This window comes from Amphiura filiformis, unplaced genomic scaffold (genome assembly GCF_039555335.1).
Source record: "Amphiura filiformis unplaced genomic scaffold, Afil_fr2py scaffold_91, whole genome shotgun sequence".
Lineage (NCBI taxonomy): Eukaryota > Metazoa > Echinodermata > Ophiuroidea > Amphilepidida > Amphiuridae > Amphiura > Amphiura filiformis.
This window is the reverse complement of record NW_027305555.1, coordinates 18,264-90,352: the sequence shown is the minus strand read 5'-3', so window position 1 is coordinate 90,352 and position 72,089 is coordinate 18,264. Positions and strand designations below refer to the sequence as shown.

The 72,089-nt window shown below is 35.8% G+C and overlaps 1 protein-coding gene across 1 annotated transcript; it reads right to left on the bottom strand.

Annotated features, from left to right (window-relative positions):
* Nucleotides 1-13,005: 13,005 nt before the first annotated feature.
* Nucleotides 13,006-56,187, bottom strand: LOC140144877 (uncharacterized). The gene is made up of 11 exons (XM_072166679.1): nt 56,047-56,187; nt 43,979-44,188; nt 43,322-43,405; nt 42,440-42,591; nt 41,991-42,102; nt 20,437-20,523; nt 19,666-19,956; nt 19,134-19,343; nt 17,839-17,889; nt 16,626-16,701; nt 13,006-14,530 (listed from the first exon to the last, which is right to left on the bottom strand). Exons 1-11 carry the CDS (start codon nt 56,126-56,128, stop codon nt 13,474-13,476), a joined length of 2,412 nt encoding a protein of 803 aa, XP_072022780.1. The 5' UTR covers nt 56,129-56,187; the 3' UTR covers nt 13,006-13,473.
* Nucleotides 56,188-72,089: the final 15,902 nt, after the last annotated feature.

The following is a 72,089-nucleotide window of genomic DNA, read 5'->3' as shown; positions in this document are numbered from 1 at the left end:
TGTAATATTCTTTTAAACTGAACAATTTTTGCAGAAAGTATTTTAATTAGAGCTAAGGTGGCTTAAATTAGCGCTGTTTACTTTCAATTTCAAATCGTAATAAACTAATAAATTAGAAATTCTTTGGAAAAACAAATCACAAGAAAATAAAGAAAAAGTTAAAGATACATGTTTCATGGAGATTTCAACGCTGAGGGACCGCTCAATATTTTCGCTGGTGAAGTAATGACATTCCGTCTTGCTATACCCCTTTCTTCGTCTAAAAATATTGAACGGTCTATAACTTCTGTATGTCAACACAATAAAGTCAAAACCTCTCTACTGATTTTTAATTGGTTTAACTATGCGTACGCTCATAGAAGTAAGCTTTGGAATAAGAAATCGCAATTTCTGAAATATCTCTCCATGTATCCCTCGTAAATTATGTATTTCTAGTATGTTAAGTATATTTAAGATTTGCACTACTTAAGATTTTCATTACTTGACCTTATCGTACTGACGTACTTTTGGTTGCACGCTTTACCAAGCCCTGTGTAATTCTATACACACATGAAACTATGACGTCATAATGTAAAAGGCCCTCAAAAATTAGGAAGTTTGAGCTATACTAAAAACATAGGCCAACAATTGATTTTTGGATAGAATACCATACAAACATTTTGGCTTAATATGGGAGGAATTCACGAATCTAATCTCAATATAACGTTTATTTATGCTCAATATCACTTAAATGATAGAACAAAAGTAAATTTCCGTTGGCCTGACGACCCCATCCGCAAAGTTTGTTCGATCACCCTACCCCTCTTAAACAGGCACAAGGAATGAACTTCAGCTGTTAAAAGTTATTTGGGCGCTTATTTGAGCTTATTTTAGTGCGTCGGGTAAAAATCTGGGTTGAACAACTAAAACTTTTAGGAGCAAAGCAGCTGTTTTTAGTTGCACAAGTTTTTTTGTGACACTTTTTATACAGTGGTGGCACCAGGATATTTTTCAAGGGGGGGGGAGAAAGTGTAACCTAGGGGAGCAGATATATGAAATCTGTATTTTTTTCCTAAAGCAAGTGGGATTTTGATTGGTTCGTGGTTCTGATTGGGGGAGTAACCGAGGTAGGCAAAAATCAAGTGATCCCAAATTATAACCCAAGATCCTGTTTCGCCGCCACTGGCTGTATATACTGCAACAAAACATAGTAAAATGTTGCAGAGTATAGCAAAGCAGTGACCATTCTTATAATTGTCAAGATTCAGCCGTAGATGTGATAAAATACTATTAGCTCTGGCATCGATTGTCAGATTAAAATATCTTCTGTTTCGTTTTTACTTCTACGTGAGTATTAATTATTTGTGACAAAATCAAACCAAAGATGGCAATTATGAATTTAAAATGCGGGCCAAAAATAGAGAGCAAAACCCAAACATTTGAGAAAATATAAAAGCCCATGAATTATGTGCAGTATGTCAGAATTTCAGCTCGATAAATTGATAGTGGTAACATGTCAACTTTAAAAAATTGCCTTCTTTGGCCAGATTGGATCAGATCTTGTTAAATTTACCTTCTTTTTTGTCTTCTGCTGATTCGTAATAATTAGAAGAATGGACTATAATAGACTATTGTCCCTCCATCCCATCATGCACTATTACAGGTGAGTACACCAGCCGGGAGAGTGTCGCTACATACATCATCAACCGAGGTTAGCGTTTTATCTATTAGATGAGTACGAACCCCCGAAAGACGTTTTTATTAGCACTGTTGACACGAGTTGTCGGCAAAGAAAGTTCCCTATTACCAAAACTGTTTAGACAATTTATAGGCCTAATGGTACAAGCTAATGACGTGATACGCAGGTTTTTACTGTCGGCTTTTGCTTCCGAACCGATCACATCTATGTCAATAAAGTAATGATTTTACGCAGATTGATGTTACGATGCAGAATCGGCATGCCAATATCAAGACAACCCTTTTCCCTTGATGGTAATCGGTTACACATTATCTACATTGATATACTACGTCATACTCCTTGCAATAGTGCATGCTGGGATATAGGAAAAACAGGTCTATAGCGTAGAATTAAGCACTATATTAGATAAATAAAGATGTAGTATAGGATATTATACAAACAATTGTAATAACTGGTGGTGATATTATTAGTATTAATGCAGGGTGTCCCAGAATAATCAGTGCCGTGTATTATCTCGATTAAAAAAACAATGAAAATATAAAATTTACCCTCTTTTGAACATATGTTTAATGGTACATATGTCACCTACTTCTATATCTTAATTTGGGTTTGGTGTGTGTATTGAAAATCGATGAAATGTGCAAGAGGTCAAATGAAAAATAGTTTTCACGATGGAAATCAACAATAAGCAACAAGGTAATCACTTTCGAATTGGATAGGTTGACGAGCTTTCGATAGGCGCGGTTCTGAAGTAGGAAAGAGAAGCATCGATATAATAATATAATAGTTGTCAAGCAATGTCATCTTCTGAATGATTGACAATTCTGTGCTCTGATTGGCCGGAGGAGATGTGATCTGATTGCAATTGAGCTGCACTCTGATTAGTTAATTTGAGCGTCTCTCTGATTAGCTAATTGAGCTTTGCTCCCGATTAGCAGTTTCTGAATGGCTCTCTTTAGCGCCACAACGCAGGATAGAAGTTCGATCTAAAAACAATATGATCAATATAGAAATGACATTTGTGGGATATAATGGGTACTAAAAAGTTCTGGGACATCATGTGTATAAGAATATAGCATAATATAGTAAATTCATTGTATCAAATGCATTATATATCATTGAAAGACTTAAAAAGGAAACTTTACACTTGCTTGGCTTGCCAAGGATATACAATTAATATGGTCAATGTAAAAATAAATTTGAGGATCAAAGCTTACGTTCGAGGTTTAGTGGCTTAAATTTCTTTATGACATGGGGTGGACGTTGTTGTAAAATCCACGAAGTGGAGCAAAAGTAGTGTCTTTTCGAGGAACAAATTGCACGCAAAACTGGCACCTTTAAGGTTGGACAAAGTTTTATGCTAAAATATAAGCTTATTTGGTGAGAATCATAATGCACTCGAATAACATGAGGTAAATTATTTGTATGGACCACCCTCCTCGAATGTTGGATAGTGCAAGGATACAATCCACCGGTATTTATGCCTATGTCGAAGTCACTACAAATGTAGCTTTACGACTCTCGGGTTACGACTGTCATTCGATCATGTCACAAAATGATCCTATAGTATTGTAACAAATGTATGGATGAGAAAAACTAAACGTACTACCGGCATCAATCCACTTTGAGTTAAGTTTTTAGGTATGTGTGTCCTTTTTCATGTTTATGACCTAAATTTCTACAATTTATTAAGCCGTTTAATATTTTGTATCATTTGGGACCCTTTGCCTGCCAAACAAGTGTGAAAAGTTTCTTCTTTATTGAGGTTTTAAGGTTAAGTAATTTTACAACATTGTGTATTCTATTTCTGGGGCATCGGTTGTTTGGGATGCCAAACGGTCGAATGCTGGTATCTGGGATGTTACTTATTAAAAGCACTATTAGTAGAGGAGCCAGCCACATGACATATTCGTGTCATTGGACAGATGTTTCAAATGGATAAATCATATATCTAAATGTTCAGAAGTGCCTGGTAATTCTTTTTTCATGCGTTCTATTCCGTTTCCATGGCAGCGGTTACGCTATTATAAAGGATTTTGGTCATATTTGACATTAAAATGTCACCTTTTAACTGTCTTGCTAAATCCGTAAAACTAAATTAAACTGACATACAAGAGGAATGGTATGGATTATAATGAGGTCCAAAGGCTTGGTATAGGCGTGTCATTTCCTCCCCATGTGTATAATTTTTCTAGGGAAGAAGAAAACGCCCCAAACTTTTGTTTGGTATAATAATAAAGTGTTATTTTCATAGCATTCATTAGTTCAATTAAAACTTATCTTATACTCTTTCTTATTATGTATTTTTCCTAAGCAAAAGAAGTGTTCAATGAAATATCATTCGTTGAATCTATACAAACAGTTTACCAGAAATTACCTAGCTGGGCTAGGTACAGTTTTGCTATCCGATCTTTCTTCTTTCTTCAAACGTCGGCTTGTGCTGTCTCTTCCCAATTCATCTTCTTCTTCTTTCTTCTGGCAACCGTAATCAACTGCATCTAGCTCCGCAAGGGATTGACAGATTTCAACCAAACATGACCCAAAAGACCACTGGGCTAGGCCAAACCTTCCATTTGACTTTGACCTTGCTGTGACGTTTGACCTAGCTATAATGGTCAAAAATGTGATTTCACAAAAAATGCTACTCCTTCCACAAAGTTCATGCGATGAAAACATGGTTATATCATGTGACTCGACTTTAGTCGGTGTCTATAGGGTGTGCACAGATTAAGGGTCAAAGGTCATTAAGGGGTCATTTCCGGTCAAAGTCTAAAAAATATTCAAAAAATCACTGTCTTTACAAATTACATAGCAGAGAGTCGCCATTAGCACACATGCATTGCTACTAGCCAGGGTCTTAGGATGCCTACAGTTTTGGGGTCAAAGGTCATTAAGGGGTTAGTTCCGGTCAAAAACCAAAATTATCAAAAATGTTCAAAAAAAATTTATCTCAAAATGTAAACAGACCAGAATAATATAACCATCATACATGAATCAGTGTTCCTTGATGTATGCATGGTATTTTTATTTTGGGGGTCAAAGGTCATTAAGGGGTCACTTCCTGTTTTTAGCTGAATAACTTCAAGAATTTTTATCTCAAGAACTGAACATGTTAGAATTTTTTAATTAAAATTGGAACAATACATTTTATCGGTGTACATAAGGTTTTTTTTCATTGAGGTTAAAGGTCACTAAGGGGGTCAAAAGGTAAATCAAAAATTTTTTTAAAAAATCAAAATCCATGTATAGGTTCCGATTAAGCTGAAATTCACCAGGAATATTTCTTATGCCATCCTAAGCACAATGCAAGAGCAGTTGACCCCATCCGTGACCCAGGGGTCAAGTTATAGGGGTCAAAGGTCAAATTTCGAAAATTGGTCCAATCGAGCTCAAATTCAATAGGAACGATTCTTACGACATTCTAAACACGTTAAAAATAATTATGACCCCAAAGGTCAAAGTTAAGGGGTCAAAGATCAAATTGCGGCTAGTACTCAGATTATGTTGACTCTAGTTTCTTCTTCTTTCTTTCAATTAATTTCAAACTGCTTCTCCTACATGTTACACCCTACAATTACGTCACTTGCACATATGTATCGGCTATATCCAGTGCCCATAAGGTCTAAACAGAATTGGGGTCAAAGGTCATTAAGGGGGCATTTCCGGTATTTAACCAAATACCTTTAAAATGCTTCTTCTGTCACATATTATATAGTACAATGATGCCATTTGCATATGTGCATCGACTATACCACCCGCCTATAACTTGCATACAGAATTGGGGTCAAAGGTCATTAAGGGGGTAAATTTTACAATTGCATTATCTGGACATCTGTAAGGGATATAGGGTTCAAACTTGGTGACAACAAATCTCATGACCGGGGGAACATTTTGCAGTGGTCAGGTCAAAGGTCATGCAGAGGTCAAATTTTAAAAATGCATTTCCTGTACATCTATAAGGAGTACAGGGCTCAAACTTGGATACAACAAACTTAATGATCAGGGGAACATTTTGGAATACTTTGCAGGGGATAACTGTAAGGGGTATGGGGCTCAAATTCAGTGACAACAAATCGCATGACCAGTGGAACATTATGCAGGGGTCAGGTCAAAGGTCATGCAGAGGTCAAATCTTAGAATGTCTTTTCTGGACATCTGTAAGGGGTACGAGGCTCAAACTCGGTGAAAATAAACTTGATGACCAGGGGAACATTTTGAACATTTTGCAGGGGTCAGGTCAAAGGTCAACTGGGGTCAAATTTTAAAATTGCATTTTCTGGACATCTGTAAGGAGTACGGGACTCAAACTCGGTGACAACAAACGTCATAACCAGGGGAACATTTTTGGAACATTTTGCAGGGGTCAAATACCTCCACAACACCAACACGCCCCAGCTAGGTTTGTGGTCTATGACCACCATTTGCCACTAGTTATTTTTCTGAACAAAGTCAAGCAGACAGACACGATTACAAGTTTTCGCTCGCTCAAGTTAGTCGACCGGGTTTTTCTTCATTATAGCGATTCAAAACATTTACTAATAAGCTGATGGAAATCTGAACAGGTTTTCTATGTAGGTTCACCTTTTTCTCTCCTTTTTTTAGTGTACCCCCTTGACACGCCCTTGCAAGCACCTTGCACATTCAGTGGTAACATAGGTGCGTATTTCGCTAGCCGCATTATTGAATCGCGCTCGGGGATATTGACCTATATCAGACAGTACTTATACACAGATTTGTATTGTGTCAAACCAGTATGCTCTGAAAAAAAAACACCCAAAATTATCTGTTAATACTTAAAGCAAATACTGAGCTGAGTGCAGTTCCAATATACATATTATACGGTTGCCATGAAAATAACACTGAATAGGATAACAATTTACAAATATATAAATATAATACATGCGTAAACAATATATCTGTATTAAGAAACAACTGTATAACCTTTATAATGTAGCCAATTATTATGCAATTTTAGGCTATTAACACAAGTTTATTTCCTGTGGGTGGCCTAATAAATAAAATGCAAATACTGAGTGCAGTTCCCAAATAAATATTATACGGTCACCACGAATTAACACTGAATAGGATAACAAGTATAATGCGTAAACAATATATCTGTATTGGGAACCAGCGGCCTTGTCACATATGGCCATGTGTCACAAGTTGGGACCCTCTGTCGTGACATGCTATTTTCAAAGCTAAAAACTTCAACGTTGAGATAAGTTGTTATACCATTTCATGTACCAATTACAGGTCTGTAAAAGTATATATTGCTAGAAAGCATGAAGAACAGAAATTACAATGACCCAAACCTGAAGTCAATATTCAGGGTGTACTAGAAGATATACAGGGTGTAAAAATGAACTTCTTAATGAACATGTGGTACAGCATGGGGATGCCATTTTAGGTATTTTTCTCGTAATCGGGACCATAAAATCAATCAGATCTTGAAAAAGCCCACCAGAAAATATATACTTTATATAGGTGGCGATGCTTGCTTCTATGTATACAGGGTGATAACATTTTGTTTCGTTATAAGACCTAATTAATTATTCAAAAGATTTAATTAGTGCTAATTAGCTGTATAAATACTTTTAAGTAACTGCTTTTAGTCATTAATAATCATTCCAAATCAAAAATAGAAGCCTATGGGAAAAGGCATGGACAAGCCTGCAAACGTGCTCGTTAGTCTAATTAATTAGATGAAATTACACAAAGTACATAATTATTTATTTAGTTCCTACAAATAACTGACATCAAATTGGTACTAAATAATCATGGATTTTAGTTTTCAACTCAACATAAAAGCAGAAAAAGTATGTCATGAAATAATTGTTTGTGAACTTTTTTCATTGACTTTCTATGGTACCGTGTCCGCACATCCTCCACACTGCAAACTCGTTAGCTAAATTGATCATAAAATTAATTACAATCAATAGAAAATTAAGAGCAAAGAACTATGCTTTAAATAAACAAGATCATCATGAAGGTTGCAAGTATACATCTTCATTTTGAAAATATCATTATCATTTCATTTTTTTCAAGAAAAATGTCACGCCACCACCCTGTTGAGGGTCCCAATATAAGACACACGGCCATGTAGGTGCGTGTACACATAGGGGTGTGGGGGTGTTTATGTGTATATGCTTACAACTTGTATGTGTGTACCGTAAAAACTCGATAGTTAAAGCATAATGTGCTTTATACTATCGAGCGCTTTTAAAACATGCAAACATGAAAAGCACCACCCACAAAAAAGTAAAGGGTTTTGAGCAAATCATCGATACACACAGTTATACGACCAAGTAAACCTGCAAATGCGTGTCTCAACCTTAGCTCAGTTGGCAAAGCGCCGTACAATTTCATGTTTTCAAAAGCTCTCGATAGTAAGCACGTTATGCTAACTATCGGGTTTCTACGGTATATTGTGTGTATCATAAGTTTGTAATTTATAGCAACATTATGCCTGAAGTTAGAAATATTTGTATTGCCAACCCAGTCAGAGTAGGCTAGATTTCTGAGGAAAGCACGTTTTTCTGATATGGCAATTTAGTTCAGTTGATTTCGTTAATATTGTTTGTGGGTTAAGGTATCGTCATGAGTAACCAAAATAATGGGTTTAATTGTTATGTTTAAACAGTGTCTATTATACTTTTGTTTAAACCAATTAGTGGATTAAACAGATTGACAGCCTTTCTAGTATCACCCTTTTGACCATTTATAATCTTAATTTAGTATGTCAGTCTTAATAGCTTGGCAACTGCTTTTCAAAAACAATCAAAAATCTCAATTCCTTTTTTAATTATGAATTTTGTTGACATTTAGCAAAAATGAACAAAATTGTCAAATTATTGTGATTTTCGATCTTTGCTCAATTTTGACATACTTTTGTTTTAATGGTATTTTTAGGATATTAATGTGAAAGAACAGTGTTCCGTAGACTAATTGAACGAAAACCCATTAAAATGTGCGTTCATTGGTCTCTTATAGCTGTTTTTATTCAAATTCCCCCTCCCCACATTTTCCGGAAAATAATCAAGATTTCCAGGATCTAATAATTAGAATATCTCGGCAACGGAAAAAGATATGAATGTGAAACAAAGACCAAAATATGTATTTTAACGTGTTTAATACGTTCATACAAAAATCATTTTCGTACTCAGATGGACGTTTTGCATCTAAGCTCTTTATATAAAAAAAATTAGAAAATTATAGATTGATTTTGATAGAATTCATTGATGTGATTTGCATGTAAATTGCATGTAAATAAATTGCCTATCATGCCCACGGGAAACAAACTTGTGTTTAGCATTAGAACGATATATATATTTGAATATAGGGAACAGTAATTATTAACGGTGTAAGCAGTGTACACAAAATAGTTAAAGTTTAATTGTAGTTTAAACATTTTCCATGCAATCAGAGCCAGATTTCACATTGTTTTATCGTGCACCATAAGAGTTAATTCCTTCTTTAATCATCGCACCATTTGTGTGAAGATCTATTTTATGGTTTGATTAAGGGATCTGGAATGAGCGTTTTGAGCGTTTCGACAGTATTTGTTGTGGGACATGAGAGCACATCAGACATATCGAATTGCATTCTGAATACGAAGAATGTCTTTCTGATATCAAATAATTTTAATTTTTGAAATTCACGATATAATACAAATTTTATGACAAATTATTAAAATTTGATTTTTTCACATTTTTGATATATAGCAGTCCTCGAAGTAAATTTGATAAATCTAATGATATAGTTTTAAAGTGTATGTAGCTGGGAGGAAAAGCCGACGATCAATTGAAAATTTTGACCTTTCATATTAAAGATATTGATTTTTTTTTCCAAAAAGACCTAATTTTTTTTTTGGTGTTTTGGGGAAAAAAATTGATATCTTCAATACGAAAGGTCAACATTTTTCAATTGATCGGCGGCTTTTCATCCCACCTACATACACTTTAAGTATAAATCATCAGATTTATAAAGTTTACTTCGAGTACTGTTAAATATCAAAAATATCAATTTTTAATCATTTGCCATAAAATGTATATTACAGTGCGAATTTCAAAAATCAAAATTATTTGATATCAGAAGGACATTCTTCGTATTCAGAATGCAATTCGATATGTCTGATATGCTCTAATGTCCAACAAGAAATACTGTCCAAACGTTCATACCCCAGCCCTTAAGAGAGATGCTCAGGTGAATTTCAAGCCTTTGTGAAATCTGACTCCGATCATGTAGAGTAGTGAGGGGAATTCCCGTAGATTTTTGTTTCAATATACCGTATGGGTTGTTACCTAAACGCTATAGAGAATGCAAGTGCTAAAACTGCAACTTCTATATTTTGAATTTACTCCAGTTTCTTTTACGAAAGAATCTACCTTTTCATTCACAATTCCTATGTAATTCCTTCATTTAAAAATTGAAAACTAAAAACACCGCAAATTTATGTTCTGCTTCCTCATTTTTGCCAGACTCTCATTGATTCACCAATCATAATATATTAGCGACTCGGTTGGTGAATGTAAAACAACACAAATTTTTCTGAATTAAAACAAACTTCAGTTAGAAACAGAGGATGATTTAAGGAAGCCCCATCATGCACTGTAAAAGTGTTATCACTAGAGTTTCAACTGCCACTTTACTTTTCAAATCCCATTGAACTCTGTGCAAAAGATGTTGTTTTAGAATTGCCCGTGTGTCATTATTACTTGGTCGATTTCAGATCCAAAGTGATGTATGCATGTAGGATTATTCACACCTTCTGTAGATAAGATAAAATGTGAAATCGACCAACTTTTTGAAGGTGTTTTTACTGTAAATATATCTGTCCAAATTCAAATTTAACCATGCACGTGTGTATGCAGTGGGCGGGCAGTGGTGTCATGTTCACTCACACAGCTGTGCTAACCGCAAGACTTGCTGGGAAGTGCTTAAATCGTCCTCTGAGTTAGAAATAACATTATATACAGCAGTAAAATGATTTTCAAATAAACTACAAATTAAACCGTATTCATAAGTTTCCCATCCCGCGATTCTTACATTTGAAATATTTTTTATTGTTGCAAACAGATAGGAAGAGGTATTGTTGACAACAGAATAAACCATACATTTTGTACAATGTCTATGGGAGAATCACACATTTTCAACTCGCGGAAAAAAAATCTACTTTTATCCATCGCGGAAATGAAACCTTTGGAACAGAAATCTACGGGGCTATTCACCAATATCGTACAGTATTTATTCATTTTATGTAACATACCGTAACATGTAAGCGTACAACCTAGTATAGCATAATGATTGCTCATTAATGCTGCTGTAATTTTATTCAGATTTCTATTATGTCAAACACTTTGTTATTATTATTAAGGAGTGTTCATTGGAAGACATGGGGACACTAAACAAATTTGAATCAAAAGATCACCTTGATTTTAATTAAATGGATGTAAATATTGCTTTTAAATAGCGGGTAATTTGTACATACTAAAAAGGCAATCATTTTCGTGTCATGTTTAAAAACAAAATTCACCCTGACATGTAATATACATATTAGTGTAAAACCTCAACATTTTAGACCGTAAAAATGGATAAAAAAATGTTTTAAGACCGTGTAAAGTGGGGGGGGGGACAAAATAGTTTACATTAAATTTCCAAATCTTTCAACACCCAAGAAACTATTCATGGATACTCCATATGAAATGCAATACGCAATAAGTTACTTTAGAAACATTGACTAATTGTCATGAAACTTAAAAGGTCTAATAGCGTGTTATTCCCTTACCAATAACTTGATATTGTTTCAGCAAAACTGAATATATTTTTAAGAAACATCATCTCAAGAAGTAGATGTTTCACTTTCGGCTTTTTCAGATTACTTACATTGATTTCCACACAACATAAGTTTGTGCAAACGAGCATTTTTTTATTTACCAAATATTTGGTTTGTCATTCATCATGTCATATCTCCGGGATTACTGAATAGATTTCTACCAGTAATGCCTTAAATTAATGAAAAGGGAATAACGCAAAAATTGTCTAATTTGTATAGTAGGTTATTTCAACACATTTTGAGCAAGTTTGAAAATGTCTTATCTCTGTATACAGAGTTATTTCCCAGATACCAAGAGCATCTATGGGCTAGTTTGTTTACTATGAAGAGTAACGTAGTCACATTATGACCATAGATCAATTATTGAAGCAGACATCGTGTGGTTTGTGTAAAACGCCTAAACTAGCTTTTATACTGTTTAATCAAAATTTCAAAACTGAACCGTATTGGAATAAATGTTTTTTTAAAAGATGCACTGTCTAATCCTGCACATTATGACACCACATTAAATCCAATGTGACATTCAGAAGTAAAGTTACAAGCAATTGAATAGACGAAGGTCCCGTTTTAAAAGTTATGCAAAGAAATGTTTTGTAATTTTAGGGTATTTTTAACCCTTTAGCATCCATGCGTGGTAGCATTATTAGCGCGTGCTTACATCTTACACGAAGTAATGGCATGAAATATCTCTTCACCATTACTTTTGTTTACATGATAATAGAAAATATCTTTGTTACATTAAACTGAATAAATATTGTATTGATGAAAAAGAAACAATATATTTGTTCAATGAGTATTATTATTTTAATTTATATTAGAGTGTTTTCCTAATTGATAATGGACAAAATGTTTAAATTAATAACTGAATTTATTTTTTGAAATTCACAATCCGCCTATAAAAGATTTATCTAGTCTTTCACAGAGTGAGTATGGGATTCAAACATAATAGCAAAGTTGGTAACTTCCATTTGATATATAAGTAAAGCCATATACAGGGGGAGTATGGGCTTTAAAATGATAAACCTTAGCCAATTATATTTGACAAAACATTCTCTCTGTGACAGACTGTTCTGCTCGGATAGCATAGTTTGCATAGTATTTTTTCTGGGACATGAGAGCACATCAGACATATATAGAATTGCATTCTGAATACGAGGAATGTCCTGATGATACCAAATAATTTTAATTTTTGAAATTCGCGATGTAATACAAATTTTATGACAAATTATTAAAATTTGATATTTTTTTTTTATTTTGATATTTAACAGTCTTCAAAGTTAATTAATCTAATGATATATACTTAAAGTGTATGTAGGGAGGAAAATCCGATGATCATTTAAACATTTTGACCTTTCGTATTGAAGGTACGCACAAAAATGTGTATCTTCAATACGAAAGGTCACATTTCTTAAATGATCGTCGGCTTTTCCTCCCAGCTACATATACTTTAAGTAAATATCATTAGATTTATTAATTAAGTTTACTTCGAGGACTGTTGAATATCAAAAATATCAATTTTTAATAATTTGTCACAAAATTTGCCTCAAAGTTGTAAATGTACTTACAAAAAAAAACATGATTTTAGCGAGGAGTGTTCTTGTCAACTCGATATCACGTCAGTGACGGTCCCTTCATTAGCTTCCAATGGTGTGGGCATTTCAAAATGACTTTACCATGTTTATTGGTACAAATACACGCAAAGCACGGACAAATTTGCAACATCAATGCTTAAATGTGTCAAAATTATGTAAATTTTGGACTAAAGTAAGAACCACTTCACCGATTTTGCCCAATTTTATTAGTATGGGATGTCGATACTGTTGTTCCCCCTTCGCGACCCCGACTAGCTACCAGCTAGGGGGCCTAGATAAGATCGGCTTTACTAAAACATTGCAAAGAAATATAATTGTCACTCAAAGAGCATATTTCTCACGTCTTCAGTAAGATTCTCATTCACTCAATTTCAATTCTCAGCATATATGCTGTTTTCTTTCCATCCATCCCTTTTACTCACTGTCTGATCCTGTACCACATTATCTGATTGTTCTTGCCCTGATGTATTCCCATTCATCGGGCCACCAGATGTGGAATACAGTACATTATCAGACCAGCCTTCCCTCTCGTTGTTTCCTACAGAAGGTGGTCCTGCTTCTTGGGCTGTATTATTCAAATCCGCATAGGCATAGAGATGAACGGATGGCTGTCGATTTTGAGGTACACTTCCTTTTACATCGGCATATGCATAAGGCATATCTGACACAGATGACTGACTACTGACATCATTTCTAAATACTGAATTGCCTTTCCCAACATTGACACATGCGTACTGGATGACTGCATCAGTGCCATCAGATTCCGCACCAATTGGAGGCGCTTTCACATTTGGACTTGTCTTCGTAGTGACGTCAGCGTAATCGTAATGAGTTTGTGGTGATGTGTTTACTTTTCTGGTAGAAGTATCAATGTCGACGCATGCGTACTGAGGATCAGGTGCAACCTCCGCACCAATTACAGGTGCTTTCACATTTGGACATGTCTTCGTAGTGACCTCAGCGTAATCGTAAGGAGCTTGTGGTGATGCGTTTTCTTTTCTGCTAGATGTATCAATGCCAACGCATGCGTACTGAAGGTCTGGTGCAACTTCCGCACCAGACGCTTTCATATTTGGATGTATTTTCTTCGAGTCGGCGTAATCGTAAGAAGCTTGTGCCGATGTGTTACCTTTTCTACCGGATGGATCGCCGTCAGTCATTACTGAAGCTTTCCCTGAGCAGACAATACCAGTATCGGCATAGATATGTTGAGACTGTATTCTATCATTTGAACTTCCATTTTGCTTGGTATTTTGAACAGTTTCTTTAACTTCAGCGTATTCATGCCGTACGCCAGATACAGATATCTTGTTGAGAGCTGCAGAGGTCCCTGAATTGTGATGAACATTGGCATACGATTCGCCTTTAGTTAGCGAAGAATTTGTACTATTTGCATTGTCTTTGGTTGACGTAGTTTGGCGACATTGTCTGGTGAGATAAAAACAAATTCACTTAATTGCCCAAATGTTTAATTACATATTTAGAGCATAATTATATTCTTTACAACAAAGTGAAGATCAGGATTATATAATTATAAACTTGGCGAAATAGTGTATAATGAATGTAGCACTGCTGGACCTGAACGAATTACATTCCACGATCTTCATTATAAGCAACTATCGGTGGGGAACTGCTCCAAAACCTGTGATAAATGTGTGTTAAATCTGCTATCCCTATGTCATTGTCAGACACTTTGGCGCAGTCGCAAAAATGTGTTACTTTTTCGTACTGCTTAACTTTCAATTCCTATTTTCTGATATATATTCACGTATTCATTCAATCAAATAAGCCTTTGTGTGTGGACACCGAGTTTCATCATTTAATTTAACGCAGATGTGCACATCGTTAGAAAACAACATTACTGCGCATTTCAGAGCTTTGAAGTGCGCAGTAACGATATCCGCAGATGCGTGACGTCATCTATGGAAAAGGCTTATACTTTGATCAGCTCGTAATCGACGGGCCTTATAACATCGCGGATTAATATCTTGTGACATCTCGCCAGAAGCATCACGAATTATTAATTTGAAGTCCTATACTTTGTCTAGTTTCTTTAATAAAAAAAAACAGGTCAACTAATAGCACTCTTAGCGTGGGTCTACTTTTCGGCGTAGTGGTAAAAGCCTAACATTCCCCGCCTATTACGAGCTGATCAAACTATATGGGATTTACCGAAGGTGCATTGTAAATTTACAACGTTTGCACTGTCGAGGTATAAAACAGTTTATTCTTAGCTGTTTCGCTTCTCATTGCTGCAGACATTATGTGATGCGATCAAGCAAAATCAGCCGGAATAGGCTTATAGGATAGTAAAACACATTTACAAAGCTGTATTTTTCAGAAAACTCCATTGAAATTTAAAGAACCAGTTCCAAAGACATGAGCAATTAAATAGATTCCAAAACAACAGGAAAGAAAAGGAAATATTTCCTTTGTTTCGCTATAGCTGCTTGATCGCGTCTATTATTTTGATTGGTTAAATAGACGTATGAGGCAACCGATTACAGAAGCAGAAATCGGAGTGTAATGTGGGTGCTTAAAGGGCAGGTCTATTGCAAAAACAACATCATATCATTGGCAAGCTAATATTGTAAGTACAATGACAATGACTCCTTTTTTGAGAAAATAAGACGTTAAAAAATTGATATTTCGAACGAGACAGATTTGGCCTAGAAAAACGGTGACGTCATGAAATGAGATGTGCCCGCTTTGAGAAAAGGGACTATAAACGCTCTCAATGGACAGAACGTATACTGTTGTTGTTCACAGAAAATAAACTCTAACAAGTATTACAAATTTAATGGTTTTTAAACATATGGATAAAATCAGCCGCTTCTTTTTTATATATTAGTAAATTTTAATATTACAATGCATATGTATATCAATATCATGAGAAATATTAGGCCTAAAAAATAAACACACAAACTCATGTAGTTATTATAGTTTCAGTTGGATGAAATATTACAAAGCAAACGCAGAGTAACAATACTGAGTGACCTTTGTTTGCAAAATGAGAACAATAGTCTGCATATTGTTATACAGCATTGTTATGGTAAATGATAGTACAACTCATTGTTGCTAATGTCAAACTTGTCAATGTGATTGTGATTGTATGATGACAGCATGATATAGTGTCCGCTTCATTTACCTACGTCATCAGCCAAACGGGGGGAGAGCACGTACGCTTCAAACGGGGGAAGAACACGTACGAGGCTGAAATTTACCCACACAATTTCTCCTTTTTTAGGACAAATACGCATAAAAAATTGCAACAAGTGTCAACTTGTAATGTAATAATTATTCTCTTCGAATAGAGATAAACTTGTTTTTGCAATAGACCTGACCTTTAAGTTAAACCAAAGATTTAATGTGGTTGATATCGGAATTTTCTTGATTTTTCCAAACTCCCCAAAAGGAGTAAAATTATAACCAGGTATAATGGCAATGACCAGGCTAATACAGACACATTTCTTCTTGGTAATTATCAAACGATCCCTCACTTCCAGGAACAAATTTAGTTTACCTGATGATTATAAAGACCATCACGCCGAACACAAGTAATAACAAAAATCCTGATATGGCAACACCGATGATAACATCTGAAAGATCAAGAATATAAAACTTACCGTTGCGTTCATTATAGCAATAAAGGCAATGTGTTGCTCAATTATATAATATGCGATGAAATTGTTTCTAATCTCTAGACTTGCCTCTTTGGTTTAAAATAGATAAAAGACAAAATTGGTTTTTATGTCAATCGTAGTTCTTTCTAGCCTTGCTATATAATTACATGCATTTGTAATAAAATAATTATATTTCTATTAGAAAGAAAGGGGGCAGGGTATACCCAGTTGACGTTGGGAAACAAGTAAAATACAGACTAGACAGGGCGTAGAAGGGGCAAAAAACAACTAATGTAGACAAAGAAGTAGGTAAAGTTAGATAGCCAAAAATGACAATTTCCAAGGCCCACAGCAAATATAACTGGGATCAATGGGAATACAAAAGTAGTGAACTTGCTTTCATTAAGTTAAGAGACCGCTTATTTTGCCGCCATCTGTTTTAGTATGACATATCAAATAATTTATATAAGTATAAAAGAGCGTCAGGTTTAGTACTGTAATGAAACTCATGACATATCGATTAACACGAGCGGGTTTTAGGGAACAACCCAAAAGTTCGATGAAGCCCTATAAACGAAAGTCCTTTCGTTAGGGAGGGCAGGGGGGTAAAAAGTCCGATTACGTTTGTAAAGAAATAGTTAAAACATCGGTCAAAGTTGATCTTTTTTAAGGATTTAATATATAATTATAAAATTTTAGTATTTTCTGAAGTACGATATTGACATTTTACAGTAGTTGCTTCAAAATGATTTCAAATAAATATAGAGTGCAGTACTCGCAACCTGCAACTTGTAAGTTCATTTTTTAAAGCAGCTGTACCGCACTTTGATTCTTTTTTATTTGAGAATCCAGCAAGTTCTAATTTTTATGAACAAAAGTATTTCAAAATAAAATAGAATTATTGTATCTTTTAAAACGTGATCAATATCCTAGCAATGTCGCACCCCTCCACAACCCCATCGACCATAGCGATGGCCCTGTGCCCAATGAATACGGGTTGGAATTTTCGATATTTGACACTTACGTTAGAGGGAAGGGGAGGGGTTAGCCTTCTAACGAAAGGACTTTCGTTTATAGGGCTTCATCGAACTTTTGGGCTGTTCCCTTACTAACCAGTGGAGAGAGACGTCGGTGATGTCGTTGGTGGCTTAGTCGTTGGTATCTCTGTCCAGGGTTGGTAAGAGTGTAAACAAAACATTTAAGTATAAGACAGGGTTGTTGATTTTTTTTTAATCAAAAAAATCAGATTTTTTTAAATTTAAATCGGAGTTTGTTTATTTAAATCGATTTTAAACAAATTTTATTCCAAGAACTACTATGCATAATGATCAAGTCAAAAGAGTACTAGTGGAATGCTAGTCATATGCACAATCCTACTATATAGATATTTATTACATTATTTATTGGTAAAATCATGGGGGAAAACCTGTTGAATTATGCACCTTTAAAATGAATTTTTAGCAATAGATAAAGTGACACCATAGAGGTATTTTAATTGTATCCAAAAGTTGTAGAAACATTAGGAATGAAGTAAAACAGTCAATTTAAGAAAGCAATTAACTTACATTTATCAAAAAAGGTAACAAATGAAAAAAGTTGATTTAAATCAGTGAGGTTTTTTTTTAAATCAAGTGATTTAAATCGGCGTGATTTAAATCAAACAACCATGGTATTAGAGCAACATAAGTAATAAAATTATAATTCGACTTTCAACATCAATGTGTGAGATGTCATTCTAAAGCAACCTCTTAATGCCTACACCCAACCGGAAGTGTATATCAATTTATCTTTGGTCCTGTGTCGCAACCTGGGGTACCTTTGTGTTACATAGTAAAAAAAATGAAATGTTTCAAACATTTTACCTCATTTGAAGTGATTCATCCTCCTGAGCATTTTGACACCTTTTTTTTATGGAAATGAGAGAGTGCGGGCAAAAACAATCACAAAGTAGGTGGGATTTAGCCCCACCTCTTTATTCCACATTTACAATCATTCTGAGCAAGTATTATTCTTTTAAATATGACCTTCTGTATTTATTTACTTGGTTTAGATGTCTGGGAGTTCATGTAGACATTTTTTTACTAGATTCAAATTTTTAATGGGTGTTTTAGATCAAATTTGCGATACGAATCCCTCCTCCTAATCCTCCTCCCCCTAATCCGCAACCACCCATGGCACATTTTATACCAAACATCATAAGAAAATAATTAAAAATTATTTTAAAACGGGTTAAAAACATGAGTAATATAGAAAAAATTAGCCTCAATTTAAGACCTAATTGAATCTTCTAAGTGAAGGAATACTCAAGAGACAGTGTTTTGAAATCCAAACTGCACATCAAAATGTAACAAAACCACCTTTTTAAGTACCCCAGTATATGACACAGGATCCTTTCTTAAATCACCTACCTTCACATATAGGAACTGGGCTATTCCATTTGGTTTCGTTTGGTATTGTACCTAGAACGCATTGTATAGATGGTGATCCAACCAATACAAAACCAGTATCACATATAAAGGTGACGATGCTGCCGAATTGGAAGGTCCTACTCACATTATTCCTAACACTAACAGATCCATTGTTTGGAACACCTGGATCATCACAAACTCCCAATGTGACTGAAAAAGATGATTAAGTAGTGACGTGATAATTAGTTATAAACTTATCTAGAATCGTGTTGTTGTTGTTGTTGTTGTTGTTGTTGTTGTTGTTGTTGTTTTCAATAGCACAAAACTAGCATTCATAAGTTTTCATCAGAATAAACAAGCTTAAATTTTGAAAACACGTACACACAACCACACAATGAATGCACACAGAAATAATAATAGTTAATTTGAATAGCCATGAGTGGTATTTTGTTAACTCAAACTATATGATAATATACAATAATGTGTGATCGACAATATTTAAGTGTGCTAAAGTAGAGTATCAAATTAGTACCATCATAAATGGAACACCAAGCAGTAGAACCGCCACAAATGTCGGTTTCATCACCCTCACATGGTACATTACAATTTCTATCCTTTTCCTTGTTAGCACCATTCTTAAGAAAGTCTTCATCAAGGCATATGCACATATTGCCGTCAACTAAACCTGCGAAGCGTAGAGTACCATATTCTTCCTGACACAGGTGTATGCACAATCTTGTTGTCATGTTTTGCCTAGAACCGATATCTTTGAGTAGATTCGTATAGATGTTATTGCGGTTGAAGCATCCGACATAACCGGGAACTGTAATTTGAAAATAATTAGGGATGAAATCAAAACTCGACCGCCGGTCGACCACCGGTTCCGGGTGGTTCCGTCCGGTTAGAGCCGGTTTTCTATTGCTAAACAATGGAACGCGGTTCAACCACCGGTAACCGGCGGTCGAGTTTTGATTTCATCCCTTAATCCGGATCCCTGGTTACGATTACAATGATATGCATGTATGAAGTTTTTTCCCTTCCACCAGGCCCAAGTACAGGTGAATAAAAATGGAAAAACAAAAATAAAACGTTTGTGTAGGATGCTACATGCATACCACTGGTTATGATTACAGTAGTACGCATGTACACAAACTTGATAACAAATTTTAATTTGTTGATTGCTCCATTACAAATGATTAGATACTACGGTAACTGATTTGGTATTTCGGTTACCATAATAATTGCAATACCGATCATAGCTACATCACCAGTTCATTGTGACAATAATTAATAATACAATTACCTGCGCAAACTGCGTCAACATAACTATTTTTTGGGCAAAGACCATTCCTAGGTTTATCATGGGCGCAGTTGGACAAAGCTGTAATATCTACACAAATGAAACACAAAATGAAATTTAAATTGAATGTGGAATAATATTGTTGCTTTCACATGTCACTTTTATAAACAAATAACCTGCATTGACTGAAAACTGCAGTGCTTTTAAATGTTTACTTTACTGTACGGTCGTATTCCAGTATCCCGGACCAGGATATAACAATTAAGGTAATTGCTTCCCTCAATTAGCATTTCACTGGCTGTGGAATGTTGTAGGCGAAGTGGTCAAATGGGCTATTCCATTTAAAATCCACACCACCCCTGTGGAAGATTTTGGAAATATCTGCCACAGGGGGAGTATGAATTTTAAACGGAATGGGTGCATAGGCAGCTCCATTTGAATTTCATACACCCTCTGGGAACGATTCAACCTCAATCTTCCCTGATGTGTTAATTCCATTTGAAATTCATACTCCCCATGTGGAAGATATTTCCAAAATCTTCCACAGAGGTAGTGTGGATTTTAAATGGAATAGCCCAATGTCTTCGTCACTTCAAATGATACCTGCATATACCAGCTAACACAAAAATGTTCTGAAATCTTTATTCAAAACGTTTTAATAACCCCAGTTCTTTGAACAAGTTCATTAGGAATGTAGATTTCAACTGTAAATTTTGTTCATTTTGAACAATTCCTGAGAAAAAACGAAGCATTACTCGGTGTCACTCGTTAGTGGGCACAACACTAACTTAGACAATATTCTTGATCCTTCACACACATAGGGCCTGCAGGATAGTTGGTTTGCATGGTCTGATAAGCATCAGATGATTGGCATGTGGTTACAAAAGAAATGGTCACTGCAATTTGATTTGATTGGCCATTCAATCCCTTAAACTGAACACATAGGGTTGACATGTGACGTCATTGCCCGGCAGTATGCGCACGCATTATGGTACTTTCCATTGTTCTTTGCCCTGCAGCGTGCGTGCGCATCGTAGTCTGCTCAGGGCATGTGTACTTTAAATCTCCCACCACATTTCATATAGTACAAGAAAGCCATTGTTCGGGCATATCGACAGACCAATCCCTCGCCTTTGTTGATAAACAATGATGTAAAGTGGTCTATAGAAGTCCCAAGTATTTAAATGATATTAATAGCGATGTTGCGGCTCCCGTATGCATATGTACCGTATATTTTGATGAATAGATTTACGGTTAAAAGTCAATCAGCTGTAAAATTTGAAGTAGCTTCACGTGCGTGACGCACCACGAATACAGGCTTATATCAAACAATAAATCCCACCGTTAAGGGCTGGGGTATGAACGTTTGGACAGTATTTATTTTGGGAGATTAGAGCACATCAGACATATCGAATTGCATTCTGAATACGAAGAATGTCATTCTGATATCAAATAATTTTGATTTTTGAAATTCGCAATTTAATACACATTTTATGGCAAATCATTAAAAATTGATATTTTTGATATTTAACAGTACTTGAAGTAAACTTTATAAATCTGATGATTTATACTTAAAACACCAAAAAAATTAGGTCTTTTTGGGAAAAAAATCCATATCTTCAATACGAAAGGTCAACATTTTCAATTGACCGTCGGCTTTTCCTCCCTGCTACATACACTTTAAGAATATATCATTAGATTTATATAATTTACTTCGAGGACTGTTATATATCAAAAATTTGAAAAATATCAAATTTTTATAATTTGTCATAAAATTTGTATTATATTGTGATTTTAAAAAATGAAAATTATTTGATATCAGAAAGACATGCTTCGTATTCAGAATGCAATTCGATAGGTCTGAGATGCTATCATGTCCCACAAAAAATACTGTCGAAACGCAATAAACGCTCATTTTGGATCCCTTAAGTCTTTATAAATGTGACCCTGAAAGTTGTGCCTCATACATCAATAGAGCTGGGTGGGTGCTGTCCACTTTATCTGCCAGGTTTCAAGGTTTGTCTGCGGTTTGATAGACACCGGTGTTTGAATTGGTCTAGCGTCCTCATCGCTCATAATAATTTTTTTATTGATGGAATCGGGGCGAGTTATTTTTTTATTTATAAAATAGGGTCTTTTGGTGATACAGGGTGTATCAAAATGATTGGTACCGACGACTTTTCATTTTTACCGATTTTTTTTACTATTTTATGTATCAGCTTGGGGTTAATTGTTTAAATATTTGAAATTATAGTAGTTTTATCTTCTCTAAGAATTTTAGATCATAAAGATAGCACATTCTGTTCGAAAGTTACATGATTATAAAGGAAAGTAGGTGTTTTTACACTTTTCATCGTAACGCTGGATCATTTTCAAAGCTCTATTTTACTACCAATACCTTGTGAGAATGATATGTTGAAAATCATGGAAATGTTTTCCTTGCCTATTTCTTCATTCATAATATAAATAAATGTTCTAATCAATATTTTATTGGTTGAGAGTAATATTATTGACTTGAATAATTTAGGTGGGTGAAAGAAGTTAATGTATCAACACTTTCTAGGGCGGTAATTTAAATTGTAGTATAAAGATGTTTAAAATTATTAATGATGGTGTGACAGAATGGCTATAGACTGTAGACAGTGCATGGATGTTAGGTTAGACGTGGTGAAAGTTATTGGAATGGCTTCACAGTATTCCACACTCCAGTGTGCATTCATAGTAAAGAATTACTAGTTGACACGAAGCTATGGAGAGGTGCAGAGAAGATTTAGAAGACAGTTTCCAAGAGCAATGAGTATCCCATGCAAACATGCTATAACTTGCAATGTTTCAAAATTTGATATGGGCAGTTACAGAATGGATCCATCCCAGGTGCTAAGTTCATTCAATATAGGGCTTCACCTCACATTGCCAGAGTCGTAAGGCAGGAATTTCAGGAACTATCTTTCTAAAAGCATGTGCAATGCTGTCATGTAGACTGAGGTGAGATATTGAAGAGCATGTATACAATAAATAGTTCAAGCAGTGAACCGTTTTATCTTGTGTTGTGTAAGTAAAACCACGATTACGTCGATCATCGTTTAAATGACAATAGCTCCCAGATGCGTCAACCTATTATCTTCAGATTATCAGATCAATAAGTTAACATATGCCCCTTTCTATTGATAGTAAAAAAGCTATATTTATTTGAAATTTTATATTTTTGATATATTTTTGAACATGTCACATAGCCCGGTACCAATCATTTTGATACACCCTGTAGTGATGAAATTGGGAACATCATCTAAATCTAATTCCTCCATTTCCTTTCACTTTCTCCCCGGCCGGGGCTTTTCCTCCCCCTCTCGTGATTATTTTTTCGTACATCATATTTGAAAATTTGTTCCGTTTTTCATAATCAAACACGGAATAAAGCAAAACTCCGCCTGAAAAAATAAAAAAATCCTGAAAAATCAACCGATTTTACCACGAACATGCGTTAAAATATAGGCCTATTTTTTCCTATCCTGTCCTCGATCTCTTTTCTTCGCCTTTCCTCTCCTCTTTTCTCATCTCCACAGATGTCCGCATTTTTCTCAAAGGTTCCTCAAAGTTTAATTTGTTTGGTAGGCCTACACACCGTCAGTTCGAACCACTGTCAGTTCGAATTTTTAGGGTTAGGCTTAGGGTTCTTAGGGTTACTAACCCTAACCCTAACGCTAACGCTAACCCTAAACCCAACCCGAATCCGAACCCTATAAATTCGGACTGACGGTGCTTCGGTCAGCCCCCTCCAATTTCATGGAGTTGTCACTGTGTGGAGAGGGAAGAAAGGGAGAGTGGGGTGAGAAAGGGACCGGTAGATGAGGCACAGGTGAAGAGGGGAAGGGAAAAATTGGATCAAGTTCCCAATTGCGGCACCACTTTCACCAAAAGACCCTTGAAGTTGTATTAACTGAACTCATAATATCGAGTTGGTTCAAATAGTAATAATAATAATTATTATGATGATGAGAGAGAGAGTTTTACCGTACCAGACACATTGGGTCAAGATTTATACCCAGTCGCCTTTGGACATGTTGGAACAGCGGGTTTATTCAATAAAAGTCAATCAATCGTCGCGATAGCGTAGCGACTGAGTTTAAACCTTTACCTAAGGTGAGTAACCTGTTCCGTAACAAACAATGAAGAGAATTAGCATAACAAGCGGCCTTATGCGTTCTCTAATCCCTTACGGTAACTATCAATGAAGGAACATAGTAGTCATGGCTACGGTCATATCCTTTATCCACAACAATCAAACGTACGGTATATAACAAAGGAGAATTAGCATACTAACAAAGGAGACACCTTAGCGGTCATTCACCTAACCCCAGAGAAGTTGGCGTGTTTACATGTTCGTTTAATTTCGAAAGTAACTTCCGAGTGAGTCCACACGAGACGTAGGCCTACTTGTAAGTTCACTCCTGGGAGAGGAGAGAGTGGAGGTGAGAGGGAATGAGAGAGACGGGTGGGTGGTTGGGGCCATGTGTGGGAGAGAGAAGAAAGGGAGAGAGAGAGAGAGAGCAGATAAGGAAAGGGGATGGACTGGGAGAGGAGGAAGAGTTAATGTTACGGGAGGGAAGCGGACTCTGGCATTGTACTTGGTAACTTCAATCAAAGGCGATCAGGCCCCTACCTAGAGGGAAAGGGGATGTGTGTGTGTGTGTGTGTGTGTTTCGTGGAGTTGTATGTGGAGAGAGAAGAAAGGGAGAATGGGGTGAGAAAGGGACCGGGAGATGAGGCACAGGTGAAGAGGGGAAGGGGAAAATTGGACCAAGTTCCCAATTGCGGCACCACTTTCACCACACGAGACGTAGGCCTACTTGTAAGTTCACTCCTAGGAGAGGAGAGAGTGGAGGTGATAGGGAATGAGAGAGACGGGGTGGGTGGGTTGGGGCCATGTGTGGGAGAGAGAAGAAAGGGAGAGAGAGAGAGCAGATAAGGAAAGTGGATGGACTGGGAGAGGAGGAAGAGTTAATGTTACGGGAGGGAAGCGGACTCTGGCATTGTACTTGGTAACTTCAATCAAAGGCGATCAGTCCCCCCCCCCCCACCTAGAGGGAAAGAAGGTGTGTGTGTGTGTGTGTTTCATGGAGTTGTGTGTGGAGAGAGAAGAAAGGGAGAATGGGGTGAGAAAGGGACCGGGAGATGAGGCACAGGTGAAGAGGGGAAGGGCAAAATTGGACCAAGTTCCCAATTGTGGCACCACTTTCACCAAAAGACCCTTGAAGTTTTATTAACTGAACTCATAATATCGAGTTGGTTCAAATAGTAATAATAATTATTATTATTATGATGAGAGAGAGGGGGCACCTGACCACTTCCAGTGACAGTATAATCAGCCCAATATCTATCAGTATTTGGCAGCATACTTAATTGTATTTAAAAAGATAAATTGATGAACAAATCTTTGTTAAAGAAGCCAAATCATAAATCAACTCACATAACCCCATAGGTTTTCGTTTGGTACAATACACAAACAGAAATTGAGATAGAAAAGACTTTTTGCTCCATTTTTGCGCAAAATGGGTTGATTCCCGCTGAAATTCACTTTGACCCCTCCCCACCCTTGAACCCCCGAAAAATGCCTGCAGCCCGCCACTGCCCGGCCCCCCAATCCACACCTCCCCCACCCCACTACTGATATGGTTAGTTTCCATAAGGGATTAGAGACTGCTCAGCTGCGCAAGCCCGATAAGTGTTATGGTAATTCTCTTCATTGTTTTACCGTATTAGACACCTTAGGTAAAGGTTTACACCCAGTCGCCTTTGGAACAGCGGTTTTATTCAACAAAAGTCAATCAATCGTCGCGATAGCGTAGCGACTGAGTTTAAACCTTTACCTAAGGTGAGTAACCTGTTTCGTAACAAACAATGAGGAGAATTAGCATAACAAGCGGCCTTATGCGCTCTCTAATCCCTTACGGTAACTAACAATGAAGGAACATAGTAGTCATGGCTACGGTCATATCCTTTATCCACAACAATCAAACGTACGGTATATAACAAAGGAGAATTAGCATACTAACAAAGGAGGCACCTTTGCGGTCATTCACCTAACCCCAGAGAAGTTTACATGTTCGTTTAATTTCGAAAGTAACTTCCGAGTGAGTCCACACGAGACGTAGGCCTATTTGTAAGTTCGCTCCTGGGAGAGGAGAGAGTGGAGGTGAGAGGGAATGTGAGAAACGGGGTGGGTGGGTTGGGGCCATGTGTGGGAGAGAGAAGAAAGGGAGAGAGAGAGAGAGCAGATAAGGAAAGGGGATGGACTGGGAGAGGAGGAAGATTTAATGTTACGGGAGGGAAGCGGACTCTGGCATTGTACTTGGTAACTTCAATCAAGGCGATCAGTCCCCCCCCCCCACCTAGAGGGAAGGGGTGTGTGTGTGTGTGTGTGTTTCATGGAGTTGTGTGTGGAGAGAGAAGAAAGAGAGTGGGGTGAGAAAGGGACCGGGAGATGAGGCACAGGTGAAGAGGGGAAGGGAAAAATTGGATCAAGTTCCCAATTGTGGCACCACTTTCACCAAAAGACCCTTCAAGTTTTATTAACTGAACTCATAATATCGAGTTGGTTGAAATAGTAATAATAATTATTATTATGATGATGAGAGAGAGAGAGGGGGGGGAAGGGGCACCTGACCACTTCCAATGACAGTATAATCAGCCCGATATCTATCTGTATTTGGCAGCATGCTTAATTGTATTTAAAAAGATAAATTGATGAGCAAATCAAAAGGGATTAGAGAGACTGCTCAGCTGCGCAAGCCCGCTAAGTGTTATGGTAATTCTCTTCATTGTTTTACCGTATTAGACACCTTAGGTAAAGGTTTACACCCAGTAGCCTTTGGAACAGCGGTTTTATTCAATAAAAGTCAATCAATCGTCGCGATAGCGTAGCGACTGAGTTTAAACCTTTACCTAAGGTAAGTAACCTGTTCCGTAATAAACAATGAAGAGAATTAGCATAACAAGCGGCTCTCTAATCCCTTACGGTAACTAACAATGAAGGAACATAGTAGTCATGGTTACGGTCATATCCTTTATCCAGAACAATCAAACGTACGGTATCTAACAAAGGAGAATTAGCATACTAACAAAGGAGACACCTTAGCGGTCATTCACCTAATCCCAGAGAAAGTAACTTGCGAATGTGTCCACACGAGACGTAGGCCTACTTGAAAGTTCACTTCCGGGAGAGGAGAGAACGAAGGTGAGAGGGAATAAGAGAGACACAAGCGGCTAGGGGACGCAGGGGTAACCTTGTCAATCAAATACTTCATCTATTGTGTCTAATACTTAATCCGATAATTGATCGATATATATCAATAAAAATAGGATCAAGATCATGGAATACTTTACGAGGTGATTCAGCCAGGTACCTGGATTCTAAGATTTCTTTTATTAAAGAAAAAAAATTATTATAGGCCTAAATATGAATTCGTATAACGTTATACATTAATATAATAATGCGCAGGAATAGCCTGATTATTTATAACTTGTCATAAAATATAGGCCTAACTTGAAAACCCAAGACGATAAAATGTGTAATAATTAATCAAATAAACAATACCAATTCAATATAGCAGAAAAATGTTAAATTAAAATGCGCTTGCAATATTATTTTTTGTTATTAGGCCTATTTATTGTGTTATTCAATTTAGAATTATGTTCAATTAGGCCTATCCCAGCAAACACAAAATGTTTTGGAGTTTTCGACATCATTCGCAAAAGGTTAGAAAAGGTTGCCAGAAAATGTTTAAATGTCAATGTTATATAAAGGGTATAAAGTGAATTAAACTTTTTCATAACATTCAAGAACATTTTTTGATAACTTACTGCAAATATTCTCAAAATATCTCAAAGATATCATTATTTAAGTGGTGACAAAATATTTAGCAAAACATTTTTGCAGAAAATATTTTTCAATAACATTTGAAAACATTTAAAATATTTTTGTATTGTGTTTCCATACAAAACGGTTTAAAATGTTTTCATGTCCTTTATCTAACCCGACATTTCATGTTTTAAAACATTTTTACCAAAACCAAAACCCAAAAATATAGGCCTAACCTGTTTAAAATGGTTTAAAAACGTCTTGTGTTTGTCGGGATTGCCTTTCAGACCTTCACATCAAAATTTAGATTACGTGGTAGCTTTATAATTATAAATGGTCAATTATATAAGTTATTATTATTATCAACATTTAAAAATATTTTTGTATTGTGTTTCCATACAAAACGGTTTAAAATGTTTTCATGTCCTTTATCTAACCCGACATTTCATGTTTTAAAACATTTTACCAAAACCAAAACCCAAAAAAATATAGGCCTAACCTGTTTAAAATGGTTTAAAACGTCTTGTGTTTGTCGGGATTGCCTTTCAGACCTTCACATCAAAATTTAGATTACGTGGTAGCTTTATAATTATAAATGGTCAATTATATAAGTTATTATTATTATCAATATTTATAACATTGTGATATTTGCTTAAAAAGTTACCTTTTTCAGAGTCTTGGTTAGCAGCGACGTAGCTTGCGACACCATCACGGCGTCTTCATTCAGCGTAGTCGCTGCTAACCAAGACTCTGAAAAAGGTAACTTTTTAAGCAAATGTCAAGAATGACAGAGTCCAATATCAGTATCCATGCTGCTAACATTGTGATACTTGTAACCAAAGAGCTTTTAAATAGAGATAGAGTCGCAATAGATTATATAATCTTTTGTTCGTTTGATGCCGATTAGAAGTTGCGACAGGCTATTCATAAAAGTGGTACCATTGTTTCGAATAAAGGGTTCCGCCATTAAATTGGTCACTGATCCGGCATCATAGTAACGCTCTACACAACAGGCGAGTATCAATAAGTGACCACACTACAGTCATGTGTAAGGGCAGTCATGTGTAAAGTGGTACCATTGTACTCATGTGTCCCAAATGTGTGCTTGTGTGGGTCTGAAGACTATAAGGAGGCTTTAGCTGTCGATGCAATCATCTTTACCACCCACCTGACGATAGGCGTTTCATTTAAATAAATTGAATGCTCTTGGTGATCGGTTACACTGTCATTAGAATGTATGAAGGCTGCCATGTCCAGTCCATATATCTATATTACACTATAATGGTAATCGCTATACGTATACATGTAAGTATAAGTATAGGCCTATAAAGGTTATTTTAAGAAGGAGATTGGTATAGAAATAGCGGCGTACCCAAAGAGGGGAGGGGGTTGGGGAGGGGCAGATTCACATCTGTGAGAAGTCTTGGGAGGGGAGGAGGGAGGAAGAGGGGAGGAGGGGATATGGAGAATGAGAGAGGGCTGAAGGAAGAGAGAAATAAAAAGATATAATAAAGACAAGTAGATAAATAGAAATATAAGGAAAATGATGGGAATGAGAGAGGGAGGGTGAGAGGGGACAATGAGAGCGAGGGAGTGATAAAGTGTAGGCCTAGGAAAGAATAAGTACAGAGAAGGGAAAAGAAAGGAATGATGAATACATTTAATAATAATTAATAGTAGGCATGTCCACTAAAAAATTGAAGTACTTTTAAATTGATTCAGACCTAACTTATTGGCTGGGAATTGATGAAAGAAACATTTTGGCGTTTAAATAATCTTAATCGGACGTTTCATTCCAGAGATATGGCCTTTTGAGTGTTACGGTTTTATATAGGGCTGCTAGAACATTTTAAAAAGTTAAAGTCCAAAAGGATTACTAACAGAAAGTGCAATTTTAAGGTACTTTTTCTTAATGTATTTATTAACTAGCGTTATCTGGAACATTATATTTGCTTATAACAACATGAAAATAAGATCATCCTGAAAATTTAATCGATTTTGTTGACATACAACAAAAAAATATAAGACCTCAAAACCCATGGTTTGTTTGGTGAAACCGCAAGCATGATCATAGATGGCCGCCATGGAAAATATCTCCATAGAGGAGATGAACAATAAGTGCATTATTTCAAATGAATGGCGGTAGTCTTAAACATTGTTCAATCTTTTACGGTCAGCACATTTTATCTTCAAAAATTATTATATTTCATCATGGCATAAGTTTGGTAACATTAATCACTGCCAATTTTGAGAAATTTGCTCCAACTCAAAGTTTATCTTTACTACATTGAGCAATACACTGTGTGCATGGAAGCCATGATGGTCCCCGGTTTTATACTCCCTATGAAATGGACATGGTAGTAAGAAGTGCACGGGGAAGTGCATGATTTGAGATGGGCCGCGGTAGGCTTAAACATTCTTAAATTTCTTAACATCCTACACATTTTGTCTTCATAAATAGTTAAATTTTATGAGTATGTAAGTTTGCTTGTCTGATTCACTCCAAATTTGGAGATAATTGCGTTTGAACACCTGATGCACGGAATGGTGTCACTTCAACCTGTTGTAGTTCTCATCTCATTAAATTTTTCATCAAAAAAAGTTGATCTCTTCATGCAGGAAGGTCCTCTCTTTTTACTGCCCAAACAGGAAAAAGTTTGGTGAATGTTTTCTGGTGGAATCAGGAATTTCTTGAAACACCCTGATATAGGCCTACATTTGGATCAAAACAAGTATGTACGCCATTTAACATGCCTGGGATTTCTTGTATCGATCAGTTTCTCCATAGACAATACGTGTGTGAGTGCACGCACACAGTAAATGAAAAATCGTTCTAGTGGAAACTGTATTGAGAGTGGGCATCCCTATTAATAGGGCTATATAATCAGTCCAAGAGAGCACCAAATATGGATCAGGAGTATTACATAATAATACCCTGCTATGACAATAGCTGCACTAGGGTAATCGTATAATCTCCTTATGTGGTTAGCATGGCTGGGCCAGGAAATCCACAAGGTCAGCCAATGTATGTACATGTATTCGGTACATGTGCCATATCTTTTACAATGGGTGATAAATTTCTGGTTTGTTTTATCTCAAAACGCAACATTCGATATTCTAAAGCTTGGTCCAAATCCAAGAGAAGAACCAACTCTAGTAATTTATGTGGTTTCAAATTATATCGGCTGTTGCCTTTTGATAGAAATGGTGTTTGTTGATGTGCACAGTTTCCCATTAGATCATAACATGCTGTTATACATCCAAGGTCAAAGGTCTTTTAATCCATATTTGGCGTTGTTCTGGGACTGAATATGTCAGCGCTCTAATCGGAAACAATAGAACAATAGACCCTGCAGAGCGTTGCTTGTAACTTGCGAGTGTGTCCACACGAGACGTAGGCCTACTTGTAAGTTCACTCCCGGGAGAGGAGAGAGTGGAGGTGAGAGGGAATGAGAGAGACGGGGTGGGTGGGTTGGGGCCATATGGGGGAGAGAGAAGAAGGGGGAGGAGAGAGAGCATTATGATGAGAGAGAGAGAGAGGGCGCCTGACCACTTCAAAGGCCAGTATAATCAGACGATGGTGGACTACATTATTCAATGTGGCAACAGCCAAAAGCGTAAACAAAACAGAAAATATGACGGCAACACTGCCTGCACGATGGACGCAATTATTTTTCCCGGAGCCAAGATCCGTTTTAGCTCTATTGGCCGGGTGGCCCCATTACAGAAAAAAAAAGCACAAAATATATTTCCCAGTGCAATATATACATTTTCACATGAAAATAAATAATTTTAAATTCAAAGAAAAAAGAAGAAGAAAAATTTTTAATCACCGCCGGGGAGGAGAATCGATCTCGGGACCTTATGCGTGGGAGGCGAGCTTATTAACCACTACACTACGTATTCTCATTGATAAACGTAGGGGAAATTTTCAGTATATAGGCCTATCGTAACATATCGTGCGTTATTCATACCAAAAAAATTTAAAAAAACAGTACTTACAATGAGGTTCACTGGCGAACCTCAACGGATTTAGACTGATAAAATAGTGCTTAATAACATACGTACAGTTTTGGAATAATTTGAGACATTTTTGTGTTTACGTGTAAAACCAATGACAACGTCAAAATTGAGCCAATCTAGGCCGGCCCCCCCTGAGTATAATCAGCCCTATATCACCCCTTCGGTTTTTATTTAGTACATGTACAATATTAATTAAGATAAACAAATACCTCATTTAAACCTGAGACTAGGTATAATAGTCTCAGTTTAAACAAATACATACAGGCGGCGCCGGGGGGGGGGGACATGGGAGAATATTGGTTGATGTAGCCCCCTCCCATGCCCCCGAAAAAAATCCTGGGCCGCCATTGTTTATGACATGAAACAAGAATACACATTTTATGACAAATGGCAAATGTAACCTTGTTGCGCCAATTTTGGCCAAAAGTTGTCTACCCCACCCCAGAAATTCACTTTGCCCGAAATATTTGAGGAGAGAGGTATAGAATTACACAGCCGTGACGTTAGTCACGGCTGTGTCTTTTTTCTTACAGGTTCGTTACACAGCCGTGACGTTAGTCACGGCTGTGTCTTTTTTCTTACAGGTTCTTTCTTTCTTTCTTCTGTCAACCATTACATTTGCTCTAACACTCACATGCTTGCATCGATTTTGACCTAACTTGGTCACAATGATCATTGACCATGCCCCTACGTGTCACATGAAACTTGCGGGGTCAAAAGTCACGCAGGGGTCACAGGGGTCAAAAACGTGATTTCAACTAAAAATGCATTTTCTCCTACAACTTATGTAGAACAGCGACCCCACTTGCACACATGCATTGTTATTACCCAGTGTCTATGTGGTGTACACAGATTTGTGGTCAAAGGTCATTAAGGGTCACTTCCGGTATAAAACGAAAAACCTTAAAAAAATTTTATTAGCTAAGTAAAACAGTACAGTAACGGTATGTTCACATATGATCTGCAGTCACCCAATGTATATGTGGTATTTTTTTTATTTCGGGTCAAAGCTCATTAAGGGGTCACTTCCGGTATAAAAAGAAATACCTTTAAAATGCATCTTCTTCCACAAATTATGTGGGACAGAGACGCCACTTGCACATATGCATTGTTATTACCCAGTGTCTATGGGGTGTACACAGATTTGGGGTCAAAGGTCATTAAGGGGTCATTTCCGGTATAAAACGAAATACCTTCAAAAATGTTATTAGCTAAGTAAAACATGGGACAGTAACAGTATGTTCACACATGATCTGCAGTCACTCACTGTATATGTGGTATTTTTTTTTATTTGGGGTCAAATCTCATTAAGGGTCACTTCCGGTATAAAACGAAATACCTTTAAAATGCATCTTCTTCCACAGATTCTGTAGGACAGAGACGCCACTTGCACACATGCATTGTTATTACCCAGTGTCTATGGGGTGTACACAGATTTGGGGTCAAAGGTCATTAAGGGGTCATTTCCGGTATAAAACGAAAAACCTTCAAAAATTTTTATTTGCTAAGAAAAACATAGGACAGTAACGGTATGTCCACACATGAATTGTGGTTACCCAGTTTATATGTGGTATTATTTTATTTGGGGTCAAAGGTCATTAAGGGGTCACTTCCGGTATAAAACGAAATACCTTTAAAATGCTTCTTCCACAAATTACGTAGGACAGTGACGCCACTTGCACACATGCATTGTTATAACACAGTGTCTATATGGTGTACACACATTTGGGGTCAATGGTCAGTAAGGGGTCACTTCCGGTATAAAACGATATACCTTCAAAATGCCCCTTCTGCCACAAAAAGCATAGCAAAGTGATGCCACGTGGACACGTGCATTGACATTAGCCAATGTCTATGGGGTTTTCATATTTTTTGGGGTCAAAGGCGATTAAGGGGTCACCACACGGCTGTGTTCGTGGTCTTAGACCACAGCTAAGTCTAGTTCTTTCTTTCTTCTTTCTTCTGTCAACCATTACATTTGCTCTAGCACTCACATGCTTACATCGATTTTGACCTAACTTGATCACAATTATCATTGACCGTGCCCCTACATGTCACATGAAACTTGTTGGGTCAAAGGTCACGCAGGGGTCACAGGGGTCAAAAACGTGATTTCAGCTCAAAATGCATCTTCTCCTACAAATTACGTAGGACAGAGACGCCACTTGCACACATGCATTGTAATTACCCAGTGTCTATAAGGTGTACACATATTTGGGGTCAAAGGTCATTAAGGGGTCACTTCCGGTATAAAACGAAAAACCGTCAAAATTTTTTATTTGCTAAGAAAAACATAGGACAGTAACGGTATGTTCACATATGATCTGGAGTTACCCAATGTATATGTGGTATTTTTTTTATTTGGGGTCAATGCTCATTAAGGGGTCACTTCCGGTATAAAAAGAAATACCTTTAAAATGCATCTTCTTCCACAAATTATGTAGGACAGAGACGCCACTTGCACACATGCATTGTTATTACCCAGTGTCTATGGGGTGTACATAGATTTGGGGTCAAAGGTCATTAAGGGGTCACTTCCGGTGTAAAACAAAATACCTTAAAAAATTTCTATTAGCTAAGAAAAACATAGGAGAGTGATGGTATGTTCACACATGAATTATGTCTACCCAATGTATATATGGTATTTTTTTATTTGGGATCAAAGGTCATTAAGGGGTAATTTCCGGTATAAAACGAAATACCTTTAAAATACATCTTCTCCCACAAATTACGTAGGACAGTGATGCCACTTACACATGCATTGTTATTACCCAGTGTCTATGGGGTGTACACAGATTTGGGGTCAAAGGTCATTAAGGGGTCACTTCCGGTATAAAACGAAATAACTTCAAAAAACTTTATCAGCCAAGAAAAATATAGCACAGAGACGGTACATTCACACATGAATTGAGGTTACTCAGTGTATACGTGGTATTTTTTTATTTGGGGTAAAAGGTCATTAAGGTGTCACTTCCGGTCTGAGACAAAAACTTCAAAATGCCCCTTCTGCCACAAATAACATGGCAAAGTGATGCCACGTGCACACATACATTGACATTAGCCAATGTCTATGGGGTTTTCATATATTTTGGGGTCAAAGGTCCTTAAGGGGTCACAACACGGCTGTGTTCGTGGTCTTAGACCACAGCTAAGTCTAGTTTATTTTGCTTTCCAAGGCCAGGAGAAGAACCTACTGATATAATCGAATCAACTCCGCAGTGGCCCATGAATCGCCGAGGGCTGGGGGGGGGGGGGGGCAATAATTTTGGTGGGGCCAAGTACCCTAGGCACCTCCCAATAATTAATAATTTAAGGGTAAAGTTCATAATTTTAAGATCAAATTCACAATTTGAAGGTAAAGTTCATAATTTGGAGGTATTCATTATTTTATTTTATTGTATTGTATTTTAAGGTCAAATTCCTAATTTTACGGTATAATTCATAATGCAATTGATTTTAGGTTAACATGTATGTATTTCAAAACCCGCCCTCCCGCACCCACCCCTTCAGCATGTCGCGTCTCGGAGCAGACTCAAAACAATTGCCCCCCCCCCCCTTCCCTATATTCAAAATCTTTCAGAGCTTCTTCTGCTCCGCGATGACCATGAAGCTTGTGAATCGAAAACCACCGCCCTCATTGAAGAGGACTACTATTATATATGCATCGATGCACAAACCCTCTCATTGTTATGTGTATTATACCAGGGGGATGACACTCTTATTCACATGTTCATTTACAACGCAAACCTATATTGAATCCCGGTGGTTTGCGAATAATGAAATGTCCGCATCCCTGGATCAATTAAACCCTGGTATGAATTATTTATTAGCTTTCGCCACGATCCGTTTTGCAATAACATTAAAGCACTTCAAATAACAGCCCGTTGAGTTCAATGAACTACGCCCTGAAACCGATGGAGTTGTGCCCCACAAATAAGGTGGCCCATTGACCTCTATACAGGTCAGTGAGCTCTCCATACACAAATGAGCAAGTACAATAGGACAAGGCCAGCACCTATGACCTGCTTAGTGACATGTTATTTTGAAGTCTTCTAAAGCTTAATATCTTGAAGATTAGTATTCGTTTGTGCATATGGACTGCGCATTTATGATGTAAAATATTAGTTCTTATATAAAATTACAAAATATTGGTATTATGACACACGGTATAGGTGATTTATAAAACGACTAATAAAATCATGTCATCATGGCGTCATGTCAAAGGTTCATTATATCCCGTATGTTTGTCTAAATTAATTAATAATTTGAGAACTATTTCTATACCCATTTAATATGTACTCATTTGGAACCCGGCTTTTTAAAATTTTCATTTCCATTACGCGGGGCCGCCGGGCAATAAAATTTAGGCTAAACGCGGAATTAAGAATAGGCGTTTCTAGTACATACAGCGTCTGACCAAGGGGTGACACTAAATTCACGGTTGTTCTATTAGCAACGCAAAATCTAAGAAAAATTCAGCTGGTTTACTAGCTAGAAAGTGAGGCCAGTTATCGATCCGTTATAGCTCGTTATGAATAATTCATGTTCGACCCCTTGGATCATGTTAATTGAGTTTGGCAAATAACAACGTTGTTAATTTTGCGAACTTTGCCTGTTCAATGAGAGTATAGCGCGCCCCCAATACATCTGGGCACAAAACAGGCGAAAACGATCCAGTTTAATGAAATGGCGGACGGGTATTCCCATCAGGCACCAGTGACATGTTTATTCAAAGAAAGTCTACTAATTTGATATGAAATGACATTTGCCAATAGCAAAGTCAAAATTAGGACTTGCTGTCAATAATATGAAGGAAATATGTGACAGAGGCAAGGTGGGAAATACAAGTTGTATTTAAGTTAAATAATAACCTTTGATACCCGACCTGACCTTCCATCATGGCGCCTTATTCGTCTTTATGTATTTCTATTATGCTCTCAAGTAAAATAAAATACCAATATGCACTGAGCAGACAATGTTACTTGGCTCCCAGGATGAATTATTGATTTTATACGGAAGTAAAGAAATGCACAGTGTATGTGCATGATGTGCAAGCATAGGCCTACTCCAAATATTTACGGTAAATCTGAATAGTGGTCACATGTTCAAAAAAAAATATCATGTGTTCGGGAAATCACGTGGCAACATTTTAAGATTTCAGGCTTGTTTACTAGTTAATTGCCATTTTGTACTCTTTATTATTTATCTTTGTTAATTAACATATATTTTAAATGCTGATAAATCGTGGTTGGCTGCCCATGATATCTGTTAAATTCAATGTTTTATGAATATAATTCTACTGCGCAGAGGGGGACATGCAGCAGAATACCACATCACCTGACTTAGCTACATTTCGAAGCTCTGCTCTTCAAATTCATGTAAATATCAAAGTTTATACATTTAATATATTTAATATGATACTAATTTTTTTTTATTTCCTACTGGTACACGAAATATACTAGCTTATTACCTATACAGAAAGGTGATTATCAGCCTTCACTCAGCAAATTGACATGCCCGGCATATGCAGCCATTCTCCGTCTGGATAACATGACTGTCGCCCTCAATACGTCTGGGCGCAAATGTAAATAACAATACGCTATTTACATATCAATGCGGCCTCATGCTAATTAAAGCTGCCCCATCCAGGAGTTCATCTATGGTCTGACTCTACCTGAGGACCTAGCCTAAGTCCCATGGGCTCCAAGAATGGCTCTCCATACACAAATGAACAAATACAATGAAAGGTCGCCATTACTCTCCATACACAAATGAACAAATACAATGGAGAGTCCGACTGCCATGCAAATGAGCCAAGTGTCCTCTCAAGGTATGCTCTGTGATTATACTTTGGATTCGAGTTCATGTCGGATTTATTGATTGATATCAGCACGCTCTTCGTGGTGTGTCACGCATGTTGAGTACTTCAAATTATACAGCTGATTGACTTTTAACCGTAAGTCTATTCATCAAGATCTACGGTGCATATGCATACCGGAGCCGCAACAACGCTAGTAAAAGAAACCACATGAATAGAGTGCCCTCTCACGGATACCTACTCAAGGATAACCTCATTTGAATATTAGGGACTTCTATCCATAGAGGTTGTGCGTGAAATTATTGATTGGCTCCAAACAAAGGATTTGAGCCAGTGTCCTTCACCCGTTCACCGTAATCATAGCGCAGTGCAGTGCATTCAATCAAACGTTGTCGTCAACCTATTTGATCGTAGTGCATTTTGTTATGTGTGTGAGACGAACTGTCGCGGTAGATTGCAATCATGCTTTTGTTTAATGCATTTGAGTGCTCCGCCATATTTACGTCATATGAACAACCTCTATAGGACTTCTCAAAATATAATACATGTTTGTTTGATGACTCTAAACCCTAACCCTTACCCTATCCATAAACCCTAACCCTAATCCCTAAGTACCCTAAGACCCTAACAATAATGAATCTGGCCTCGGATTATGCGGTCCCGTTGGTCTTAGGGTTAGGGTTTAGGGTTAGGGCACAGAGCATACCTTGAGAGGACACTTGGCTCATTTGCATGGCAGTCGGGCTCTCCATTGTATTTGTTCATTTGTGTATGGAGAGCAATGGCGACCCTTCATTGTATTTGTTCATTTGTGTATGGAGAGCCATTCTTGGAGCCCATGGGACTCAGGCTAGGTCCTCAGGTAGAGTCAGACGCTGTATATACTAGAAACGCATATTCTTAATTCCGCGTTTATTCAATGTTAGCATTAAATTTGTATTGCCCGGCAGCGCGCGCAATGGAAATACCTGAATTTGTTACATAAAAAGAAATGAAAATTAAAAAAAGTCGGGTTCCACCTGAGTACATATTAAATGGGTGTAGAAATTGTTCTGAAAATATTAATTAATTTAGACAAACATACGGGATATAATGAACCTTTGACATGACGCCATGATGACATGATTTTATTAGTCGTTTTATATCACCTATACCGTGTGTCATAATACCAATATTTTGTAATTTTATATAAGAACTAATATTTTGCATCATAAATGCGCAGTCCATATATGTACAAACGAATACTAATCTTCAAGATATTAAGCTTTAGAAGACTTCAAAATAACATGTCACTAAGCAGGTCATAGGTGCTGGCCTTGTCCTATTGTACTTGTTCATTTGTGTATGGAGAGCTCACTGACCTGTATAGAGGTCAATGGGAGCTAGAGCTTCTTTACGGGGCACTATCGGTTTCAGGGCGTGGTTCATTGAACTCAACGGGCTGTTATTTGAAGTGCTTTTATGTTATTGCAAAACGGATCGTGGCGAAAGCTAATAAATAATTCATACCAGGGTTTAATTGATCTGGGATGCGGACATTTCATTATTCGCAAACCACCGGCATTTGATATAGGTTTGCGTTGTAAAATGAAAATGTGAATAAGAGTGTCATCCCCCTGGTTAGGGGTTAGGGTTCAGGGGCGTCGCTAGACCAATATGATTTGGGGGTGTACAGGATGTTTTGCCGACGGAAATATTTTGTAAAAATGTAGACCCATTTTTTTTTAGTCAGGGCGGCACGCAATAATCTAAAATGTGTGTGTGTGGGGGGGGGGGTCAATTATTTTCGACAAATTTTTAAAATTAGTAATATAACATTCGCAATAGGTCTATTACGTAACAACAGCACAATTTCGTAACACATTAATCTTTTAAATGACTTTTAATTTGCCGCGCCGACAATCACATAGCTTTCACTACATTTGCCGACAATCATATGGTTTTGACGACAACAGTCAATTTTTGGGTCTAATGTGGATTTTTTACATAATTGATAAAAACATCGAACGTGTATACAAGAAAAATGGTAGGTTCCTCTATATAGTATTTTACTGACCATGGAAATGTTCTGAGCACGTGTCAAAATCGATATAATGTATTGTCCATATAGACGCCCATTTATCATGTTTATTGTCGGATTTCTGTATGTAAATACGCAGTTAACAACAATTGGACGCTATTAATACACATTAATGTTTTTAGGCAAATAAAATTCCAAAATATGGTACGTTTTCTGCCTTTGCTTGTCATGTGGTAGGCCTATGTTGAAGTTGCGATTATATGTTCAAATAAGTTTCAAATGGATACCAACAAGACAAGTAGCCGAGAGGTCTAAGGCGCTAGGCTCATAGAATATCCAAAGCGGTGCGTCGTGAGTTCGAACCCCGCCTCTGCCAAACTTTAAGGGTACTTGCCCATCAATTTCATTCAGGGGCGTGTTTGAGAAACGGCACAGCGCATTAGTAAAAAGAATAAAAAATACTAAAATTTTCACCAGGGTTCGAACCACTGCCAAGGCACTATGAATGCTAAAGATGCCTATTGTGCCACGGTGACTGTGCTTAACATTCGGCGATTTTCAAAGATATACATATCAACACATTTCTAGTGTATTGAAAATCAGATTTTGGTAGGAATAGTCATAGAAAGACATATGACTCTACTTGTCTGTTTGCTTTTCATTTAATACAAATTAATTTTGATGACTTGAACTGGTACGACTCTTAGGACACGTGATAAGCGACCATTAATTTTGTAATAATAAAATGAAAACGCTGGGTCATTCACGACGTCATTTGTAATTCATGTCAAAACCTGGGGAGGACCACACACATCCGTGTATACGTGCACAATCGATACTCAATGATCCAGACAATACCGTTTGAATATACCGCCCTTATGTATGCACCTGCTTGACACATCTTGTCACTTGCGGGAAGATATACTATAGGCCTACCCTAATAGCTTACAATAGATACCCCACCGTAAATAGCTCTCTTCATTACCTCGCTGTGCCAGAATATACGCGCAGTGTACGTACTTTTGAACCATATTTTGTTCAAAAATGACAGGAAGGGACTGTTTTCAGCTAAAATGTTGGCTATCAGCAGATGCTCAATGATACCGGGAAGTATTGCAGAAAGGTAAGCGTACTCTTTATTTATTCAAAATATCACATCAATGAATTTAAATTATGTTCTACTCTATATATTCACCAAAAACCATGCCTCAAAGAGTCTTAATCAGTAAGATGTTAATTAATTTAATTATGTCGTATTTGCGAAACCTTGAAATGTCTGTATCACATTTTTTCCCCTTTGTAACCTGTTTTTATATTTGGTTGTATTGTGCTGTTGTTTATTATGCCTGCGGATGTTTGAGCCTGGTCGTGTACCTTCTCAACCCTCTTGTCTGCCCTTAACTGTTTTCCTTTTCAATATATCTGTTTTTATGTTGCATTATGAATAAAATTGAAATGATGAAAGTAACGTATTTGCCGATCACCTATACTGCACAAGCCCAGTATGTCGTATCTGCAATTTGAAGAATTTGGCGTTTCACATACTGACGTATTTGCGCGACTTTGTCACTGCACGGTAAAAATTGCTGTTTTGTACTTTTCACATACTGACGTATTTGCGCAATTGTTTCACATATAGACGTATTTGCACGACGTATTTGTCAGTCGGCGAAATTGACATTAGTCCTTTTAACATAGTGACGTATTGTATTTAATATTGATTTTTAGCAGAATAAGTTATGCTCTGATAGTGAATTATATTGAAAATATGGTATTTGTTTTAAATACGTCAATATGTGATACGCCCGACGATATGATACAATCCTTAAATATCTTACCAATCGTACAGATATAATCATCAGTATACCTAGCAGCAACAGAACTATTATCATCTAATTCAACACTGTATGTAAGAAGTGATCCGGGATACCCAAGCTGGTTACAAAGCGCCTGCAATTATATTGGAAACGTCTTCAGTTACATTTTTAAGTACGCAAGCTACTGAAGTAATACTAAAGTAATTATGTATTTAATCAATCTTATCATTGTCTAACAAATATTTTAATAATTACAAATAGAAATTAGTCAGGAAAGGTTCGATTATTATTATTATTACATTAGCATTATCATTATTATTACCGTCGTCATCGTAACCGTCATCATCATCTCATGATCATTATCTTGATAATCTTCATCATCATCTTCATCATCATCATCATCATCATCATCATCATCATCACCACCATCATCATCTTCATCATCGTCCTTGTACATGATTTCTTCTAACCTCCAAGTTGTTTAATTGTACTGAGTCCCATGACCTATCATTGGCGCTTCCCACAAAGCATACATCAGTCACAATTTCATCATACTGGACTTGAAGTCTGCCAATATTTGGACGTCCAGGCGGGTTATCTACCAGGTATACAGCACTGTGATCTGTAAAATGAAAATGAAGTTGCTGATGGAATGAGGTTTGGGATATATTTCAATTGATACAGATTATAATTATTTAGTTACAATCATGCTAAATCAACCTAGTCCCCTCTACTAAACATGCTGAGGTGCTAATATTAAGCACTCAGCCACTGTCTTAAAGTGCTAATATTGAGCACTTCAGTGTTATGTAGTGGAATGATCGGCTAAATAGTTTAGTTTGACACAACAAAATATATGAATGAGTAATTTAGTATTGTTACATTAATGTACGCAAGGTTTTGTCAAGTTAAAAAAACCCATTAAAGTAACGAAATTTGTTGGCAAGTTAAAAATGGCAATTCCGTATTTTAGTTTATTCTTTAGATCTGCCATACTGTCAGAGGAAGCGACGTGAAAACTTCCATAGTAAAGGCTTACTTGTAATGTTGGTCCCATCTAGATGAGCCCCGCAGAGCTATTAAGCCTATAAATAATATAATAGCCAGTAATGTCTGTATAACATTTTTAACTTGACAAAACCTTGCGTAACCTTAACGTAATTTGACATCATAGGATGCATATTATTCATTTAAACTTTGCAAAACCTTAACGTACTTTGACACCATCGAATGATAATGTTCTTGTTTTAATACTTGTCTTTTTAATGTTTACCCCTAAATTTTGCTCATTATTCAGGCCCATAGGGTTTTTGTTTTCAACGAGGAAAGAGATTTCAGATTGCTACACTTACTGTAACATTGTACTCCCAGTGTTCTAGTACAATCCATAGCATCGTCTTTAGGTGTAACAATACACATCTCCAGTGGTGTATTTACTGCAAATAATAAGGTAGACATTAAAACTGTTAACATGTTTACCTTCACTCTTTAATGTTTGAAAACGTCTGAACATACATAATTAGCCACAACACAGTTTACACGATATGGGTTTGGTTTTGTTACGTGTTGCAAAAAGAGCTCCAAAATTATTTCCAAAATTATATCATTTGTGAATAAAAATAGGATCTCGTTGTATGTGATATGGATTGCATTTTTGAAGAAAAAAAACGTTGAAGAAAAACATTGAATATTGAGGTAGAGATAATAATATTTAATTAAATTTGTGAAATTTTAAAAATATATCCACATTGATAAAACAACTGCAACTTTATGTTAATAGTTCAATGTTAATAGGATATATTTAAATTCATGTCAATGCCAAATATTTGAAATTATTATTTGGACCAATTGAGCCAGCAGAATCATTAACAATATTTTGATTCTACGAAATTTCTTTGCATAAAATATTGGTCTCATTCTTATCCGAAGTTGACATATTTTATCATTCAATATTATTTTACTACATATGGTAATTTTGATTTTAAAATGGCAATCAGTATCGTGCCTACCTTGTGCACAATGTATTTCAACTCCATTTTGTGTCGCATTTTTCTGTTGAGATTGAGCCCATCCACCTAAATATCCAAGATGTTGACAGATGACATGAGCTTCACGTGTGTAGTCCATTTCTGTACAGACCGCACACCACCCTCCATTATATTCTACTCTAACCTCGCCGGTGTTGAATATTCGATTAATAAGTTTGGCATCAGATAAACCTGTATTTAGGAAAATATGGTACAATTTGAGTCATCGGTGTTGGATATTTGACATTAAATAAAACTGTATTCAGGGAAGTATGATACGATATGATATGATAAGAGATATCGGTATTGAATATTTGATTACTAAGTTTGGCATCAGATAAACATGTGTTTACCGAAATATGATACAATTTGAGGCACCGGTATTGAATATTTAGTTAATAAGTTTGGCATCAAATAAACCTGTGTTTAAGGAAATATGATACAATTTGAGTAACCGATATTGAATATTTGATTAATAAGTTTGGCATCTGATAAACCTGTATTTAAGGAAATATGATACAATTTGAGTTATTGGTGTTGAATATTAATTTTGATTAATAAGTTTGGCATCAGATAAACCTGTAATTTAGGGAAGTATGATATCATTTGAGTCATTGGTGTTGAATATTTGATTGATAAGTTTGGCATCAGATAAACCTGTAAGTTAGGGAAGTGTGATATCATTTGAGTCATTGGTGTTGAATATTTGATTGATAAGTTTGGCATCAGATAAACCTGTAAGTTATGGAAGTATGATATAATTTGAGTCATCGGTGTTGAATATTAATTTTGATTAATAGGTTTGGCATCAGATAAACCTGTAATTTAGGGAAGTATGATGATATCATTTGAGTCATTGGTGTTGAATATTTGATTGATAAGTTTGGCATCAGATAAACCTGTAATTTAGGGAAGTATGATATAATTTGAGTCATTGGTGTTGAATATTTGATTGATAAGTTTGGCATCAGATAAACCTGTATTTAGGAAAATATGATACAATTTGAGTCATCGGTGTTGAATATTTGACATTAAATAAAACTGTATTCAGGGAAGTATGATACAATTAGAGACATCGGTATTGAATATTTGATTACTAAGTTTGGCATCAGATACACATGTGTTTACCGAAATATGATACAATTTGAGGCACCGGTATTGAATATTTAGTTAATAAGTTTGGCATCAAATAAACCTGTGTTTAAGGAAATATGATACAATTTGAGTAACCGATATTGAATATTTGATTAATAAGTTTGGCATCTGATAAACCTGTATTTAAGGAAATATGATACAATTTGAGTTATTGGTGTTGAATATTAATTTTGATTAATAAGTTTGGCATCAGATAAACCTGTAATTTAGGGAAGTATGATGATATCATTTGAGTCATTGGTGTTGAATATTTGATTGATAAGTTTGGCATCAGATAAACCTGTAAGTTAGGGAAGTGTGATATCATTTGAGTCATTGGTGTTGAATATTTGATTGATAAGTTTGGCATCAGATAAACCTGTAATTTAGGGAAGTATGATATAATTTGAGTCATCGGTGTTGAATATTAATTTTGATTAATAAGTTTGGCATCAGATAAACCTGTAATTTAGGGAAGTATGTTGATATCATTTGAGTCATTGGTGTTGAATATTTGATTGATAAGTTTGGCATCAGATAAACCTGTAATTTAGGGAAGTATGATATAATTTGAGTCATTGGTGTTGAATATTTGATTGATAAGTTTGGCATCAGATAAACCTGTATTTAGGAAAATATGATACAATTTGAGTCATCGGTGTTGAATATTTGACATTAAATAAAACTGTATTCAGGGAAGTATGATACAATTAGAGACATCGGTATTGAATATTTGATTACTAAGTTTGGCATCAGATAAACATGTGTTTACCGAAATATGATACAATTTGAGGCACCGGTATTGAATATTTAGTTAATAAGTTTGGCATCAAATAAACCTGTGTTTAAGGAAATATGATACAATTTGAGTAATCGATATTGAATATTTGATTAATAAGTTTGGCATCTGATAAACCTGTATTTAAGGAAATATGATACAATTTGAGTTATTGGTGTTGAATATTAATTTTGATTGATAAGTTTGGCATCAGATAAACCTGTAATTTAGGGAAGTATGATGATATCATTTGAGTCATTGGTGTTGAATATTTGATTGATAAGTTTGGCATCAGATAAACCTGTAAGTTAGGGAAGTATGACATAATTTGAGTCATCGGTGTTGAATATTAATTTTGATTGATAAGTTTGCCATCTGATAAACCTGTAATTTAGGGAATTATGATATAATTTGAGTCATTGGGGTTGAATATTTGATTCATAAGTTTGGCATCAGATAAACCTGTAAGTTAGGGAAGTATGATATCATTTGAGTCATTGGTGTTGAATATTTGATTGATAAGTTTGGCATCAGATAAACCTGTAAGTTAGGGAAGTATGATATAATTTGAGTCATCGGTGTTGAATATTTGATTGATAAGTTTGGCATCAGATAAACCTGTAAGTTAGGAAGTATGATATAATTTGAGTCATCGGTGTTGAATATTTGATTGATAAGTTTGGCATCAGATAAACCTGTAAGTTAGGGAAGTATGATATAATTTGAGTCATCGGTGTTGAATATTTGATTGATAAGTTTGGCATCAGATAAACCTGTAAGTTAGGGAAGTATGATATAATTTGAGTCATCGGTGTTGAATATTTGATTGATAAGTTTGGCATCAGATAAACCTGTAAGTTAGGGAAGTATGATATAATTTGAGTCATCGGTGTTGAATATTTGATTGATAAGTTTGGCATCAGATAAACCTGTAAGTTAGGGAAGTATGATATCATTTGAGTCATTGGTGTTGAATATTTGATTGATAAGTTTGGCATCAGATAAACCTGTAATTTAGGGAAGTATGATATCATTTGAGTCATTGGTGTTGAATATTTGATTGATAAGTTTGGCATCAGATAAACCTGTAAGTTAGGGAAGTATGATATAATTTGAGTCATCGGTGTTGAATATTTGATTGATAAGTTTGGCATCAGATAAACCTGTAAGTTAGGAAGTATGATATAATTTGAGTCATCGGTGTTGAATATTTGATTGATAAGTTTGGCATCAGATAAACCTGTAAGTTAGGGAAGTATGATATCATTTGAGTCAATGGTGTTGAATATTTGATCGATAAGTTTGGCATCAGATAAACCTGTAAGTTAGGGAAGTATGATATCATTTGAGTCATTGGTGTTGAATATTTGATTCATAAGTTTGGCATCAGATAAACCTGTAAGTTAGGGAAGTATGATATCATTTGAGTCATTGGTGTTGAATATTTGATTGATAAGTTTGGCATCAGATAAACCTGTAATTTAGGGAAGTATGATATCATTTGAGTCATTGGTGTTGAATATTTGATTGATAAGTTTGGCATCAGATAAACCTGTAAGTCAGGGAAGTATGATATAATTTGCGTCCTTGGTGTTGAATATTTGATTCATAAGTTTGGCATCAGATAAACCTGTAAGTTAGGAAGTATGATATTTTGAGTCATCGGTGTTGAATATTTGATTGATAAGTTTGGCATCAGATAAACCTGTAAGTTAGGGAAGTATGATATAATTTGAGTCATCGGTGTTGAATATTTGATTGATAAGTTTGGCATCAGATAAACCTGTAAGTTAGGGAAGTATGACATAATTTGAGTCATCGGTGTTGAATATTAATTTTGATTGATAAGTTTGCCATCTGATAAACCTGTAATTTAGGGAAGTATGATATAATTTGAGTCATTGGGGTTGAATATTTGATTCATAAGTTTGGCATCAGATAAACCTGTAAGTTAGGGAAGTATGATATCATTTGAGTCATTGGTGTTGAATATTTGATTGATAAGTTTGGCATCAGATAAACCTGTAAGTTAGGGAAGTATGATATAATTTGAGTCATCGGTGTTGAATATTTGATTGATAAGTTTGGCATCAGATAAACCTGTAAGTTAGGGAAGTATGATATAATTTGAGTCATCGGTGTTGAATATTTGATTGATAAGTTTGGCATCAGATAAACCTGTAAGTTAGGGAAGTATGATATAATTTGAGTCATCGGTGTTGAATATTTGATTGATAAGTTTGGCATCAGATAAACCTGTAAGTTAGGGAAGTATGATATAATTTGAGTCATCGGTGTTGAATATTTGATTGATAAGTTTGGCATCAGATAAACCTGTAAGTTAGGGAAGTATGATATAATTTGAGTCATCGGTGTTGAATATTTGATTGATAAGTTTGGCATCAGATAAACCTGTAAGTTAGGGAAGTATGATATCATTTGAGTCATTGGTGTTGAATATTTGATTGATAAGTTTGGCATCAGATAAACCTGTAATTTAGGGAAGTATGATATCATTTGAGTCATTGGTGTTGAATATTTGATTGATAAGTTTGGCATCAGATAAACCTGTAAGTTAGGGAAGTATGATATAATTTGAGTCATCGGTGTTGAATATTTGATTGATAAGTTTGGCATCAGATAAACCTGTAAGTTAGGGAAGTATGATATAATTTGAGTCATCGGTGTTGAATATTTGATTGATAAGTTTGGCATCAGATAAACCTGTAAGTTAGGGAAGTATGATATCATTTGAGTCAATGGTGTTGAATATTTGATTGATAAGTTTGGCATCAGATAAACCTGTAAGTTAGGGAAGTATGATATCATTTGAGTCATTGGTGTTGAATATTTGATTCATAAGTTTGGCATCAGATAAACCTGTAAGTTAGGGAAGTATGATATCATTTGAGTCATTGGTGTTGAATATTTGATTGGATAAGTTTGGCATCAGATAAACCTGTAATTTAGGGAAGTATGATATCATTTGAGTCATTGGTGTTGAATATTTGATTGATAAGTTTGGCATCAGATAAACCTGTAAGTCAGGGAAGTATGATATAATTTGCGTCCTTGGTGTTGAATATTTGATTCATAAGTTTGGCATCAGATAAACCTGTAAGTTAGGGAAGTATGATATAATTTGAGTCATCGGTGTTGAATATTTGATTGATAAGTTTGGCATCAGATAAACCTGTAAGTTAGGGAAGTATGATATAATTTGAGTCATCGGTGTTGAATATTTGATTGATAAGTTTGGCATCAGATAAACCTGTAAGTTAGGGAAGTATGACATAATTTGAGTCATCGGTGTTGAATATTAATTTTGATTGATAAGTTTGCCATCTGATAAACCTGTAATTTAGGGAAGTATGATATAATTTGAGTCATTGGGGTTGAATATTTGATTCATAAGTTTGGCATCAGATAAACCTGTAAGTTAGGGAAGTATGATATCATTTGAGTCATTGGTGTTGAATATTTGATTGATAAGTTTGGCATCAGATAAACCTGTAAGTTAGGGAAGTATGATATAATTTGAGTCATCGGTGTTGAATATTTGATTGATAAGTTTGGCATCAGATAAACCTGTAAGTTAGGGAAGTATGATATAATTTGAGTCATCGGTGTTGAATATTTGATTGATAAGTTTGGCATCAGATAAACCTGTAAGTTAGGGAAGTATGATATAATTTGAGTCATCGGTGTTGAATATTTGATTGATAAGTTTGGCATCAGATAAACCTGTAAGTTAGGGAAGTATGATATAATTTGAGTCATCGGTGTTGAATATTTGATTGATAAGTTTGGCATCAGATAAACCTGTAAGTTAGGGAAGTATGATATAATTTGAGTCATCGGTGTTGAATATTTGATTGATAAGTTTGGCATCAGATAAACCTGTAAGTTAGGGAAGTATGATATCATTTGAGTCATTGGTGTTGAATATTTGATTGATAAGTTTGGCATCAGATAAACCTGTAATTTAGGGAAGTATGATATCATTTGAGTCATTGGTGTTGAATATTTGATTGATAAGTTTGGCATCAGATAAACCTGTAAGTTAGGGAAGTATGATATAATTTGAGTCATCGGTGTTGAATATTTGATTGATAAGTTTGGCATCAGATAAACCTGTAAGTTAGGGAAGTATGATATAATTTGAGTCATCGGTGTTGAATATTTGATTGATAAGTTTGGCATCAGATAAACCTGTAAGTTAGGGAAGTATGATATCATTTGAGTCAATGGTGTTGAATATTTGATTGATAAGTTTGGCATCAGATAAACCTGTAAGTTAGGGAAGTATGATATCATTTGAGTCATTGGTGTTGAATATTTGATTCATAAGTTTGGCATCAGATAAACCTGTAAGTTAGGGAAGTATGATATCATTTGAGTCATTGGTGTTGAATATTTGATTGATAAGTTTGGCATCAGATAAACCTGTAATTTAGGGAAGTATGATATCATTTGAGTCATTGGTGTTGAATATTTGATTGATAAGTTTGGCATCAGATAAACCTGTAAGTCAGGGAAGTATGATATAATTTGCGTCCTTGGTGTTGAATATTTGATTCATAAGTTTGGCATCAGATAAACCTGTAAGTTAGGGAAGTATGATATAATTTGAGTCATCGGTGTTGAATATTTGATTGATAAGTTTGGCATCAGATAAACCTGTAAGTTAGGGAAGTGTGATATCATTTGAGTCATTGGTGTTGAATATTTGATTGATAAGTTTGGCATCAGATAAACCTGTAAGTTAGGGATGTGGCATCAAGTAAACATGTATTCAGGGACATATGATACAATTTGAGTAACCGGTATTGAATATTTGATTACTAAGTTTGGCATCAAATAAACATGTGTTTACCGAAATATGATACCATTTGAGGCACCTGTGTTGAATATTTGATCAATAAGTTTGGCATCAGATAACCCTGTATAGTCAGCGGTTTTGAATATTTAGTTAATAAGTTTGGCATCAGATAAACCTGTATTTAGGGATATAATAACACAATTTCAGACACCGGTGCTGAATATTTGATTAATCAGTTTGGCATCAGATAAACCTGTATTCAGAGAAATATCATACAATTTGAGTCGTCGGTATAGACCTTTTCAAATCAAGATCGGAAAACCGCAGTATTTATTCAGTAAGCTAGGGGTGAAATTGGTGAACAATGAATCAAGCGGAATCACGTACCCTTTTGTGTGAAAATACAACGTATTTAGCCAAAATCAACATAAGTCATCACAGAGAACTAACACTTCCACTATTTGGCACTTCAATGTGACAGTAACAGAAAGAAAAATGCAAATGTTTGTCGTCTGCGGCACATTTGATTTGATCTTCGTGTTTCGAAATTCAACATAAGCTCCATATAATTTGAAGATTAATTGTATAAAAAAATCATAAACTACACTTTCTGGACATTTCAAGAGCATCCAATGTTGTAATGAAAAAGGCAGGTTTTTCAATAAAATTGATATAGATGGGTAACAATCATTTTGATACAGCCTGTATAATTATTAACATTGCTAACATAAACAAGTAGTTCACTTTAACACTAAAGTTGTCTTTACACAGCCGTGACGTTAGTCACGGCTGTGTCTTTTTCTTACAGGTTCTTTCTTTTTTACACAGCCGTGACGTTAGTCACGGCTGTGTCTTTTTCTTACAGGTTCTTCTTTCTTTCTTCTTTCTTACACAGCCGTGACGTTAGTCACGGCTGTGTCTTTTTTCTTACAGGTTCTTCTTTCTTCTTTCTTTCTTTCTTTCTTCTTTCTGTCAACCATTACATTTGCTCTAGCACTCACAAGCTTACATCGATTTTGACCTAACTTGGTCACAATGATCATTGACCAAGCCCCTACATGTCACATGAAACTCGCGGGGTCAAAGGTCACGCAGAGGTCACAGGGGTCAAAAACGTGATTTCAACTAAAAATGCATCTTCTCCCACAACTTACGTAGGACAGCAACCCCACTTGCACACATGTATTACTATTAGCCAGTGTCTATGTTGTGTACACAGATTTGGGGTCAAAGGTCATTAAGGGGTCACTTCAGGTATAAAACGAAAAACCTTCAAAAATTTTTATTAGCTAAATAAAACATAGCACAGTAACGGTATGTTCACATATGATCTGCAGTCACCCAATGTATATGTGGTTTTTTTTTAATTTGGGGTCAAAGCTCATTAAGGGGTCACTTCCGGTATAAAAAGAAATACCTTTAAAATGCATCTTCTTCCACAAATTATGTGGGACAGAGACGCCACTTGCACACATGCATTGTTATTACCCAGTGTCTATGGGGTGTACACAGATTTGGGGTCAAAGGTCATTAAGGGGTCACTTCCGGTATAAAACGAAAAACCTTCAAAAATTTTTATTTGCTAAGAAAAACATAGGACAGTAACGGTATGTTCACACATGAATTGTGGTTACCCAGTTTATATGTGGTATTATTTTATTTGGGGTCAAAGGTTATTAGGGGTCACTTCCGGTATAAAACGAAATACCTTTAAAATGCTTCTTCTTCCACAAATTACGTAGGAAAGTGACGCCACTTGCACACATGCATTGTTATAACACAGTGTCTATATGGTGTACACACATTTGGGGTCAATGGTCAGTAAGGGGTCACTTCCGGTATAAAACGATATACCTTCAAAATGCCCCTTCTGCCAGGCGGCGGATGACATGATCGAGCCGGCAACTCGTGAAACCGCCCGGCCGTATGGCATTTTCCATATACTCGGTTAGTTTTGTGGGGTTCATTGTCGAACCCCAACAGTTTTAGCTTGTATTTATATTATTTATCAACATAGGCCTATTTGTTTGTGATATTTCAAGCGTTTTAAAATTTCAAAATAATCCCATTCAATTACACGGTTGACGATGAAAATTTACTGAATTTAGGGACTGCACGTCATACACCACCTGCCTTCTGCCACAAAAAGCATAGCAAAGTGATGCCACGTGGACACGTGCATTGACATTAGCCGATGTCTATGGGGTTTTCATATATTTTGGCGTCAAAGGTGATTAAGGGGTCACCACACGGCTGTGTTCGTGGTCTTAGACCACAGCTAAGTCTAGTTCTTTCTTCTTTCTTCTTTCTGTCAACCATTACATTTGCTCTAGCACTCACATGCTTACATCGATTTTGACCTAACTTGGTCACAATGATCATTGACCGTGCCCCTACATGTCACATGAAACTTGTGGGGTCAAAGGTCACACAGGGGTCATAGGGGTCAAAAACGTGATTTCAACTAAAAATGCATCTTCTCCCACAACTTACGTATGATAGCGACGCCACTTGCACACATGAATTATTATTAACCAGTGTCCATGTGGTGTACACAGATTTGGAGTCAAAGGTCATTAAGGGGTCACTTCCGGTATAAAACGAAATACCTTAAAAAAATTTTATTAGCTAAGAAAAACATAGGAGAGTAATGGTTTGTTCAAACATGAATTGTGTTTACCCAATGTTTATATGGTATTTTTTTAATTGGGGTCAAAGGTCATTAAGGGGTCATTTCCGGTATAAAACGAAATACGTTTAAAATGCATCTTCTCCCACAAATTACGTAGGAAAGTGATGCCACTTGCACACATGCATTGTTATTACTCAGTGTCAATGGGGTGTACACAGATTTGGGGTCAAAGGTCATTAAGGGGTCACTTCCGGTATAAATCGAAATATCTTCAAAAATTTTTATTAGCTAAGAAAAACATAGGAGAGTGATGGTATGTTCACAAATGAATTGTGTTTACCCAATGTATATATGGTATTTTTTTAATTGGGGTCAATGGTCATTAAGGGGTCATTTCCGGTATAAAACGAAATACCTTTAAAATGCATCTTCTCCCACAAATTACGTAGGACAGCGGTGCCACTTGCACACATGCATTGTTATTACTCAGTGTCTATGGGGTGTACACAGATTTGGGGTCAAAGGTCATTAAGGGGTCACTTCCGGTATAAATTGAAATATCTTCAAAATTTTTATTAGCTAAGAAAAACATAGGAGAGTGATGGTATGTTCACACATGAATTGTGTTTACCCAATGTATATATGGTATTTTTTCATTTGGGGTCAAATGTCATTAAGGGGTCATTTCCGGTATGAAACGAAATACCTTTAAAATGCATCTTCTCCCACAAATTACGTAGGACAGTGATGCCACTTGCACACATGCATTGTTATTACCAAGTGTCTATGGGGTGTACACAGATTTGGGGTCAAAGGTCATTAAGGGGTCACTTCCGGTCTGAGACAAAAAAACCTTCAAAATGCCCCTTCTGCCAAAAAAAACATGGCAAAGTTATGCCACGTGCACACATACATTGACATTAGCCAATGTCTATGGGGTTTTCATATATTTTAGGGTCAAAGGTCATTAAGGGGTCACAACACGGCTGTGTTCGTGGTCTTAGACCACAGCTAAGTCTAGTTCTTTCTTCTTTCTGTCAACCATTACATTTGCTCTAGCACTCACATGCTTATATCAATTTTGACCTAACTTGGTCACAATGATCATTGACCACGCCCCTACATGTCACATGAAACTCGCGGGGTCAAAGGTCACGCAGGGGTCACAGGGGTTAAAAACGTGATTTTAACTAAAAATGCATCTTCTCCCTCAACTTACGTAGGACAGCAACCCCACTTGCACACATGTATTGCTATTACCCAGTGTCTATGTGGTGTACACAGATTTGGGGTCAAAGGTCATTAAGGGGTCACTTCTGGTATAAAACGAAAAACCTTCAAAAATTTTAATTAGCTAAATAAAACATAGCACAGTAACGGTATGTTCACATATAATCTGCAGTTACCCAATGTATATGTGGTATTTTTTTATTTGGGGTCAAAGTTCATTAAGGGGTCACTTCCGGTATAAAAAGAAATACCTTTAAAATGCATCTTCTTCCACAAATTATGTGGGACAGAGACGCCACTTGCACACTTGCATTGTTATTACCCAGTGTCTATGGGGTGTACACAGATTTGGGGTCAAAGGTCATTAAGGGGTCACTTCCGGTATAAAACGAAATACCTTCAAAAAATTTATTAGCTAAGTAAAACATGGGACAGTAACGGTATGTTCACACATGATCTGCAGTCATCCAATGTATATGTGGTATTTTTTATTTGGGGTCAAATCTCATTAAGGGGTCACTTCCGGTATAAAACGAAATACCTTTAAAATGCATCTTCTTCCACAGATTCTGTAGGACAGAAACGCCACTTGCACACATGCATTGTTATTACCCAGTGTCTATGGGGTGTACACAGATTTGGGGTCAAAGGTCATTAAGGGGTCACTTCCGGTATAAAACGAAATACCTTCAAAAAAATTTTATTAGCTAAGAAAAACAAAGGACAGTAACGGTATGTTCATATATGAATTGTGGTTACCCAGTGTATATGTGGTATTTTTTTATTTTGGGTCAAAGGTCATCAAGGGGTCACTTCCGGTGTGAGACGAAAAACCTTCAAAATGCCCCTTCTGCCACAAGTAACATGGCATAGTGATGCCCCGGGTGATGCCACATGCAAATGTACATTGACACTAGCCAATGTCTATGGGACTTTCATATATTTTGGGGTCAAAGGTCAATAAGGGGTCACAACACGGCTGTGTTCGTGGTCTTAGACCACAGCTAAGTCTAGTTTATTTTGTAATTGAAGATTGCTAATTTACTTGGTTATTTAGCATTATCGTATGAAGAGGGGAGCGTGGCCTACCGGTTAAGGCGTTGGACTGTGAATCCAAGGGTCAAGGGTTCGAATCCCAGGTCCGCCTGAGCTTGGCTAGCTCTTTGTGTTCTTGAGCAAGGCACTTAACTCTACTTGCTTAGTGCTTCGGAGGGCACTTTAAGCCGTCGGTCATCCCGTGTACATGTATTTCTGACATTAATGCAGTGTGCACGTTAAAGAACGTCACAGGCTATTCGAAAAGAGCAGGGGATCATCCCGGTACTGTTGACTGTACTTCAAAAATACACTCATCTACTCTAGGTTCCAGAGTAAAAATAAGTACAGCTTGTCTGTACGCAGTGCGATAATACTCATACATAATGAGGGAGGCACTAAGAAGGAAGAATACATACCTGTGCATGTAACATACCGTACACGAAATGTGATAGTCGACCAAAGCAGTAGGCACCACACACCGACATCAGATGACTTCATCCTGGTATAAAGTTGCCTTTAAATTTTTGACTTAATCCGGCATATAGCGACAAACCACATTCCACATGTAAATTATGCACGTTTGCGCGATGTGTACCAGTGAAGCAGTATGATCCGATTCTAGTGTATTGTAGAGTTGTATTTATTTGCATTTTGTGCAGCTACTTCCTTGTTTTTGACCCATGGTTGTTTCGATGATTGAGTACACTTTTTATATTTTGTGCAATGAAGCCTTAAGTTCAGGAGCGTATCGGAGCTACAGATCTCTACAGATTTCCAAACCGTTCCGCGGACCCGCTACTAGATTTTCCGTACTGGGACAAAAAATGTGCGATCAAAGCGCGCCAAAATGTACCTTAAAAGGTGGTACTACACCCCTTGATAAGTTTGTGACTATTTTTGCATTCTTCTCAAAAAATAATAACTGGTAACAAAATTTATGTAGAATCCAGTTACTACACTAGAATATCGATGACTCAAGACAAGCGGTTCGTTATTTATGATAAGAAAAGAGGTACCACTAGAATGCATCTCATTTCTTAACATGAACCACTTGTCTTGAAAGTAATTGGATTCCTTGCCCGTATGATATACATAACTTTTGTTGCCAGTGTGTAGTTATTTTTTGAGCAAAATGTAAAATTAGTCACAAAATTTATCAGGGGATGTACTACCACCTTAAAGTCACAAACTTTCCGTCACAAACACATGTGTTATACAGCCTGTCTCAAAAAAAAATGTGCAAGTGAAAAGCGCCCTCTTTGGCAATTAGAAAATACACTTGTGACATGATGCTTACATCAACGTCAAGGGCACAGGCGTAGCTCTCAAATACCGTTTGTTCTGTTCAATTTGCTCTTTTTAATCTCGAGATATGTTTAGTTAACAACGAAAGGGTAAAATCACAATTGTGCCACTTTTACTAGGAATAGGGCTGTACATGTAAATCTACCAAAAAACGTTTTAAAACGAAAAAAAGGGGCCAAAGTTTAAAAAATCTTTCCTGTGTTGCTTTTCACCCTTTTTCAAACTTGGTCCCATTCAGTATAGTAGTAATTTCTACAATTAGGTATAAGACTGTTCAAAAGCATAGGCTATGTATTATCAAAATCATTTGAAGGTTTATGTTTCATTATATTGCGTGTTCATAGAGAGTAGTAGAGTATTATATATACTTAGCAAATTGACTGTCTGTCAACTTGCATATAGGCCCTACATCTGTACATGAGGCGCAGAATCGCACAAGACGATGAAGAATTTAACAAAGTGAGTATTTGCTACTTTTGCTTAAATCAAAATACATTATAACGTCTTTACGGAAAAACTTCAATCACGCACGAACATTAATTCATTTACTCTACAAAATGAACAATGACAACTAAGAAAACAAACAAGTAGCCTAAAGATGACTTCATATGGGTCTTTAGAAACTTTCATAAATGGGACCAAGTTTAAAAAGGGTGAAAAGCCACACAGGAAAGATTTTTAAACTTTGGCCCTTTTTTTCGTTTTGAAACGTTTTTTGGTAGATATTAATTCTTTTTTTGAGGTAAAAAAATATTGCGCAGTAAGTGGGTTCTTTGTAGCCATGCGGGGCAAACTAGTTGGATATCCATATTTCTGGATGAGTGGTTTTTTGAAGCTTCGAGGGGCAAACTAGTTGGATATCCATATTTCGCGGCTTGTGGTTCTTTTTAGCCCTGCGGGGCAAACTAGTTCGATATCCTCATTTCGCGGTTAGTGGTTTTGACGACCCTAATCACCCCATCAGCTGCATGGGGTAAGAATTATTTAAAAAAATTAATAGCTGAACCCAACAGCGAGGGACTGGAAACGACATATTGATGACTATATATAGAGTGTATTCAATAAACCCAAGCAGAACGAGAGCTGCTAAGTAACCGTTATCCATAACCATAAACACATGCATGATCAGACAACGAGTGTTCAATTTCCCCATAGCTTCCCACGTTGTACACACGTCAGTCGAATTTGGCGGTGTTGGTTTGTTAGCCCTCCAAGCTATAATATCGTTCACTTTTTGTTGAACTTTGTATGTGGGCCTCACTGTAATAACATAAAGATCAGTGTGATATCATTTCAAGAGGTCACTTCACATGATTAAGCTAAACAGCCTTATTCGGCCCTGATTTGGTAAAATGATCTAACTTGAAATTAAAATCGCTGTTTCGAGAAAAAAGAGCTTTAAAGTTTGAACACTTGACGTTTTTCTTTTTGAATCAAATAAATTATTAAACAGATCTAATGTCTTAGAAAATATATAAATCTCATTATTTGGTGCAGAAAAAAATTAAGAGTCCCACGTAACATCGCATGGTAAAAAGTGAAAAGTAATTGAACAAAATGGTGTTGTTCAACGATGTTTTAATATAAAATTATACACTGACTTTCGTACAAAATTACTTTATCAAAGTGAGCAAAAACAACGGTGACACTCCCATCACGCGCCACTACAACGAGATTCCCCATATTCCGTCTGATCTTAAAGTCACTGGCCTTCTCCAAACCTCAGGTTCAGATCACTAGCGTTGGTTGAAGGAACAACATACAATCAATCAATCAATCAATTTATTTCATCCATTCATATACATACTATATGCCATTAAGGCACCCTTGCTGGCCCTCCCAGCAAACACAAAAACGCTTTTAAAACGTTTTAAATAAGTTATATTTTGGCTTTTGGTTTAGATAAAAACGTTTTAATAACATTAAAATGTCGGGTTATATAAAGGTCATGAAAACGTTTTAAAACGTTTTGTATGAAAACACACAATAACAATATTTCTAAAATGTTTTCAAAAATATTATTGTAAACTATTTTTGCAAACATTTTTTGCCAAATATTTTGTCGACACTTAAAAAACATTATGTTAAAATATTTTCCCCCATCAAACACAGAAATGTTCTTAAAATGTTTTCTTCAAAGCGTTTTAATAACATTTAAATGTCGGGTTATATAAAGGTCATAAAAACGTATTTAAAACGTTATTGCAAATATTTTGGGCAAACATTTTTCGCAAATTATTTTTTCAACCCAAAAATAACATTCTGTTTACAATGTTTTGTATCAGGTTTTCAAAAATGTTTTTGGAATGTTATTAAAACGTTTTTATACCCTTTATATAACCCGACATTTAAACGTTTTCTGTAAAACATTTTGTGTTTGCTGGGCAGTAGATTATCAAAAAATGTTTTTCAATGTTATGAAAACGTTTTATACCCTCAATATACCCTTTATATAACCCGACATTTAAACGTTTTCTGACAACATTTTATAACCTTCTGCGAATGATGTCGAAAACGTTTTGTGTTTGCTGGGCCCTGATAGCATCGGACTTAATGTCCAATTTTCTGCATTCAAACTTTAATTTCCTTTTGGTCACGCCCTGCCCATTTGGTAGATCTTCATTCTCTCCATTATAGCAGTTTTTGTATTAATTTCTTTCTCTCTTTCTTTCTTTCTCTTTCTTTCTTTCTCCCTTCTTTCTTTCTCTCTTTCTTTCTTACCTCCTTTCTTTCGTTTTTCTTTCTTTCTATCATAGGCCTACTTTCATTATTCCTTTCCTTTTTAGTTCTTTTTCTTTTCTTTATTTCTTCTCTTTTCATTTTCCTTCCTTGCTTTTTTCCTTTCTTTCATTCTTTCTTTCTTCCTTCCTTTCTTTCTCTCCTTCTCTCCTTCTTTCTTTCTTTCTTTCTTTCTTTCTTTCTTTCTTTCTTTCTTTCTTTTTTTTTTTTTTTTTTTTTTTCTTCTTTCTTTCTTTCTTTCTTTCTTTCTTATTTTCTTTCTTTCTTTCATAGGCCTACTTTCATTCTTTCCTTTCCTTTTTCGTTTCTTTATTTCTTTCTTCTCATTTCTTTTTCCTTCCTTTCTTTCTTTCCTCCTTTCTTTTTTCTTTCTTTCTTTCTTTCTTTCTTTCTATTTTCTCTTTCTTGTTCATTCTTGACTTTGTTCCTTTATTTTCATCAGTCTCTCTTCCTCTTTCTTTGCATTTCATTTAATATCTAGAGTTTGTCTGCGACTGCTTTCGCTCGCGCTGCTTTAATTTGCGTGTTGCGCCATTTCACGATTTAAATTACTATAGGCCTATGGCCCTAGATTGCTGAGAAGGATTGTGAAATGTTCCAAAGGTTAATGAACGAGAATGAAAAGAACAGATTAACTTTAATCATGTTTGTCTCCCTATGCATGAGTGCGTATATTTATGGCCTTTACAATATTTCCTTATGTTCTTGTTAGGTATGGGGTATTATTCAAATAAAAAATAGTTATATTAAATGAAATCCTGGCATAAATAAATCGTCTTCATTCAATTGTGCTCTCTCTAAAGCAAGTAGAAATAGCTTGTACACTTTCAACATGGGAACACGTTTTGACGTATCTATAATTAGTAAAAAGATGTAGCTCAGCGGCCAGCCAACAAAAAGAAAATGTCTATAGTAGGCCCTTAGCTGGCCCTATACGTGAAACAAGATTTTCTCTCTGAATTGGCCGTATTTTACGTGTAAGAAAATCAATCGCATTATCGTGTTCACTCACAACACCAGCGTGCGTGCATTATTTGTCTAATTTCATTAATTTGTCAAATTTCATTAACTTGTCAAAGTTCATTAACCTATAAGTGTGCAATATTTGTTTGTCTTATAACATGCCTTGAATGACAAAGAGAACAGTATTTACCATGGTAAAATCATTGACATGCACATGTATTTAATTTTACAGCAGAATGTGAAATATATATTTATCGTTTAATTTGTCGTAAGTGGAAAAAGAGATTCATTATACCTTTATCATGATAAAACATTAAAAACAATTTTGTATTGTTGTGCAATTGATGCGTTCTTTTGATTTTACGATGGAACTCTTGATAAACATGTAAACTTGATGCTACCATTGATTTACATGTGCAGCCCTCTTCCCTAGTAAAAGTGGCACAATTGTGATTTTACCCTTTCGTTGTTAAGTAAGCATATCTCGAGATTGAAACAGGCAAATTGAACAGACTAAACGGCATTTGAGAGCTAAGACTATGCCCTTGACGTTGATGTAAGCATTATATCACAACGGTATTTTTTAATTGCCACAGAGGGCGCTTTTCACTTGCACAATTTTTTTTGAGACAGGCTGTATTAATAATTGCATCGTTTTGTTGTTGTTGCCGTTGTTGTTGCTACTGTTGTTTTTGTTGTTCTACTAAAATCGCTGACGAGGAATCCATATCCTAAACCAATAGGGCTACCCCCTTTTAATTTCAATATTATTATAACAAAATCTAATCTTCAATGAAAACAAAATCTAATCTTCAATGAAAACAAAATTTGGAATATTAAAAATATTATATATCAGCAAAGGAAGTGGAATGCTTTTGTTGTGTATTAATAGGTCAATGAATTTCCTTCTTCCTTGATATTTAGTACACTGCCAAAACGTGTGCCAGGTTTACCCAACTATGCAACATCAACAGTTTGCTCAGTAAACGTAGGCCCCCTATAATTAATTACAACAAGGTTTTGAAAGTTGGTCCAAGTTTGCTTATAAAACTGGTCCGAATTTAGCCTACATATACGTTGTTTTACATGTATATATATCATGAAAATTATTATTAAAAAACCATTTAAAAACATACACTAACATCAAAGCCACTCGAAGCTTGTCGTCAGCATGCATTTGGAGTACATACGTTTTGATAAAAATATGCATGATAAAGAAAATGCATATGGTCGAATCCAACCAAAAGTGTCCACGGGCCAAAAATAAAAGTCCGAAATAAAATGTCTCCACAATTTTTTCCTTTTGCCCATTGATTGATGACATATTGGCCTTATAGGAACCAAAAGTGCCATTACTAATCTTGAAAAATGAATCCAGGACGTGTGATAGTAAATGTCATATAAAAACCCAATGTTACCTACGAATACCACTAGGATGCTTTCATTATCGCAATACTAATCAACCTAAAACAAATGGAATATTCCCATTAACGCTTTTTTCGTGTAATGTAGACCCCAGGGTGTCAGGAAAATGCTAGCTCAACCAGAAAATTTTAGTTTTTATTTTTATAACGCGATAAATATGATCTTGGTCAATTTATGCTAGTTTATTTTTGAAAATGAAGTTTAGGTCAGTTTCTGTATTTTATTTATCAAATGAGTATGAATCAATTTACACATTGTATAAGAACGAGTATGATATATGTTTTCAAAAATATTAGGAATTATACGCATACACCTAACGCTTTATACAATGAAAAGGTGAAGAAACCCGGGTATTCGTAGGTAACATGAGCGATTTAACAATATCTATATTGAGTTTATAGGTTTAAATTTTGCTATTATGGTAATGAATTAATAAAATGGTAGTTTTTAGATCTCTTTCAGATGGTACGTCCAAATGAATAAATGCTATTACCTTAGATCAAAACATTTTTGATGCTTTTGGCAAGATTTTGACCACTTCATTTTGATATACAAGTAGTTAATCAGCAATTTGACATAATAAATAATTATTGAATGAATCCGTATATGGGTAATAGTAGTGTCCTGGGGTACCGCTTAAAGTTTTGACAATTAATTTCCATTGGTAGGGACACTTCATTACACATGTCATGTATTATGCTGTAATCGTAAGTAACATTTCAGTATTTGTAGGTAAGAATTAGACTTTTGGTGGATATCGCAATCAGAACTTCATTTTATAAAGCACTTTGAATGTATTATTTTCTTTATGTGCGTTTATTGATAATTTAGACCCTATCATGTATTAATAATGTCGATTCACAGCGGTTGAAAGAGGATAGAAGTAAGAAACAAAGACACTAAAGTGACTTTAATTTGCTTAATTGCACACAAATCACTTAAAACCGTCATTGCAGACTTGTGAAGTCCATCTTGGAGTCAGTAACGTCTTGTGGCCTTTCGTTTGAGGGCAACTACAATTAGCTTTATACCAGGGTCCATCAATGTGTTGTCTAGATCATGAGATAATGAGAACAGTTGTTTTTTCCATGGTATTCGTAGGTAACCTTAGCGAAAACGTCAAAAGTTACCTTCGAATAAATCAATTTGGACACAAATTACTCAGAAACCAGAAGGTCGGTAAACATTTAAAATGAAGCACACATGACAGTTGACAAATCCAAATATTTATCCCCTTCTAATCTTCTTTGAATCTGATTTTTCATTCAAATGAGCAGACCGTCGTCTATTTCAGTACATATTTTTCACCAATTAAGCCGTATTCAGTTTTGCATGGTGGGCATGTATGTGAATTCGCAACTTTCATTGACATATGATTTGATAGCAAACATACAGGTCTTCGTTATGTACCAATATGGGCATTAGCATGAATGGCGGTGTCTCACAATACTGTCATGATGTCAAAGTCTATTCGTAGGTAACATTCGGTTACCGAAATTTACCTACGAATACTTGCTTTTATTGTTGACATCTCAGAAATATTTAAACGCAGGTTATTAAAACTTGGTAGAAATAAAGAGTGTACTACCCTGCACCTATTGCCTAACTATTGTTTACTATTCTCTCATTTTGTGGAAATGGCACAGCTTTTAACATGTATTCGGAGGTAATGCATATTTTTTACCAAACCTACCTTTGTGCCATTTAGAATTTCTGGCAGCTAAACACACTAATAAAGATGTCCGAATGCAATGCATTTCAGTATTGGACATATCAAAGCTTGTATTAATTGCGCATTTATTAGTGATTTCCATTTTTTAAAGATATATCTAGAGCTATGAAAAATAGTATTCGTAGGTAATGTAAAAAATACCACTCAAAAAATTATCACAAAAATTCATAATTATGTACAAATATGTGAAAAATTGAACAGGCAATCTTTGAATACACACCTTTCAGGAAATCAATTTAGATTCAATCCAATAACTTCTTTTCATAACTGATTTAGATGTTTTTAAAAATACTTTAAGAAATATTTTGAAAAAATGGGTAAAAATAGCATGTTTTGGGGTCTCTGTGTCTAAGTTTTACACAGAAGGGGGGTCTTATTATATATGGCGCGAAGCGTATGATCAAGGCGAATAAACACAATACAAAAACGAATGCCAATTGATTAATACTCTTAAGTTATGGCCCTGAACATGCCGTGTACACTTTTCGTTGGATTCGACCATATACGGTACTTAGTTATAGCTATATTATACAAGTAAATTATGTCATTGATCTCAATTTAAATTGTTTCTATTTAATTTTTTTTTTTTTAATATTCTTAGTTCCGCAGGAACTATATGGCCAGACTGATCAAATAAAAACAGATCAACTTCCTTCTTCATTGATATTTAATACACTGCGTTATTTACTAACATATAGTTGGTCCAAATTTAGCCTACATAGTGCGTATACGTTGTTCAAAATGAATATATCATGAAAATAACTACATGCACTGAAACAAATTGGTGTCACAGCGACACCTTCTAGAAGTCAACTGTAAATGACACTGACAAAGGTGTTGTTTTGACTTTAAACTTGGTGTAATCGACAATAATGATATGTTATACTTTACGGTGACACCGTAAGTGTCCGACCAACACCTTTCGGTGATCATTTAGTGACTTACGCCAAAACCGGTGTAAGATTAATTGAAATGACTCATAGGGTGTCAAAAAGTGGCGGGAAAAGCGCACAATTTTTTGAGGTGTCATAGTATTCTGACACCAGTTTGAGCGTCTGACAACATATTAACGCACGCGCCTTGGCACAAACAGAAGTGTCTCGCCATTTTGTCCATGCTATCGAGCCCGGTAAGTACCAAACTGCTACACTTCCAGACATGTGTGATAATAATCATGATAACATGTCATTAGCGTAAATTATGTAAGCTTTGATTACTTTTGCGTCGACTGAATGAAGAAGTAAATTACAATTCACTGTCAGAGACTTGGAATTTTGTAGCTGCTGCGTTGGTAAGCTTACTCACTGGTTGAATGATTAATGAAAACAAAATCATGAAATGATGCAATGGATGTATCGGGTGATTTTGGATTAGTTATCGTATATCATGATTATTATCAAAAATGTCCTGAAATCTTGCAGTTAAGTACATACAGACTCGATAGCATGGACAAAATTTCCCAAGATACGCCCCAATTAGGGTATAAATATATCTCAATATGACACCTTATAGAGCCAATTTAACACCCTATTTTGGTGTAATGACCATGACACCCAAAATGAACATGACACCCAAAGGTGTCAATTTCTTACACCCATAAAAGAGTAAATTTGACACATTTAGGTGGCCACCTGAGGACCCATTTTTTGAAAATAGTTTTAGTGTGAAAATGACACCAAATATTTTTTCAGTGTGTATATGAAAATAGCAATTAAAAACATGCATTACAACTGGTCTGACACCAATTTAACAATTGTTGTGTGGTCCTAAGTTCATACCCATTTTAAGCTCACGCAATGTTTTACAGATGGCTTGGAATTCTATATTTCGGTTTCAAGGAATGCCCGAAAAAAGGTGGTATGTTTTTGAAAGGCGTTTCCGCTTGGCATGTAGATACTTATTTTTAATTTATTCGACAATCTTATTTACGTAAATACCGATATTTTTAACAGTATCTGTTTTTATCTAAAAAACTATCCACATTAGTTCACTAGACGTGACTGAAACTATAGATACCGTATCAGACCGCAGGTGATGAACAGATTTTAAACAAAAGAACCGGGACCTCTCAATATGGAGTTTTGAAATTAGTTGAATTTTGGACATGCTTTTCCTTGTTTTTTATAACAAGGAAATGATTTACTTAGCCCAAACTTACCACGTAGTCTTGACTCAATGTCCGTTGCTGGTTGGTATTATTCCAATTTAGCGATTTTAGTTATTTACTTACATTTGACCACAATGTTTGCCCACAGCATGCAGGAGTATATTCTAGAAATGGCAATGGCTGCCGATTCACGTTAACGACAAAAAATGCGCAGTGACTTATAGTGCACAGCGCCTAGACGTTGATCCACAAGCCTCAGTACACTTTACACTTTACAGGTTGTCGCTGACCACTACGGCCCCGCATCATTCCATAAACCATTTAACAACAAATCAGGGACTTTGCTGCTACAAGAGCGCACACCCTAGACATTCCACAAATAACCATCGCAACCAGGATCAGCTCCTCGAGTTTCGAACGGGTTCCTTGTCCAGGGGAATTTCAAGCTAATTCAATATTTCCACGAGAGTATACTAGGCACCGCCAGGGTTCGAACCCGCAACCTCTCGCACCATAGTCGAAGGCCTACCTTCTACTCGGATGTGTGAGAGTTTGTGACGCTAAATTGACGGGGGTTTTTACTAGGAATTCAAACCTATGACACATTTGTCTGCTTTGCAATAGGCTATACCATTTTTCACCCCGATGTGGCATGCAGTCACTACTGTTAACAGTGGGCATTTCATTGGGCGCAGTCTCAAATCGCTACCGTTCGGTCAAAGCGCTGGTGTGCAAACGCACGCGCTCAAAGACGACCGAAACAACAGATTCAACGCGTTGACGTCTGTAAGAGCCCAATACGTAACAAAAACCCAGTACGTAACAATTTGATACGTGTTGGGCTCAACCACTTCTACCTAGAACAAAAAGTGGCAAAAAATACATCATCCCGCCCAATACGTAACAAAACTAAAATTTGATTAAAATTACTTTATTCATACTCCCTCCCTCTGTAGTGGTTTTTGTTACGTATTGGGCTCTATACATTTTTTGTTACGTATTGGGCTCCGGTTGTTTTTCAAGCAAATTATGGATATTATGTGCATGTGTTTTTATAGAAGTACTTTATATTGACCCAGTAACTCATTTTGAGTCTTTCTAGAACAAAATATTTGACAGTGTTTTATCTCTAGACTTGGAATTTATTTGTTACGTATTGGCCTCTGGTTATTTTAAAAGGAAATTATCATGATTAGGTGCATGTTTTTGTTATAGAATTACTTTATATTGACTCAGTAAATCCTTTTGAGTCATTTTGAGTCTTTCTAGAAAAAAAAATTGACAGTGTTTTTTCTCTAGACTTAGAATTTTTTGTTACGTATTGGGCTCTGGTTATTTTTAAAGCAAATTATGGGTTTTAGGTGCATGTTTTTGTTATAGAATTACTTTATATTGACTCAGTAAATCCTTTTGAGTCATTTTGAGTCTTTCTAGAAAAAAAATGTTGACAGTGTTTTTTCTCTAAACTTAGAATTTTTTGTTACGTATTGGGCTCTGGTAATTTTTAAAGCAAATTATGGGTTTTAAGTGCATGTTTTTGTTATAGAATTACTTTATATTGACTCAGTAAATCCTTTTGAGTCATTTTGAGTCTTTCTAGAAAAAAAATTTTGAGAGTGTTTTTTCTCTAGACTTAGAATTTTTTGTTACGTATTGGGCTCTGGTTATTTTTAAAGCAAATTATGGGTTTTAGGTGCATGTTTTTGTTATAGAATTACTTTATATTGACTCAGTAAATCCTTTTGAGTCATTTTGAGTCTTTCTAGAAAAAAAATTTTGACAGTGTTTTTTCTCTAGACTTAGAATTTGTGTTACGTATTGGGCTCTGGTTATTTTTAAAGCAAATTGTGGTGATTAGTTGCATTTTTTGTTTGCTATAAACTTACTTTATATTGACCCGGTAACTCATTTTGAGTCATTTTGAATCATTCTAGAACAAAGCTGATTATGGTTATTAGGTGCATGTTTTTGTTATAGAATTACTTTATATTGACTCAGTAACTCATTGTGAGTCATTTTGAGTCTTTCTAGAAACATTTTTGACAGTGTTTTTTCTTTAGACGTATTACGTATTGGGCTCTGGTTATTTTTAAAGCAAATTATGGTTATTAGTGCGTGTTTTTGTTATAGAATTACTTTATATTGACCCAGTAACTCATTTTGAGTCATTTGTGACTCTTTCTAGAGTCATTTGGAGTATTTTTAGAACAAAATATTTGTCGGTGTTTTTCCTCTGGATTTTTTTTGTTACGTATTGGGCTCTATACATTTTTTATGCGTTTTGGAGGTTACACTGTCGGAAAAGCTCTTCTATCCTAATTTTTTCGCATATATGGACATGACTTGACCTGCAGTTAAAATTTATCGAAGAAAGAAAAAAATTCAATTGGTTCAAATTTTTTTGTTACGTATTAGGCTGTATACATTTTTTATGCGTTTTAGAGGTTACACTGTTGGAAAGCTCTTTTATCGTGATTTTTTCGCATATATGGACATGACCTGACCTCCAGTTAATATTTATCGAAGAAAGAAAAAAAAAATCGAGTGGGTCTAATTTTTTGTTACGTATTGGGCTCTATACATTTTTTATGCGTTTTGGAGGTTACACTGTCGGTAAAGCTCTTTTATCCGAATTTTTCGCATATATGTACATGACTTGACCTCCGGATAATATTTATTGAAGAAAGAAAAATAAAATCGAGTGGTTCTAATTTTTTGTTACGTATTGGGCTGTATACATTTTTTATGCGTTTTAGAGGTTACACTGTTGGAAAAGCTCTTTTATCGGGATTTTTTCGCATATATGGACATGACCTGACCTCCAGTTAATATTTATCGAAGAAAGAAAAAAATTCGAGTGGGTCTAATTTTTTGTTACGTATTGGGCTGTATACATTTTGTATGCGTTTTGGATGTTTACTGTCGGAAAAGCTCTTTTATCCGGATTGTTTCGCATATATGGACATGACCTGACCTCCAGTTAATATTTATCGAAGAAAGAAAAAAATTCGAGTGGGTCTAATTTTTTGTTATGTATTGGGCTCTTTACATTTTTTATGCGTTTTGGAGGTTACACTATCGGAAAAGCTCTTTTATCCGGATTTTTTCGCATATATGGACATGACTTGAACTTCGGTTAATATTTATCGAAGAAAGAAAAAAATTCGAGTGGGTCTAATTTTTTGTTACGTATTGGGTTCTATACATTTTTTTATGTGTTTTGGAGGTTACACTGTCGGTAAAGCTCTTTTATCCGGATTTTTTCGCATATATGGACATGAGCTGACCTCCAGTTAATATTTATCGAAGAAAGAAAAGAATTCGAGTGGGTCTAATTTTTTGTTACGTATTGGGCTCTTTACATTTTTGATGCGTTTTGGAGGTTACACTGTCGGGAAAGCTTTTTATCCGGATTTTTTTGCATATATGGACATGACTTGACCTTTGGTTAATATTTATCGAAGAAGAAAAAAATTCGAGTGGGTCTACTTTTTTGTTACGTATTGGGCTCTATACATTTTGTATGCGTTTTGGAGGTTACACTGTCGGTAAAGCTCTTTTATCCGGATGTTTTCGCATATATGGACATGAGCTGACCTCCAGTTAATATTTATCGAAGAAAGAAAAAAATTCGAGTGGGTCTAATTTTTTGTTACGTATTGGGCTCTATACATTTTTATGTGTTTTGGAGGTTACACTGTCGGTAAAGCTCTTTTATCCGGATTTTTCGCATATATGGACATGACCTGACATCCAGTTAATATTTATCGAAGAAAGAAAAAAATTCGAGTGGGTCTAATTTTTTGTTACGTATTGGGCTCTTTACATTTTTTATGCGTTTTGGAGGTTAAACTGTCGGAAAAGCTCTTTTATCCGGATTTTTCGCATATATGGACATGACTTGACCTTCGGTTAATATTTATCGAAGAAAGAAAAAAATTCGAGTGGGTCTAATTTTTTGTTACATGTACGTATTGGGCTCTATACATTTTTTATGCGTTTTTGGAGGTTAAACTGTCGGAAAAGCTCATTTATCCGGATTTTTTCGCATATATGGACATGACTTGACCTTCGGTTAATATTTATCGAAGAAAGAAAAAAAAAAATTCGAGTGGGTCTAATTTTTTGTTACGTATTGGGCTCTATACATTTTTTATGCGTTTTGGAGGTTAAACTGTCGGAACAGCTCTTTTATCCGGATTTTTTCGCATATATGGACATGACTTGACCTTCGGTTAATATTTATTGAAGAAAGAAAAAAAAATTCGAGTGGGTCTAATTTTTTTGTTACGTATTGGGCTCTATACATTTTTATGCGTTTTGGAGGTTAAACTGTCGTAACAGCTCTTTTATCCGGATTTTTTCGCATATATGGACATGACTTGACCTTCGGTTAATATTTATCGAAGAAAGAAAACAATTCGAGTGGGTCTAATTTTTTTGTTACGTATTGGGTTCTATACATTTTTTATGTGTTTTGGAGGTTACACTGTCGGTAAAGCTCTTTTATCCGGATTTTTTCGCATATATGGACATGAGCTGACCTCCAGTTAATATTTATCGAAGAAAGAAAAGAATTCGAGTGGGTCTAATTTTTTGTTACGTATTGGGCTCTTTACATTTTTGATGCGTTTTGGAGGTTACACTGTCGGGAAAGCTCTTTTATCCGGATTTTTTTGCATATATGGACATGACTTTTTCTTCGGTTAATATTTATCGAAGAAAAAAAACAATTCGAGTGGGTCTAATTTTTTGTTCCGTATTGGGCTCTATACATTTTTATGCGTTTTGGAGGTTACACTGTCGGTAAAGCTCTTTTATCCGGAATTTTTCGCATATATGGACATGAGCTGACCTCCAGTTAATATTTATCGAAGAAAAAGAAAAAATTCGAGTGGGTCTAATTTTTTGTTACGTATTGGGCTCTATACATTTTTTATGTGTTTTGGAGGTTACACTGTCGGTAGGCAAAACCATGCCAGTGTTTCTGTAAAGAAAAGGCTGCTTAAAATCATTAAAAGTTATTTGATCTCGCCCATCTGTGGTACACTTGCAGGAAATAATATTACTAATCATGACCAATCCAAATTTGGCTATAATTATGCAAATTTCTGCTCATTTTAATGCTTAAATTGAGAATACATGGGTTTTTCTAAGAAGTGAAATTAAGGGCGCACAACGATATAATTCTATTTGGTGGTGTGAAATCTAAAGCTCTTTTATCCGGATTTTTGCGCATATATGGACATGACCTGACATCCAGTTAATATTTATCGAAGAAAGAAAAAAATTCGAGTGGGTCTAATTTTTTGTTACGTATTTGGCTCTATACATTTTTTATGCGTTTTGGAGGTTAAACTGTCGGAAAAGCTCTTTTATCCGGATTTTTTCGCATATATGGACATGACTTGACCTTCGGTTAATATTTATCGAAGAAAGAAAAAATTCGAGTGGGTCTAATTTTTTGTTACGTATTGGGCTCTATACATTTTTTATGCGTTTTGGAGGTTAAACTGTCGGAACAGCTCTTTTATCCAGATTTTTTCGCATATATGGACATGACTTGACCTTCGGTTAATATTTATTGAAGAAAGAAAAAAAATTCGAGTGTGTCTAATTTTTTGTTACGTATTGGGCTCTATACATTTTTACGCGTTTTGGAGGTTAAACTGTCGGAACAGCTCTTTTATCCGGATTTTTTCGCATATATGGACATGACTTGACCTTCGGTTAATATTTATCGAAGAAAGAAAACAATTCGAGTGGGTCTAATTTTTTGTTACGTATTGGGTTCTATACATTTTTTATGTGTTTTGGAGGTTACACTGTCGGTAAAGCTCTTTTATCCGGATTTTTTCGCATATATGGACATGACCTGACCTCCAGTTAATATTTATCGAAGAAAGAAAAAAATTCGAGTGGGTCTAATTTTTTGTTACGTATTGGGCTGTATACATTTTATATGCGTTTTGGATGTTTACTGTCGGAAAAGCTCTTTTATCCGGATTTTTTGCATATATGGACATGACCTGACCTCCAGTTAATATTTATCGAAGAAAGAAAATAATTCGAGTGGGTCTAATTTTTTGTTACGTATTGGGCTCTATACATTTTTATGCGTTTTGGAGGTTACACTGTCGGAAAAGCTCTTTTATCCGGATTTTTTTCGCATATATGGACATGAGCTG

Bases quoted from the DNA above. Each gene is read 5' to 3' on its own strand.
- LOC140144877 (XM_072166679.1), bottom strand. From the start codon at position 56,128: ATGAAGTCATCTGATGTCGGTGTGTGGTGCCTACTGCTTTGGTCGACT. The intron at 16,702-17,838 runs GTTAGTAAGGGA...TTGATCTTTCAG, and splicing joins ACCGACGTCTCTCTCCACTG to ATGTTATCATCGGTGTTGCC. The intron at 14,531-16,625 runs GTAAACTAAATT...TTATCTCACCAG, and splicing joins ATGGTCTTTATAATCATCAG to ACAATGTCGCCAAACTACGT.